Source organism: Lissotriton helveticus, chromosome 2_1, assembly GCF_964261635.1.
Source record: "Lissotriton helveticus chromosome 2_1, aLisHel1.1, whole genome shotgun sequence".
In the NCBI taxonomy this organism is placed as follows: domain Eukaryota; kingdom Metazoa; phylum Chordata; class Amphibia; order Caudata; family Salamandridae; genus Lissotriton; species Lissotriton helveticus.
In genome coordinates this window covers 1,770,400,991-1,770,473,079 of record NC_136059.1, presented here as the reverse complement: position 1 = coordinate 1,770,473,079, position 72,089 = coordinate 1,770,400,991, and positions in this window count along the sequence as shown.

Here is a 72,089-nt window from a genome sequence, read left to right as displayed (position 1 = left end):
TTGCTGACCTAAAGGTAAACGGAAGGAGTACAGAGGAAAGCAAAAGACTGAAAAAACAGACCAGGTTAAATACCCAAAAATTGAGCACAGGTTTTACAGAGTTAAAGGCAGGGGATTTTATAAGAAAGCAATGGCCCTTGGATTCTGGAGAAGGTTGAGGATCACTAATTCAGGGAGAGTGTGGAAGGATTCAAGGACAAGATTACCAGAGGCTGTATATGGGCCCCAAGGAGGCATAGTGATAGCATTTGAACAGAAGCAGCAGAGAAAGATGAGCACATATTAGACATTTTAGAGGAGTAGTAGATAGCAAATGCTTTAGCAGAAAATGCAGAACATCATGAGGGTTATCATCAATGAGGGTATCCAGCCGCTGTCGATATGAACAGGGATATTAAGTGATTTGCCCAGAATCACAGGAGGTTGTGCTGATGCTGAGACTCAAACCTGGAGCCCCTGCTCCTGAGTCAACAGCTCTGCCCGCTGCACCACATCAATTTCCTCAGGGGGTCAGGTGCAGCAGGATAAAGGTAATGATGAAGGGTGTGAAATAAACAAGAAATGGTATGAGCCTGGTTCTGAATAAGTTTCTGTATGAAACAATGATGTTTTGGCAGAAAGAAAAGCATGCCTGTCATCGGGTGAGATGAATGGGAGGGAGATTTATGTTCTGCCATACCTACTCAAAGTGGTGCAAAGAAGAGTAGAAATATGATAACTTACAGGGTACAACAGGTTTGAAGCGGTACTCAAGTAAGCTATTAACTTGGTCAACAAAAGATTGTAATAAGTTTAGGAATAATTAGGAAAACTGAGTGGTGGATGTTTTTTGGGTTGACAATTGTAATGATGAAGAAGATACAGAGTTAACAGTGAGAAGGAAAATGTAAAATGTAGATGAAATGAGGGAATGGTTTGAAGGAGGACAGTAACATGAGGAGGTAGTTGATGTACTTAATACTGATGGAAGAAAGGTTTAGGTCCAATGTACCACCCCGAATATGAGTAGGGGAGAAGGGAAATGAACACGATTTGAGTACGAATTCAAAGATGAAGCATAGAAGTGTAATCTATCAGTTGAAGACTGAAAATCACCAGGAAGAAGTGGTGAAGAGATGTGAGAGGGACTTGAGATGACACTCACATGGTCCTCAAAAAATGAAATACATGGACCTGGAGGCCCAACACAATTAAGAGAAAAAGTGAATAAGGGTCTGCGCATTGGAATAATATAATATATCCTGTCGATTAGACGTAGGACTGAGGTTGACTAAGTCTCAATCGAATATATTAACTTAATAGTGAGTGCCAGCTAGCTCAGAGATCACTAGAAACTTTCTCGAATTCACAAGAAGGGAATATTTTCTGACAACCGCATAAACATGACAACTTTGTTTCCCAAGAATTAGAAATATACCTTTAGTGTCGCGGAAACAATAGATAAGTATTTCACTCAGTCACTCGTGCATGCTTCGTTTCTACAGAAAGGCAGAGAAATAGAGTGATGGGCGTTTTCAATAAAAGGTTTTATTGAACAGTCTTCTTTCTCATGCAAGAAAAGTGAACAGCTACAATCGCAATGCAGACTGCAAAGAATAGTGCGTACAGCGAGAACATTATTATAAATTAATACTGTAAGAGCATTGTATGGTTTCTAAACCATATATAAATACATACATAAATAACAATGGCTAAAAATACTCAAATGGTGCTTCTAAAATACGCCTACCCCAATGTACCTAACCTGAGTCTAGTATGCGGGAAGAAGTAAGTATTGTGTAGAATGGGTTTAGCTTTCTTTGCCAAGAATGTATCCAAGATTTCTCTAGGTTCTAATCAGCTCCATACCTTAGTTTAGAATGAAGGAGGTCTGGTATCTCAGTCTAAGGATTCGATTTCCCAACACCCGCAAGGGGAGCTTGGAAACATTGGAGCTGGATTCTCGCCAAGAGAAATGCAGCCTCAAGATCAGTGCATCAGCTGGAGGGTCGGCTTCCTTCGGCACTTGCTGTAGCAAGCTGCGTCGGGCAAGTAGATAGTCGAACTGCTCTGAACCACTGTGTCTTGCTAGAGCAAGTGAAGGCATATTTATACCTTGAAGGTGTCTAGTTTGAAATAAAGTTAGGCATAATAACGTGAGGAAAGAACCCCTACGGAATAGTAGTTCTTTGTATAGTACATGAGTTCTTGGACAAATCAATATTCAAGCAAGGGAAGGTCCCTGACTGCTTAAGACGATTTTCCAAGAAGTCGTTGTGACGTTTGGTATGGAAGGAAGTAGCCATGCCTGTATTTGGTCTGCATGGGCTATGTCTAAATAAGGGATTGATTTTTAGGCCTATAGTAGGTCAATGTGAATTGTACCTAATAAGGGCATTAATTGGGAAAATTCACTAGGAGCCTAAAACGCCACACAACAGTTCCATAACAGAAATATGCAAATATGTAAAGGAGGAAATGGCTGGAAAGATTTCTGGGTAAAGTGGACAGGATTAACTGAGAACGATATTGAAGATCAACACCTCTTTCATGTTCGGGTGGCTGAGGCAAATAAGGGATGGAAGAAGCAGGTGTATTGAGTTCGGTACAAACATTAGTACCATTAGTGGACAGCCAAGTTTCAGTAATATATAAAAAGTGAAGAATAATTATCGAAAGTAAAGATTAAGGAAAAGAAGTTGAGGTATGATTATGGGAAACAAATAAGCCCTGGGCAGTTATATGTGTATTACATAAGGATTAAGCATTCCAAAGACTTGGAAACTATGAATATAATGTCATAGTGGAATTTAATTAACATCTCAGTCTAGGCTGCATATCTTAAATGATATTCTTTCAGATACTGATATATGTATAGGAATATTCATAGTAACTATTAGTGAAGAAGTAATAAATAGAACATCACAATTTTTCAAAATTTTCAATGACTGCAGGTTAACATAAGAAAATGTGAAGAATGATGTGAAAGGACAGAAAATGACGTGTCCCTGGCACTTCCTGGAGCTATCAAAAGCAGAGAGTGTATTGCCCATATCTTGTTTGCCTTGTGTGAGGGCACCTTAATAAGGTGGGAGAGATATTTCAGTTGAAGTCGCCATGCATGAACAGATCTCTTCCAGGCTGCCACTAACAGGTGAGGGTATTCACAGTTCTTCCTATGCCTAGGGGGAGACTGTTAACCACATACACTCTGCACTCTGGAGAAGCAGGCACATGATTATACTTCCTGAGGATGGTGGTGGTAGTGTGGACTCAAGCAGCCGCGAGCCGTCAGATGAAAACAAATGTGGCAATATAAGTCATTTTTCATACAAGAGCATGAGGCAGAAGTCAAGAACGGTTTAAGCCCAGCATCTGCATTCACGCAGTTCTATTCATTGGTGCCACAACCCAGAGGAGCATGCAGAGTTCTCCTTATGGGTAAAGGGCGACTGGAAACAGGTCCACAGTGGGGAAGAGAGTGTAAGCTAAGTTTTTCTTGGGTAGATTGTCCGTTTTCTTGTATAATTTAAGGCCAGATGGATTAATTGATACATTTTGTGATTGCTTACATGAAATATTGAAAGATATTGACTTTCTTTAGTTTAATTAATATTTTGTGCATCTTCTGAGTAATTAAAAGCTAATACAAATTAAAAAACATTGTCCAGTGTTCTAGAATTTGACCTTGAGGCATTTCCTTTAAATTCTAAGCTGCACCTTATCTCACACACATTGAGATTTTCTAGTGTGTTTCTGTGACTTAAAATGGCATAGAATGTTGGTCATATTAAATCTGCTGATTTTTAATAAAGGTGGGCATACATGTCCTTGAAGATTGTTTGCATCCAATTTACCTTCTGAGCACAGTGTGCATTGAAGTGTGAATTGTATGGGGCGCAGTGCCAAAAGTCAAAAGATACCTTATTTAGCTAATTAAAGCCTTAAAAGCAACATAAAAACCATACAGATATTTTAAAGATATATAAAAAAGTTAAAAATTACCTTTAAAATGAGTTTCCATAAAATAATATACAAGAACAAGCATTTGCAGTGCAATCGGTCTCGCCTTTGGGACCTTATATGTATTTGGCTATGCAGCACATTAGCCTGAGTGCTGAACCATCTACTGTTCTTTAACATGGAGGAAAAGTAAGCACCAAACTGCGTGACATGCCAGGTATGGAAACACATGGAAAGAAATATTACCTTTCAGCCGAAAATTGTATAGTCTGTTTTTAATATAAAATTAGGGCCTTTGGGGGTCATCTCACTGAAAATACAAGATTTGAAAAAAATATTATTATCTACGGGTGCTCGTGGAAGACAGTTTCTATGGACTGGAATCTAGAGAATGCCAAAGTGATTCTTTTATTTTACTGACCTCTGCTGGTCATTTTCTATCAAGAAAGTTAAATAGGGGCAGTTGCCAGAAAAATTTAAAAAAGAAAGTCTCTCGGCAGAAAGCAATTCTGGTATTTTACTGAACTCTGCTGATCGTTTCTATCAAGGCAGTTAAATAGAGGCAGTTGAACAGAAAAAAAGTTCCCTAAGCAGAAGCAAACAAGTCCTAGGCTGATCTCCAGAGACCACATAGTACATACACATATAAGTACATAATAAGTATATACTAAAGTATATTCAAGAGGTCTCCAATGCTTGACCTAAAATATTTGTAAAATAGGACTTAGGGGGCGATTAGGATCGCAGTTTTCCCGCATCCCCTGGGCCGGCGGAAGCCACCGCCGGCCCGGAGGATGCGGGAAAACCGCTGGGGAGGCACAAAAGACCCACCGCCAAATTAGGATGGCGGCGGGTCTCAAAATCAGTCCGCAGCTTTTCCGCCGCGGTCACCTTCTGACCGCGGTGGAAAAGCTCTAACATGGCTGGCGGTGTCTATCAGACACCGCCAGCCATATTAGGATGGCGAAAAACAGATGCCGTTCCGCGGCGGATTCTCCGCCGTGGAAAGGCATACGGTGAATTCTTTGGGGGCATGTTGCGGGCCCCCAGGGTGAGTGGGGGGTGCACATGGGGGGTACCTATGGTACACCCCTGCATTTGCGTGCACGAAGCGGCAGGCACCGCGCAGTGCCTGCCGCTTTGTGTATGCAAATGCTAAGCATGCATATTTAAACTTGCAGCGGGTGCTGCTTCAAGCAGCACCCGCCGCAATGTTAAATATTGAGGATATGACCGCCAGGCTGGCGGTCACATCCTAATTGCACTGGAGGGACCGCCGCTGCACCTGCGGACGGTCCCTCCTCCTCTAGGGTGGCGGACAGACGCAGGTCCATCCGCCATCCTAATGAGCCCCTAAGTTGGGATGTCAAAAATGCATTGTAACCATCATTACATCAAGGAATAAATTCTATCAAATATTTTTTTCCAAGTTTTCAAAGCATCTGAAAAAAAGCCTGCCACTCCAAAACTTACCAGTAAGCTCAAGTGCATTTGCAGGTATATTAGGGAAGGTTTTGCTTGGGAAAATGTATTCTCTTTTAACAAGGAGACTATAAACCTTGTCTTAATATACCATAATGGTCACAAAACAGAGTAAAATGTAAGCTGTCCTGCGGAGGCAACTTGTCACATGAACAAGGGCCCATCTCCTCTACTTTGTACTGATGATGTGAAACAGCCAATAGCTGATGAAGGCGGCTGAGCCTAAACCTTGTCAACAGAAAACAATGATGGCGGTTGGCATCTATTAATACATAGGGCTCTATTGATATACACGTTTTTAACAAAATGTAGGCCCTCACATAGGGTTTCAAGCATTTTTTGCCTCTCTCTCTGCCATCATATAGGCTAGAAATTGTTTTTTTACCCCCTCAAGTCTCGTTTAACAATGGTCATTGGGTTCTCAAAAAGTTCTGGAAGCCCCAATGAGATTGCTGCCTTCTTAATGTAGCTAAGTCAAGAGATATGGGCTGTTAGCAATGTGGGTCTCTAGTTGGCAGGGTGTTACCCTATCCAAGTAGGGACCCTTCTACCAGTCAGGATAAGGGGGATACAATCCTAAAATAACGCCAGCTTACGACCTTGGTAGCTTGGTATGAGCACAGGCTTATCGCAGAGTCAGCGTGTGAAGCATTTGCACATAATGAACAGGAATACAGTGAAAGACTACAAAAGGGCACAACCCTGGTTTTAGAAAAATAGCCAATATTTTATCTGTGCAAACAAAACCAAAAATGATGAAAATCCATAATACAGTTATCAGGAATCTCAATAATCAAAAAAAGACTTAAAATACAGTTACTTGAAGTTGATAGCTCCATCCGGGGCTATCAGGGAGTCTTGAACAACGCATCCAAAAAGGTCTGGCTGACTGCAGGATCACAGGCCAGCTATGGTATCAGGGAGACCCGCAAAACAGGACCTTTAGAAATGCAGTGTGCCGGCAACCTCTCAGTGAGCTCTGAAGACCTGGTGTCGGTAGGCGTCTGTTCCGGAGATTGGTGCCTGAGTTGGGCCCTTCAGAAGACCTTGCAGTTGAAGTCGGGAGTGCCGGTGTCAGCAGGTGTTGGGCTGCAGTGAACAGTGCAGTGATGCAGTGTGCGATGCACTCAGGTCGCATTGAAGGCTGCGGCGCGGTGCCGGTCATCCAGAAGCATTGGTGAGACAAGGGCTGCGGTTCGAAGTGATGCAGTGCTTGTCATGGTGCTAGCAGTTCACGGTGCAAGCGGTGGTGTTGATGCTGAAGCGATGTCCTCGGCTGAAAACCTGGAGTCCATGGCAGTGGTAGACCAAGGCTGTGGTGTACAGCATGGAGCCACGTCGTCGGGAATACCAAGGCGACATGTTGAAGCGAGTCGGTGTGAAGTGCAGTGCCCACAGGTCGTGGTGCAAGCAGTGGCTGGATGACGGCATCAAACGGTGTTGCCAGTGAGACCATGCTTGTGGTGTGGCAATGCCCTCAGCAGTGGCTTCAGGACACAGGGCCTGCAGTGGAGTTAATGATGGCATCAGGTTGCTTATTCTACTGTTGCAGCACAGTACACATAGTTCCCAGTGCTAGTAGCTGATGAACTTGAAGTCTTTGCTGTTCCTGAGACATCTTGAACAGGGGCAAGCTCTACCTCATGCCCTTGGAAAAACTCAAAGAAGTTGCAGAAAGTTCAGTCCAGTCCTTTCTCTGCCCAAAACAGAAACAGCCACTGCAGGCCAACACAGCAAAGCACACAGCAAAGTGGTAGTTCCTCCTCACAGCTTCTCCATCTCTTCTTCTTGGCAGGTTTCAGAGTCCAAAACAGTTCTAAAATTCTGCGGTCTGGGCCCCAATGTTTATACAGCCTTTTACTTTGTTCTCTCATGGCAGCCAGTCTCTGTGCTTGGTCCAAACAAGTTCTGTCCTCTCTGGTCCAGGTTCCTGGCAGGAGGTGAAGGCAGCCTTGTGTAAAGGAGACCCGGCCTATTCAGGTGCAAGGAATTCTCCTCCTTCTACTTTAAATGCAGTCGAGGTCTATTGAGCCCAGCCCTGACTCATCCAGGAGAGGCAGGACACACGTCAACCCCCCCAGTAGCTGTCTAGAGTGAATTCACATCCCCCGGCGATGTCACTCCAAAGCCAGATAGTCAATCCATAACCCAGCAGAGGCACACAGGATGGTTAAGCAAGAAAATGCAAATCTTTCTAAAAGTGGCATTTTCAACCATACAATATAAAAATCATCTTTACTAAAAGATGCATTTTTACATTCTGTGTTCAAGCATACTAAACTCCATTTCTCTATCTTGTCCTAATGGGAAGTTATACTTGTAAGATATTTCAAAGTAACTCCCATTCTATCCCATGGGACAGATAGCCTTTCAATAGTGAAAAACGAAATATACTGTTTTTCACTATCAGGGCATGTCACACACACAAGTGCATGTCCTACCTTTCACGTACACTGTACCCTGTTCATAGGGATACCTTGGGCCTACATTAGGGTTGACTTACATGTAATAAAAAGGAAGGTTTTGGCTTGGAAAGTGGGTGTACTTGACAAGTTGACATGGCAGTAAAAATTGTGCACAGACACTGCAGTGGCCGGTCTGATATACCTTTACAGAGCTACTTTGTTGGGTGGCACAACCAGTGCTGCAGGCCCACTAGAAGCATTTGATTTACAGGCCCTGAAACTCTCAATGCACCTAATAGGGGCTTATCAGTAAATCAAACATGCCACTCATGGAAATACCAATCCATAACATAATTTACTGTAGAAGCACCTGCACTTTAACACTGAACAGCAATGATAAAGTACACAGAGACACAAAATCAGCAAATCCAGGAGGTCAAAAAGCAAAAAGACAGGGGAAACACACCAAAAGATGCCAGGTCTAATACAGGCTATGCCCTCTGAAGACCTGCAGTCCCCAAATACTGCTTGGTTAAGTTCTAACTCAGGGTTCACCCATGTTATATAAATATATGAGGTCACTCCCTGAGGGGCTGCTAACAGTCTTCTCAGAAAATAATTTTTCACTGTTTGTAAATCTCTGATGTCCTTATAGCCCCTTACCTGACACCCATAAGTTGCCATGGGAATACACTTAGCTTGGTACACCTTCACCATAACCTGTATTGTCTTAGCCCCCAGTTCCTTTTCAAAGTTAAAAGTTTACCACACAGCTCCTGAATGTATGTTTTTCTGGGCTTTCCTTAGGGGCACCCAGGGCACTTGGTCATCAAAAACGACCGCCAGGTATGGGAAATTAGCCACCCTGGTCAACTCGATTCTACCCTCAAAACATTTTCTCTAGCCCTTCTTCCCTGGTCCCACCACTGACTTGGAGAAGTTTGTACATAGATTCAATGCCTCCATAAAATCAATTTTTCGTATCAAGCAGATACTGAAGACTCAATGGTGTCCCAGCTATCAAAACGGCATCGTATGCACATAAGAGTGCGGTGATAAGTTGGGAACCTGCCCGGTGGATGTGGTTTCAATCAGCACTTAATGATGGTCTTAGATTATTAAAAAAAAGAGTGAACAATAGAATACCATTACAATAATACACCATTGTCGAACCCTTCTTAGCACTTTCACACTGCCATCCAGATTGCACTTTGCTGATGCCTATAAGTCCAGATGGAGCTCATGAGAAAAATGTATTATATTCTTAAGTGGATGTTAGGTCCATGAACGCCAGATATAATTTATTCCTTTTAACTACTGTGTACTTCCCAATAATCATCTGGAGATGTGTCCTCGAAGATTGTTTGCATCCAATTTATTTTCTGAGCACAGTGTGCATTGAAGTGTGGTTTGTATGGGGCACAATGCATTTTTTGATAGTGTACCCATCTCTCTTGCCAACCAGTTTACCAGGCTGCCCAAAAAATGCTATTCATTTCATTAATCTCCTTGTTATTAGTACAACAACAAATAATCTGATCAACTTCTCCACCAATGCTAGCTACTGTATGCACCAACCTCTGCCTATGCAAAGATGACCATGAAATAAAATAATCAAATAAGAAAGTAAATGCATTGTTTCCGTGAAGATGAAAACTGCTCCGATGAAAACTCATATTTGAAGGTAAAACACCCACTGCTTCTCTCAGTATTGGAGCCAGGGGGCCTAAAATGTTGCACATCTGTTACCTTTTATACCCAGAACTGGAAACGTAGAACGATTGACAATACTACCTGCTTCTCAATGACTATACATTTATGAAGAAGCCCCAAGACACCGACATTCAGAGCATTGGAAAAATCACAGCGTGAAAACCAATTTAACTTGAAAAGTTGATGAAATGGTGTCCTGTAGAGAAGGCACAAGCCAGCAGGCCCAGCATGCAAACATGTGCTGTAACCTTGACAACTATAATCAATTTCTGATTTTTTTTAATCTGTATTATTTGGGAACCAACAGGTAAAACATTGTAATGTTTTCAGATGTTTCAGTTTGGAAAAAAGCTTCATTGTCAGTAAAAATAAGCGCAAAACGCGACAACTGGTTGAAAGACCTCAATAGAATTAATAAAGAGTGTTCTCATAAAGGTTTACAAATGTCGTCATCCTTATGGAAATGGGCAGCATTCAAAAAAAATATATTGCTTTTTTAAAAAGGAATCACAGACATGGTGGTGTGCTAACCCCAGCAGGGATCTTAGTGGGTCACAAATTGCGGCCTACCTCATTAATATTCATGAGGTATGTCGATTTGCGACCCACTGCGAATCGGTAATTTGCAAAACTCTCTATTAGTACATCGGTTACTTTGCAAATTACCAGACTAGTCGTGGGCAGAGACTAGAGCAGGACGGATACAAAACATACTTAAAGTCAGGGACTAGGCCTGGCGGTCATTTCCCTGGTGGGCCACCAGGGTTTGGGCTGGTTTTGGGCCCAGGGGGACTGTTTCTGTTACAGGGGAGCAATATTGCTGGCCCCGACCGACCAGGAAGGGGGGTGCAGGCTGAGAGTTTGCCAGGGCCGGTTTCGGTTCCCAGTCCGGCCCTGCTTAGGGTATTTCCTGCACTACCCGCACTTTATCTACAGATCATTATAAATGAAAGGCACAAATTTCTTCTGACATGGTTTCGGCTCCAAACTATACACATTCAGCTCGCTTTCCCAGTAAAAGACATGTTGTTTACGTCTCTTCCTTGATGTCACTGTGAATTCCCCGCAGAACAAAGCACTATGCACTTTTTGCACATTTTACACCGGACAAAGGGGCATATTATCAAGGACCGGTGTTAAAATTATCGCCGTTTTATCGGCCGGAAACTGCCGATAAAACAGCGATAATGGGCTTGATAATACGCTCTAGTTAATTCCCATAGAAGCCCATGTCAACACCAGAACATGGGCTTCTATGGGAATTAACAAGAGCATATTATCAAGCCCATTATCGCCGTTTTATCAGCAGTTTCCTGCCGATAAAACGGCGATAATTTTAACACCGGTCCTTGATAATATGCCCCAAAGAGTGTGGTTTCTTTGTCCTATACTACAAGCATTAAAAATCAGATCCCATGGTGCAGCCTTTACTTATTTGCACTGCCTGGGAAATGAAACCATTATACGTGCCGTTTAAAATTACATGTTAAGTGCCATAAAGGCACGATCTTATTGTTATTGAATGACTCTTTTATGGTATTGATGTCTTTTTTTAAAACTTTTTTTTGTATTTTAATGGTGTATATGTTTTGTTTTTTTCTATCTGCTATAGCTTTTATGGCTTAGTTGAGCTGAATAAAGTATTTTGACTGACTGACTACCAGACGCATCACAAAAATACTGGTTGCAAATTGCAACCATTATTTTGCGACCAGTTGTACATACATCTTGCCTTTTGTTACCCAGATTACTACTATGGTTTTCCAGGAATTTTACTTTCACATAAGATTAATGCATTTGTTTGAGGTGTGTTAGTAAACCTGAATATTAGATTGAGGCCTGTACTTTCAGGCAGTGGCGTATCACAAAATGGTGGGGTCCCCTGCAGATTGCGATGAGGGGTCACCAAGACACCTGCATTTCACAAATAGCCATATGCCTTTTGATGAATGACAGTGCACAGTTGGCGGGTGCCTCCCTGTGCAGGGGGTACATGGGTCTTTTTACCCCTGCTTGCACAGCTTTGTGAATCCAGCTCCTTTACATTGAACCCTTGGCATGTGAAAAAGCTGTAAACTCTGGAAACAACTGCTGATAACGTTCCATTTAATTTTCAACTAGTCCCACAAAGGTATAAAAACATACATTGTGTACGAGTTTTTGTCAAGACTTACATGCCGTTTAATCTCAGTGCTACAGAAGTGGATGATGATTAGTGAAACGTATATTTACGCAATTAGTGGGTGGCACCCTGGAGCCTTTTATTTTGCACAAGCAATCACAATTAGGGCGCAAATGAAAGTTTGCACTCAAATTGGAAATACAACTGGCATGGTTATGCCTCACATTTTCAAAACACAAATTAGGAATTTAAGAAAAAACACCACAAAACCTGAGTGGTGCTGCTCAGAACGGATGTGGGGGTTGGCATGCTATATTAACACTTAATGCTCCACTCCAGGCATTACACTTGGAAGAATAATGTGGTGTTACCACCTACTATAACACCGCACTCTGTGGTATTACCGAAAAAAATAAGGGGGCAATAATAGTAGGGCTCTAAGTTGCTTATTTGCTACCACATAAAACAATTCATAGCCAAGCCCAGGGCTCTGTATTCTGCAATTCTAAAAAGAGTTATCAAGTTCGAAATATCTAACAACTAGAACGTACACCAGAAGTGAATCCAATATTTATTCTGCGCGCATTGCACTGTCGGGGGAAATGGTAATTTTGCATGAACAGCTCATCTTTCTCAGTCATAACATCTCTGCAAAACAGATAAAGAACGGGCTGGAAGGAATAATCTGAAGGTCTAGTCATATTTATGCCACTTATAATCATTAATACAGTAAATTGAATTTGCACATGTTAGAAGTTGTCTTCATTATTGTGTCTTGGTGTACTGTTTATGGGCACGATGCCCTATATTTTATTCAATATGGCACATGCCCAAATGGCGCCGTTTTTCTCCAGAATCATTAAAAGCAAGCTGATGCTCCTGGAAATTGTGATAAATGTGTTTAGAAATGCTCTAATTGCTCAGTGTGCTGCTCCTTTACTACAGCTCTCCACAGCAGTTTACAGTGCGGTTAGTCCATGCCAGTTTAGCAAAATAATGGGACTTTTTTGAGAGGACAGAAGAAATACAGTGGGCCAATTTGCAGGTCTCAAGACATCTATTTTAAAATGTATCTCAGGCCATAAACAGAGACATCAGAACAGAAGTGCAAACTAGATCTGCAGAAGGTGCGTTTAAAAAATATAGAGGACATACAATTTTAGGCTCAAAGACTGTTCATCAGGGCTGGACAGGAAACCAAAATCGGCCCTGAAAGAAAGTTCAACCAGCCTCAGATTGCAGCAGGTCAATACTAGAGTTGGGAGGCAGAGAGAATTTAATAGCTTGGTGTAATCTAGACTATCAGGCTCTAAAGTGAATGCCAAAAAAATGGCGAAAAGGCACAAGGGCTTATTCTTGTTTTCCTTGAGGTGTAAAAGGACGGCCAAAGTGTCTATCTAACGGTGCACTGTTATCTTAATCTTATCTTGTGTTTTTTTTTTAAGCGGCATTACTTTATATTTTTTTATGTTTGGGTTCAATAAGGCACTCATATTCTGAAAGGAGTAATGGCACAAGAACTATTAAGAAGAACAATACACAGAAAAAATAACGCAAATAAAATGTTTTAACTCTCATCTTAAACATAAGATAAGAGGGGATCAAATTAACATCAGGTATCGGTCCATTCATGTTGATGTGGTGCTCTCTGTAGGGTCATTCCCCAAACATTTCACTTTTACCCCTCCTGTTTTCTGAACCCATTTTTGATGGCTGTAGTACTCTACACGCTTTACCACTGCGAAGCAGTGCTCTCTTGTGCTTTGTCCTTTAAACATGATACAATTGACTTACACCCAATTGGCATGTTTAATATACTCATAAGTCACTTGTAAAGTGGTATGCCATATAACCAGGGATGGTAAATTAAATGCTACTGGTCCTGCAGCACTTTGAGTGCCACACACTTAAGTTGCCCTTTAAAACCTATCTCAGGCCTCCCATTGCAGCTTGTATGCAGAGTTTTAAACTGCCATTTCTACCTGGAAAAAATAAAACTTTTTCCAGGACTAAACCTTCCCTTTTAGTACATATCAGTCACCCCTATGGTAGGTTCTAAACAGCCCATAGGGCAGGGAGCGATGAATTTAAAAGGTTGGACATGTACTTTTAAGTTTTACATGTCCTGGTAGTGAAAAACTCTCAAATTACTTTTTTACTATTGCAAGGGCTACTTCTGGCATAGGATAACATTGGATTACCCTAATACATTTATTAAGTGATAACCTTTGTTACGGAGCAGGTGGGAATGGCATTTTTGGTGTCTGAGGAACTGTAACTAAAAAATGTCTTTAACCGTAAAGTCTGATTTTTTGTCACAATTCAGAAAATGCCACTTTTAGAAACTTGGGGACATATTATCAAGCACGGCGTTAACATTGCCGCTTCAGCAGCAGAAAACTGCCGCTAAAGCAGCGATAATGGGGTTGATAATGCGCCGTAGAGAATTCCCATAGAAGCCCATGTTCACACCAGAACATTGGCTTCTATGGGAATTCACAAGGGCGTATTCTCAACCCCATTATCACCGCTTTTGCGGCAGTTTTCTGCAGCTAAAGTGGCGATAATGTTAACACCATTTCTTGATGCCCCAAGGTGTTTTCTTGTCCTAACCATTTGGTGCCTGTAGCCTGTAGCCTTGGTCATATGACTAGGTGTATTTGGCAACAAAAATGCAAAAAGATCAGTTGATGGACAGAATGCTCAACAAATCAAACATTCACCCCTTTCACCCCAGTCACAGATCTGGGCTGAATCCATCTTTTTTGCACACTGCACCATTCCAGTTTAGACCCAGCTATATGCAAATCAATCCTGACTCGGCATGGTAACAGTAAAGTCCAAACTAGCAGGCCGGGTCCTCCCTGGACCAGAAAAAAGAATTCTGGGACTGGTTTCAGGAAATCACCCCATCTCAGCCATATAACCTGCAGATTTTAGCAAAAATACATTTGTTTCTAGCTAACAGTTAAAACATTACAAAAAGGCCCTTTGCAAAGATGGACTGGTCACCTTTCTCTTGCTTATTACTGTATATAGGTATTAACCCTTTCGGTGCATCGGACGGCTCCCAGCCGTCCGACTTCACGGTGGGCGTGTGCGGAGGACGGCCCCGGCCGTCTAAACCACGCCCACCCATTATTCCACCCGCACCGCGACAATATTTGCGCCGCGGTCAACGGGTTAAACTACTGGTACTAATTAGGAACAACCAATGCCCAGACAGTGTTATCAAGTGTAAAAATGACAAAATAATGAAGTAACACTATTACAAAATGTGCTGCATTATTCCACATAATTTACCTTTTCTTGCTGCATAGTTTATTCAATTCTTATTGAAATTTGTGAGGTTAAAAAAAGTTTGGGTGTCATCAGTCTAGGATTATAATTTGAGCTCAAAACCTCTGGTTAAATTGGACAGAGGTTCAGTGTAGGTGTTAAAAAGTCAAGGGGACAGGACTAGCCGTTGGGGGACTCCAGTATGTTTAAGAATGACTTTGAAAGTTGTTAAACATAACTTTTTGGGATCTGTTTTGGAGAAATGATGTGAGCTAGGACTGTACTTTGTCCTCAACACTACAATCAGCTCATCTAGATGTTAACAGATTGTTTTCTACTGTGTTGAATTCTGCTGACAGATCTAATAAAATAGAAGCCCAGTGTGGTATTTAGACATAAACATTAACATCATGGTTCTTGTGTTCTCTTTATGATCCCATTTATGAAACTCTCTGATGCTGTTCATTTATGTAAGATAATACTCTGAACACTCCATAAGTGACAATTGGATAGAGCATTGACTGAGATGGCATCAATAAATCTGCACTCTAACTCGCCTTCCTTCTCTGTAGCCTCTTTTGTTAACTCTGCCTCTTGGACAGTAAGATAGACTTCACACAAAGGTATGATTACAGTCTGCAGCCATTCGCAGTTCTTCATAGACTGTAACCATTGATGATTCACTGCTTCTACATGTTATGTTATGTTGATTTGTAGAGCATGCTAATCACCATTGAGGGTATTGAAGCGCTAGATCACCAGCAGCTGAGATGCCCCACAAGAATGAAAAACAACCTGGGCATCATCAAGATTTGAGAAATTTTTTTAGTAGACCAAAGGTTGATTAGCCATGATTCAAGAATTGTTGCCAATGCTGGTAAAATTGTTACTGGATTTTCCAGGTTTGTGGCCACCTTATTTTTTCCAACAAGTAATGAAGTGTGGTTCTTAATGTAGTGCTATTCAGGAACTTGCCCCAGAGATAAATGAGGCAAAATCCCCCTTTTTGTGTGGTCACCCCTACTGTTTGCTGACTTTTATGGCTGTTTTTTAGGATCTGCACACTGGTGGGACACTGCTGTCAAGTACCTAGTGTATGGTCTGTGACTCCTTAAACGTGCAGAAATTGACTAATCCATGACTGGTTTCCTTTACTCCCCTATAAGGCCGTAGTATTAGGTGTAGAAGGTGCAATCTTGGCATGAATATTTAAATGTCACCTGTGAAACGGAGCACTTATTGCGCCATCCACCAGAATGACAGGTCTAGTTGTCCTATGTAGAAAATTAGAGTACAGAGTAAAATACTAATATTGTATCTTGGGAATGGGGCCAGCTAGAAAAATTATTAACAGACAATTTTTGACAGTAATTAAAAAATCAATTCAATTGTAAAGACTGAAGTTTAATAAATAGTAAGGAAAATTAACTTTTGAAAGTTACCTTTGTCCTGCCTGAAATTCCTGGAGGTTAATTTGAATTAACTCTCCAGCAACTGAATGAGGTGGTAACGAGGTGTCCTCCCAGTAGCTATACAATAGGTCACTGTGCTGGATTGGTAAACCTGTATGGACAGGAAGGACTCCTTTGAACTCAGCAGATGGGTGGGTGCTTCTCATCCTGTTTGTACCATAATGTCAAGTCCTGCCTGACAGACCTATTTGTACAATCTGCAACACTTTGTTCCACTTCAAAGAATGCCAGCAGAATTATTGTGTGTCCCATATCTACTGCATAGTGCCCTGCCCTTACCAGTCCTCTGTCCCCTTGTTTGTTGTAGGTGTAGGGCCTACTTCAAACTGGATTTTCGTATTAGTTGTGGGTGGACATTGGTGATTTCCATAGTCCGCTCCTCTACCCACCCCGATCTTCAGAGCCCCAAATTTAATGTGGCTGAAGATTTTGGCCATTTTGACATTGCCAGGCACACTGCACTTTGGGGCTGTTTGCAGAAAAGCAAACAGCAACTAGTGAAAAAATGGGTAGGATTGCCCATGGAACTTTTATCCCATTGGCTATGGAGTGCCCAGGAAACACCCAAACCCACAAGCTGATGCCAAGGCTAGATGTTATACCCAAAGGTACCTCCACAGAACACTTTCTGGGCCTGTGGAGGAACAAAATAAGAGCTGCAACAGCTGTTTGATACCCGAAGGGCTAGACCTGCTCCCACATGTACCCAGAACAAAGATGTTGACTCCACGGGTAAGTTGGCTGAACTCCTGTGTGGCTACAGAGAGAACAGAATCTGCAGGAGGTCTTTTTCCTAAGGTAGCCTGCTGTCCAGTAGCAACTGCACCTGGTCTGGACCCTTGGTCTCTGCCTAATACTCTTTGATCTCTACATGACTTTTCTAAGGACCTGGGTGCTTTAGAAAGGTACACATGTTGCTGTTTGGACACCAGAAAAGAATTTGAAAAAGTTAGAAATCATTTCCTCCGGACCAGTAATACTTAAAATCTTTTTCAAAGCTTTTGATTTCCAGACTTTCACTGGGACTAGTCCACTTGGTGTATCCAATCCGTATTGCATCACAGCCAGCCTGAGATTGCACTTTAGTCCTTCTCTACTGCAACCATTGACTATCATTGACGCTTTACTTTTACTTGGCATGTTTTCCACTCAAATCTTTAGAAATTCATATTTTGGATAACCCTTTTGTTATTTTTTGTGTAATTGCGCTTATTAAATTGTTCTTTCTTTTTCTACATAGGGTGGAATGTTTATTGTGGCTTGTTTTTGACTTTTCAACTATTTTGGTACTTCTAAATGCTTTACAACTTTTTGAAGATAAGCCTGTCTGCTCTGTGTCATAGCTACCAAGTGATAAGCAAAGGTTTAAATTATTGAAACTTTTGACTGGACCTTAGAAGATAAATGATCTTATTACTTGTGGCCTGCAAAAATTCACCACAACTTATAAACCACAGCATCTCACTGTTGCGTAAAATGTGCTCTCATAAACCTTTTAGAAAATGAATTTTGAACTGTGCCAGACTTTTCAAAAGTAAAATAACCACTCACAATGCAGCATGAGAGATGGGCATCATATATTTTTAATGCCAGTGCCTTTGGAGATCCCTTGATAGACATGCACATTGAGTTCAGTCTAAACATTTTTTCACATAAAATGCGTTACCAGTAATATCTGATTCACACACTAGATGTGAGGCTCTGTCCAGTTACTGGTGTGACCCTTGTTTTGATTATATTATTGGTGACAAAATAAAGTAAAAATCATCCCATTGTGCAATTAAAGTAAAAGAATTCAACAACATCAACCTACTTATGAGACTATTTTTGACACAGGCTCTCATTATATGTGACTCAAACACAAAGAAGCTGATGGGAGGAATGCTGGAAATTTATCAAAGCACTGCAAATTGCTTGGGGTAGCATTCCAACCCTATTTCTTTGTCTACTAAGTTACTTTAGATTAGACCCAGACATACGAAAATCAGCCTTGGTCCTGCCCGAATTGGAGCAGTCCAGCCCGAACTGCCAAGCCAGGCCTTCTCCAAACTAGAACACAAGCAACTCAAGACCAGTTTTGGGTGCATTGGACTCTTCTGCTGGTTGGGTACACCTTGATTGCAGTGGCACAGTGAATATGGACCCCTGTTTGGGCATACACATGCCCACTTAGGGTACTGCATTAAAACGCACACAAGCTGATGGAAGAAGGCTTGCAATTTGTTTAACTACTGACAATCGGTCAGGGTATCATTCCACCCCATCATTCTTTAGCCCAACATACCACCTTAGATTGGGCACAGCCTTATGCAAATCAGCCATGCTCGAGGAGGAACAGTCTAGTCTGAACTGCCTAGCCATCCTCTCTGAACTGGAGCACAAGCAACCCAAAATCAGTTTCAGCCTGAATGGGCCTCTTCAGTCAGGGGTTGCTTGGTTCCAGTGTCACAGTGAGCAATGGGCTGGAATGCTACTGCAATTATTTGCCAGTAGTTAGACTATTTGCAAGCATTCCTTCCATCACCTTTTGGGTGCCTCACTAAAAGTGGCCTGTGTTAAAAAGCCAGGAATACTGCACACAGTGTTATTGATTGGGGTTATTGGTAACACTCTGTCCTGGTATTACCTGCAGATCATAAATTGATCTCAAAACACATATTGTGAAGTGTGGAATATGATATCACAATTTATGTTTCTGCACTGGTGTGTATATACAAAGTCTGTGCAGAGTTTTCCGCACTCCACGTTACGCGGCGCTCGCAGAGTTCCCAAAAACTCCACTCTTTGTACCAGAGTTTTTTTCCTCTCTCGCTCTCATCAACATCAAGTTGGCGAGCACAAGTGAGGAAAAATCACCTCCCAGGGATATTTTTCCCCATTCATGCTTGTCAATTTCAAGTTGGCTAGCGTGAGTGAAGGAAATCAACTGGCAAGTTTTTTCAACGTGGGCAGTCGGATTTCTCAATGTGAGTGGCCGTGTATACTCGCGACCGCTCATGTTGAGAAAGCGCCTGTTCGCGTCAAGAAAGCTGCCGCTCGGGTAGAAAATCTACTCTAGTGGCAGAAAGGAAGCAGCGCCCGCTTGCGCTGTGCATGGTGCAGTTCGTGATAATTTCACAGCAAGGACATTCTCCCGGCACTGAATATTATCGCAAACAGCATTTTTTCTTACCCACTCCGCCACTTGCAGAGCTCCGCGTAGCGCAGAAGAGTTTTTTCTGCACTCCGCACTTTCTGCCCAGGCTTGGTATACACTTGACTTAAGACTTTAAACAGGGGACAAATTCCTCCTATTATAATCTGAGGATGTGCTATTGTTAACACATGTGGCTAAAGGTTGAGTTATAAAAAAATTACTTGTGGTTCTTGATAGGGCTGTTAACTTCCAATACTGGCCCCACGGTAGTTACAGGTCACTCATAAAGAGGGTGGAAAGGGCTTTTGGGTGGAGACAAAAGGTTGCACATTTTCGTTTAAAAAGATAATCTTTCTTGGAATGTGTTTACAGCCAGATCTAGGTTTCCTGTAAAAAGCATAACCCACACCATGGTTGCTCCCACTGTCCACTCTGAGGTCATGAAGTGAACATTTCATTCTTGAAATGGCGATAACTCAATAAATGTCAGCCAAGAATCCATTTCTCAGGCGGTGAACACATTGTAAATAATTTTATTGTACAAGTAAATACATTTTAAGAAGTTGATGCATTGTGGGATGAAACTGTGCTCTTGTGATAAAATCAATGATACTAGTAAATCTCAGTCAATCAACACGATCGCACTCTTGGACACTTCCTTTTAGCTTATTTTTCCTGCCATATCTGGTCATTGCTAAATGCTTTAAAATAAACAGCTGGAGGGTAAAATATTTCTTCATAGGAGCCTTTGGCTGGCATGCTGAGTACTGTGTTGTCAGATATGAAGACTAGCCAGTTTGATTTCACCTCTAACCTCCTTCTTCCATGACCCTACACTGCCTGACTCATTATCTCACTCTTGCAGGTTCTTCCATCATTACTTTTTACCTTTTTTTTGGTTTCATGTTTCTCCTCCGCTTTCTGTCTTACTTTTCTGCTTATCTATCTCTTGTTCAGGGTCAACCTCTGATGATGAAAAATTATTCTCCGTCCCCAAAACATGAGAGGAGATCCGTACCACTTTCAGCCTCTATGTTAGACCTGGCATCTTTGGCGTGGTTTTCCCTGACTTTGCCTTCTAACCTCCTGTTTTGCTGACTTTTCTTTTACCAGCTTTAGGATTCTGGTCCCTTTACCACTGATAACCAGTGCTAAAGTTCATATGCTCTGCACTCATAACGTGGTAACATTGGCTTATCCACAACTGGAATATTTAATTTACTTAAACGTTCCTACTAGAGTGTACTATATGTGCCCAGGGCCGGAACATTAAATGCTACTATTGGGCATGCAACAATGAGTGTGCCATTCACTTCAGTAGTCTTTAGACATGGCTCAATCCTGCCACTTCAGATGCTCTGTGTGCTGTTTTAACCTTCCATTTCGACCTGGCATGTTAACCTACTTGCCAGGCCCAAACCTTCCCTTTTATTGCATATACGTCACCCCTAAGTTAGGCCCTAGGTAGCCCCAAAGGCAGGGTGCAGTTTATTTATAAGGCAGGACATGTACTTTTTAGTTTTGCATGTCCTGGTAGTGATAAACTGCTTAATTTGCTTGTCACTACTGCAAGCCCTATCTCTCCAAAAGGTTAACATTGGGATTGCCTTAAAACATCTTTTAAGTGCAATTTCCAATTAGGGGAAAATAGAGATTTAGAGTTTGGTGCCTCGGGATTCACAATTTAAAATCACAACTTATGGTGAAGTCGAATTTTAAATTGTAAGTCTGAAAAGGCCACTTATAGAAAGTTCAAAACAAACAAGGAGTCAGTCCCAAGGGGGAGAGGATAGGGCTGGGCTGTTTTAATAATGCAAAAACAATGAAGTGCACCTAAACCTCAAGCTTCTTTACTGAGCTTTACTATTTCTGCTCATAAGATAAACAAATTAATGTCTTATCTCAGTATCTTTATTTTACTCTTTTTTTTTGTTTTTTTGTTGGATCTATTTTGTATTTTTACACGGGTAAAAAAAACATGATCAACTCATAGATCAGATTCTTTCAAAAACATTTCAAATATACAAATAAATAAATAGTGCTATACATCAAAAACATTACGAAGTTGTGTTTTACATCTATGAAAAAAACTATACACAAAATGATAAATAAACATCAATCATCTACATAACATTTTTTACAAATGTCCCTTTCTTATGGTGAGGGATTTTAACCACAAATCCTTAACGTTTCCTGAAAATGTGCTGATGCATTTCGAGTTCAGATATTTCTTTCCTGGACCCTCATCAGGGCTTTTTAAATTGTAACTGAAGAAGATTTATGTGATGTCAAGAAATGTTTTTTTTTTTAATATTTCATTCTGTTGCTTATTAACTCTCATATTCTCTATCTACGTTAGTTTGAATAATCATCATACCTGACTGTTGTTGTATTGACCCAGGACACAGCTAGCAGTACAATGTATATTACTTTCTGTTTTCGATCTTGTAGCTCTTCAAAAAGCTGCAGGCAATGATAGTTAATTTTTAGTGTCTGCAGACGTTTTTAATAAAGTTTTTCTTTATGCTGTGTAAATGGATTGTTCGCCTACCTTAGAGCTCCTTGTGGTTGATATTCGACACTCTTTTCTCGTAGACTCGTGTACCTAAAAGAGTGTGTGTATATTTCTTATAATGCTGTTCCAGGATATTTTTCAGTACAGCAATGATTTTTACGTTTTTAAATGGCATGGAAAGGTACCTGTTTATAGATGAGTGACAGCCAGCCTTGTTGCACTAAATCGCGTCATAAAAAGCACGAGGTGAATGTATAATTTGAAAATACGGGCGCCCCTTCCTTGAAGAATAAAGAAAAACTTCATTTGCGCATTCTAGCTTTTAGATAAATTCGAGCCAAAGAACCTAGAATGGCGAGCTGTTTGAACGAAGGCTCTGCGCGTCTAACAAGCACGGAGGTACGTTCTAGTGCAACAATGTTATGAGGAAGCCGCTACAAATGTTGCAAGTAATGTAGTTAATAGTCCAAAATCTCTTCACCCACAGCCTTGGCGATTCGAGAAGTAGACCTTACGTATAAAGAATAAGGCTGGCTGTCACTCACCTATAAACAGGTACCTTTCCATGCCATTTAAAAACGTAAAAATCATTGCTGTACTGAAAAATATCCTGGAACAGCATTATAAGAAATTTATACACACTTAGGTACACGAGTCTACGAGAAAAGAGTGTCGAATAAAAACCACAAGGAGCTCTAAGGTAGGTGAACAATCCACCAAGGGCTTGAGGGTGAGCACAGGTTAATTTAGGTTGTGTATCTGACTTACTCTGACTAGGATTGTGGTCCCTAATTGGGACATGGTCAATACCAATACCAGCCAGAGAATCAATTTCTAACTTTGGTGATCAGCGATGAAGATAGGACTTGTGTTAGTGCAGTACCTTACAGTAATTTGGTTATGCTACTATCCACATCTAGACCAATTAGAATCAATTGTCTCTGATCCCCATTGGTATTTTTTCCTATTCTCTTCAACTCGCATTTTCAATTTTTTCAATTTTCCCGGATTGGCATTTTTGCTTTTTACTCTAAGTCAAGTCTTTGATTGGTGGTCCTGCATCTGCAAGAATAGGGTTTGAGCTGGACAAAAATGAGGGTTACACTGTGCAGGGTAAAGCCGAAGAAAAGCTGGTTGAGGAGGATGATTTGGACCAGGGTCTTAAAGGAGGCCTTGTGCTGCTGTCTGTGGAGGAGGAGAGCAACTTATTTCCAGGAATAGGGGACGCTTCCAGAGGAAGGAGCACAGTGTCATCCAAAGGCCTTGAGGAGGAGCTGGTGGACAGGAAGAAAGAGAGAAAGTTTCAAAATGAGCTGGCTAAGCTCAAATTGGAGAGGCAGTAGGCCTTGGAGGAAAAGAAAGGCCTTAGAGGAGAAAAGGTTTGCCAAGGAGATGGAGGAGAGCCAAGATAGATTGGCTATTGAGGAAAAAAGATGATGTTGGCTCAGGAATTGCGACTGGAGAGCTGAAAATCAAAGCCAGGCATGTGGAGGTCAGCATTTCTTCTGTGCCCTCTGACAGTAGGGTCCATATGCCCAAGGGTCTGGTGTCTGATTTTGTGGTGGGAGATGATATAGACAGATGGTTTGAGACCTATGAAATTGGACTTCAAATACACAAGGTCCATGGGGCACATTGGGGGGGGGCGTGAGTCTTTGGAGACATATCCCTCATGAGGAAAAGCTCACTTTACTTGTCCTAGAAGGGAGTGACAGGATGAGGTATCCTCCCATAAAGGAGACCCTAATCAGAAAGTTTGTCTGACCCCAGAGAAATATAGAGAAATTCAGGGATCGTCAGAAGATTTTCCATCAGACCTGGGTTGGATTGTGTGCATTCCTTTTGACACGCACTGGATGGTTGGGTGAAGGGCAATGAGGTAAAAGATTATCAGGGGCTGTTTTCTTTGTTTGCAGCCGAGCATATGTTCAGTCTTTGCTTTTCAGATCTACCCCAACACATTGTTGATAGTAAGCTTGCTAAGGAGGTGGACCGCTTGGTCAGCACAAGGGTCCACAGGAAGGTATCGGGGTTCCACAAGGGTGAGCAGGATCCTCAAAAGAGGAAGGAGTGGGAGGACAAAAAGAGCAAGGAGTTCTATAAAGAGCCCCAAGCTAGTTCTGGAAGTCAGGGTTCCCAGCCCCCTGCGGTAAAGAAGAAATGGTTCCCTGCCTGTAAGCCTTCAGGGAAGGTTCCCAAGAAGTGCTATGAGTGCCAACAGGAAGGACACTAAAAATGGTATGCCAAGTGTCTTAAGCGGGCACAGACCCCCATTGGTGGGCAGTCACTGGTGTTGGCTAGTATAGCGCTTAGGGAGGAGGTTGCCCCAGATGGTTTTGGGGGAGTGTAGAATTCCCCAGTATCCCTGGGAGATGGAGTGATGGTGCAGAGGACCCACATGCCTGATATAACTAGGAAGTACATTCAGTGGGTTGTCCATCAATGAGAAGAGGCACTGAGAGACACAGGAGCCTACATGACATCTGTCAGGTGTCATCTGGTGTCTTCAGAGCAGGTAGTCCCCAACACGTTTCACCAAATTGTTGCTGCTGACAACCGTGAAAGCCACTATCCTGTGGCTCTGGTTCTCTTTCAGTGGGGGGATCTCAGGTCTGCTGAGGATAGCTGTGAGTCCATCCGTTCCTGCGGATTGTCTGCTGGGCAATGATCTGCAGCACACCATCTGTAAGAGGGTGAAGCTCAGGTCACACTTGGAGATGTTGGAGTTTCCTGAGTGGGTTTGCCTGACCATACAGTCCATGGCAGCTCATGAGGGTGGTCAGAAAGGCCTGGAGGAATGGCTCAGGTACCGGCCAAAAAAATCGAAGGAAGGAAGGTGAGGAAAACCCCCTACTGAAATCCCCACTGTTCGGGAGGCAGAATAGGAGGGGAATGCCCCGGTACCTACATGGAAAGAAATGGCTAAACTGGGGAACCTGTCTGAGCTGACCAACTGGCAGCAGGAAAGATGTCCCTCAGGGGAAGAGTTCAGTAAGGAGCAGAAGGAGAGCCCTACTCTTCTGGGTCTTTGGCTTCAGACTGAGGCCCAGGCAGCTGATGACACCTCTGGGCAGCACCTGATCCATTGGGAGAATGATCACATATACAGTGAGCCTAAGGTTCCTGAGCCAGTTGCAACATATGTGTTGGTGGTACCTCAGTGCTCTAGAACCTTTTCTACTGGGTCTGGCTCATGATGTGCCACAGACAGGTAATTTGGTGCAAGACAAGACCATTCACTGGTGTGTTACCCACTTTTATTGGCTTCAAACGAGGAAGGCCGCAGATGTGTTCTGCCGGTCCTGTCCTTCCTGCCAGGTGAGTGGCAAGTCAGGGGAAAAATTTAAGGCCCCCTGCAACCTTTCCCTTTCCTTAGCACCCTTTTTGAGTGGGTTGGCATAGGCATTGTGGGGCTTTTGGATTCCAAGACAGCAATGAGCAGAAGATTCATTCTGGTCTTGGTGGACCATGCCACACGGTAACCGGAAGCTATCCCTCTGAGGACAGTGACTGCCCCCATCGTGGCCAAGGCACTTAGAAGGATCTTTACTTGTGTGAGTTTCTCCAAGGAAGTGGTATCTAACAGGGGTACCAATTTAATGTCCATCTACACGAAGGCCATGTGGAAAGAGAGTGTGTGACCTATAAGTTCAAGACTCCATACCACCTCCAAACCAATGGACTGGTTAAAAGTTTTGACTGTACCCTCAAAGGCATGATTATGGCTCTACCTGAACCTATGAGGCGTAAGTGGGATGTACTCTTGCCATGTCTTTTGTTCACTTACTGGGAGTTCCCACAGAAGGGGGTTGGCTTCAGCTCTTATAAAATTCTATGTAGACACCTTGTGAGAGGCCCTCTCAGTTTGGTTGGGGAAGGTTGGGATAGGCTCCCAATAAGCCAGCCCAGGGTGTAGTTAGGTACATGCTGCATTCTGCAACCAGACAGCCTGCTTCCGGAAGCTCACACAGGAGAATCTGGAAGCTACTCAGGAGGGTTCATGAAATGATGATACAACCAGAATACCACTCTGGTTGAGTTTCTGCCTGATAAAAAAAAGTGTGGGTAATGGAGCCAGTGAAGCCACGGGGTGTGCAAGACCATTGGTCTGGGCCTTATGAGGCAAGGGAGTGCAAGAGGGATGCCAGCTTCTTGGTGGATCTCAAGACAACAAGGAATCCTTTGACAGTCCTCCATATGAACTACCTCAAGCTCCACTTTGAGAGGTCTGAGATTACCATGCTTCTGGTTACTGATGATGGGGTGGAAGAGGAGAGAGAACCTCTCCCTGAACTCATATATGCAAAGGAGCAAGATGGGTCAGTGGATGGTATCAACCTCCCCATACAGTGACCCTACATCAACAGAGAGACTGATGCCAGTTGCTGGGGCAGTTTGCCTCTTTGTTCTCCCTTACCCCAGGACTCACTAGATGGTGGACCTATGATATTGATACTGGGGACAGCATACCAGTAAAAAACTAAATTTACAGGTTGTCTGATAAGGTGAGAGCCAGCATTCAGGAGTAGGTCTCCAAGTTGTTGGCGTTAGGGGTTTTTGAGCCTTCAAACAGCCCTTTGTCCAGCCCAGTAGTGTTCGTTCCCAAGGCTGTCCCTCCAGGTGTCACACCTGAATTTAGGTTCTGCGTGGACTATAATAGCTCAATGCAGTCAACCGGACTGACGCACACCCTATCCCCAAAGCTGATGACTCATAGATCGGCTTGTAGACGCCAAGTTCCTCAGCATGTTTGACTTCACTCCTGGGTACTGGCAAACTGATGTGACCAAGGGGGCTAAAGAGTGGTCAGCATTCTCAAAACCAGAAGGGCATGTTAAGCTCCAGTTCATGCCTTTTGGCTTTACGAATGCCCCTGCCACCTTCCAGAGGCAGGCTAATCACGTCCTGGCTGGGTTTGAGAACTTCAGTGCCACTTATCTAGACAACATTGCGGTCTTCAACTCTAGTTGGGAGGACTACTTGTACCACCTCCAGGAAGAGCTTCAGGCTCTGCAGAGTGCATGTCTGACTATCAAGGCCAGTAATTTGCAGATAGGGCAGGTCCTGTAGTCTACTTGAAACACCAGGGGAGGGGCGGCAAGGTGCAGCCATTTTACCCCAAAATTGACACTATCCTTCCTTGGGAACCCCCAAGACCCAGACAGATGTTAGAGCCTGTTTAGGCCTCAGTGGATATAGAATTATGGTCCCTCCTTGGACCAGGTAGGATTGTGCTCCCTACTTGGACAGGGTGCATACATCTGCCAACAAGAGACCCAATTTCTAACACACCTAAACAAGTTAATTTTTATATTAAAGACAATACCAGATATTCTGTACACTTTCAAGTGGTACGAGCTTGACTCAAATTAAGGTTATTAATACATATATTCAGCTACTTGACATTCATAGGCACAAACAAGGCCACAGACTCACACATGCCTATAGTGTTCCCATAATGAAATTATGGTTCTCAGGCTTGAAGTGACTGTAAGCAATTACTTCTGATAATCAGCTCATCAAGCAAAATAATTACCATTGTTTTAAAACTTCCATTTATTTATTTGTTACTGAGAAAAAACTATAGCTCCAAGCTGCATACAAATATGTAATAAGTACATTTGCTGTTAGGTGTTTAGCAATGAGTTACAGTCACAAGATCAGACTACAATTTACTGGAGATTAACTCAGGGGCAGGTTTTTAATAAACACATTGATCTCTGATTATCATGCTTTGACAGCATTTTATTATTCCTTGCCTGATGCTATAATCATCTTTTACCAAAGTGTTGACTTAATGTTACCCCAGACGTGCATGCAAACGTGTAGACAAAAACTTCCCATTGTGTCATTTCTTAGAGCTATGTTTTAGTGGAGAATTAATAAGGTCTTCGTGAAATTCACTTTGTATATTTCATGGATGAATAATCTACACGTTGAAACGCCAATAAATCCATGGAATATATTTTCACTTCATTGGAAAATACTGTTAGGATGTGTTTAAGTCTGTATAGTATTTTCTAAAGCTTTTCGGGATTGCCCTTGCTAGGGAACCATTTCTCTTTTTTCTTTAAGTATGAAGAATCTGAATTCACTGTTTAAGATTTACTCATTGTTTCTATGGCCGACACAGCCTATATTTGGACATTAACAATGTGCTTATATCAGCAGCAAGTACAAGTATTAATTGTGAGCAAGAACTTAGGTAACTTCAGTTAATTGTCTCTCTGTTTACCTTTGTAGCCTTTTTTGGATGAAAGACTTTCAATGTGGCACCGTGTATAATATATAATATTCATTGCACCTACATGTTTGATGTTTCATTGGCATGTTTTTATTATCTTGTTTGTATAGCTCTGAATTAACATTGAGTAAATTAGGGCCACATGTACTAACATTAGGAAAAGCGATTTCCTAAGTGTGATTATCTCTGAATCACAATTAGGAAATCACTATTCCTAATGTATGAAACTGTTTATTTTAAAATAACGAGTCCTTTTGGGTTGCAAATTGACCGAATGAGGTAGGTTGCAATTTGCGACCCACTAGGAATCGCAGCCATATCAGGGATCGTGGCCTGCTGGGGTCAGGACACCACCATGTCTGTGACTGCTTTTTAATAAACCAATCTTTTTATTTTAATTCAGCCTGTTTTTCTTCAAGGAAAACGGGGTGCATTTCAAAAAGAAAATGAAAAATGTAAATTTCATTTTCAAGAGTATGTTTACATTCTCAAAGTGGAAGGGGTCCCATTAGGGACCCCTTCTCATTTGTGAGTAGGTTACCACTGCAAGTTTGTAGTCATTAAAAGATGAATGTTTTGCAACCAGAACTTGTTACAAAACAATAATACATACGACTCTGATTCAGCATTTGGAAGGAACGCTCCCTCCAAATACCAATTCTGTATTTGGTGGCAAATGCAAGTTGTCATTCAAATTACCTATTTGCAATCTGCCTTTTATGCATAGGAATACGCTTTTTTTCAGACGCAAATGGCCTGATTCTTCTAATTGGTCCATTTGCAACCACAATCATCTTCGTACATCTGTCCCTCAGGCTTTTGTAAACCTAATATCCATATACTTTATATTGATCTGTAAAGCAGCAGGCACATAAATCGACGGGTCAATCTTTGGTAGTTTTCTTCAGTGAACTCCCTTGCTTCACACAATTTCTGAGCATTTGTCAGGCTTCAATTGTGTTAGCCTCATGGAAATGTGTGCAATTCCAAGGATTTATTTCTGCACAACTTGTGCTGAAAACAACACAGCCCTCTGCACACTTGGCCCATTGTCTTTGTGGAATGGCCCTTGGAATCTGTTCCAGGAGATGTTCTTGTCAGAATCTTCTCTGGAACCATGTCATCTGGAGGACTGTGGGTGACTGTGTCTGTGTATTGAGGGGGAAGAGGCAACCAAGGTGGTTGGGTCGCAGTTCTCTCTGCTCTGCCTCTTGCACCGGGTGAGTAGCTATGCCAGTAATGACAGAGGAAGCACATCATTGGATAATTACGCACACAAAGAAGCTTCTCTTGTTAAAACTGACCAGAAATGTGATACTCCACTGTTTAAAGAGTAGATTGTTCTGTCTTGATAAATGGATAGGATAGAGACAGGCAATTTAGGATGGAGCTTAAAACAATAAATCTGAAAAGGCAAGAGATAGAGGGAATATTACAGCCAGTAAAGAGGAGAGCAGGCTTGCTCAGTAATAAGCATGAGTGGGGTTGGTTTGCTATCTCCTTCTCTTCGTGTCCTGCTACACTCTATAAAGAAACAAACCCAAGTGCAGAAATAGTATCTGCAGGGCTTGTTTACTGGATCCCCATTGACCTACACCTGGGGTTGCTTCACTATGCTACCTAACATTCCGTTAGGAGATGCTCCCATGGGAGCCACTTGTGATTTCTCTGTTAGCGAAGGTGGTATGGCATAGATGGTGGAGTACATCTTGAGGAAGGTAACATGAGAAGTCCTTGTAAGAGAAGTGCCCTACTGCAGAGTTCTACTATGGTATAAAAGGAATGTGAAGGAGTGCATAGATGGTTAAGAAGGTGGTTTTCCCAGGATGACACAATGTGTGTAGTCAGGGGTGCAACATTGTGTGCTCCGCAACCATTTAATTTAATTTAATTTAAAGGGATCTTATCATGCGCAGACTTAGCCCAATGGGCATCAAGGCGCCTAATTCCAAATCCAGCTCATGACAAAAACCTGACAGCTCAACCTGTGTAAGCTCTAGAAAAGCACCACGTTTTTAAAGCCTTTTTAAAAAGCGCTAGAGAGGGTAAAACCTTCATCTCCATCGGCAAGATGTTCCAAAGCTGTGGCGCAACGACGGAGAAGGCCCTGGCTCCCCATCTGGTGAGCTTAAAACGAGGGACAACAAGTTGGAATAGTCCCGAAGAGCGCAAACACCTTGTAGGGTGATAGCGGGTAAGCAGGGAGCTGATAGCGCCCTTAGGTCCATCCTCGAGAGCTCTGTAGGTCAAACACAGAATTTTAAAATAAATTCTGTGCTGAATAGGCAGCCAATGAAGGTCTCTCCTCGCAGCAGTAGCAGAAGAGGCCCTGGGAAGATCCAGGACAAAGCGTGCAGCAGCATTCTGCACGATTTGCAGTCGATGTATGAGGCCCTTGTTGGATTCCATATAGAGAGAGTTACAATAGTCTAACCTGGAACCAACAAGGGCGACTGCGATCTGCTTGCGTGCTTGAAGAGACAGATAACTGCGAATTCTATTGAGCGTCCTGATCACGCCCCAGCAGGTCGAAACAGTCCGATTCACCTGTAGGGACATCGAGAGTGAAGTATCGAACACCACACCCAGATTTCTGGCAGATTGAGAGGGAGTGGGGCAGATGCCAAGAGAAGTGGGCCACCACTCACTCGACCAGATATCTTGGTCCTTCCCAAAGACCAAGGCCTCAGTCTTGTCGCCATTTAGCTTCAGGGAATTGGTAACCATCCAATCTGCAACGTATTGCATACAGGACCTGAAGCTAGAGGCAGATGTTATGACAGAGGACTGAGTGAGTGAGACCATGATCTGGGTGTCATCGGCGTATGATACCACCTCCATCCCCTGCGATCTTACAAGCCTAGCAAGGGGGGCCACGTAGATGTTGAACAGGGTCGGATTTAATGCCGACCCCTGTGGTACCCCACATTGCAAAGACTTAGCTGGGGAGAGGTGGTTGCCGAGCATCACTCTCTGTTCCCTATCAAGGAGAAAGGAATTGAGGAGACTCAGGGCCGAGCCAGTGACACCTGCCTCCCTAAGCCGAGATGTTAGAATGGCAGGAGACAGGGTGTCAAATGCGGCCGTGAGGTCCAATAGCACAAGAACAGTAGTTTGTCCGGCATCAACCTTGCGTCGGATGTTATCGACTACAGAGGTGAGAGCAGATTCTGTGCTGTTATGTTTTCGAAATCCATGCTGGGTAATATCAAGATACTCCGAAGCTTCAAGGAAAGAAGATAAGTGGCAATTCAGGTGTGCTTCTAAAATTTTAGCCGGTGCAGGGAGCAGGGAAATAGGTCTAAAATTTTTCAAGAGGCCAGGGTCGAGTGAGGGCTTCTTAAGGAGCGGCCTCACAATGGCCTTCTTCCATATTAATGGAAAAGTGCCTTGGACTATTACCTTATTCATCACCTCAAGTAGGGGAGGAAGGAGGCTGTTCCTACACTCTTTTAGCTTTTTGAGAGGCAATGGATCTAATGGAGAGGAGGACTTCGTCTTATCAAGAAGAAGATTCAATCCCTCTCAGGACATAGAAGGAAAATCAGAGAGGAGGCTGGAAGGAGCTATATCCAGTGCCTCAAAAGAACGTATGCCTGGAAGATTATTTTCAGCCAAGGAAAGACGTTGTACTTCTAAGGAAGTGTGAATATCAAAGATTTTTTTATGAAAAAAGTCTGCAATATCGTCACAAAGACGTTGAGAGCTAACTACGGGATCTGGAAGTTGGAGGGAGCATAGTGAGTCCGCAATTTTAAAAAGCTCCCTGGAGGAAGTGAGTGAACTAGTCAGGTTGGAGAAGTATTCCTGCTTCTCTATTATCACTTTCTGCTTATACTCCCGTAGAGCAGACTTATGAGCCTCCCTATCCATGGGATCCCAGGATTTCCTCCATCTCCTCTCACTGCTTCTGCAACCCTGTCTTAATAATCTAAGATGGTCCGAGAACCATGGCGCTGATGGTTTCCGCCGGGCTACATATTGCAGGGATGCGGGGGCAAGTTTTTCTACTGCATTGGTGATGGAATCCTGCAGATCTTGTGCTGCCTCATCCGCGTCTTTTAGGGAGAGAGCCTCTGGTGTAGGAATAAAAGGGGCAAAGACCTCATTCGTAAGGTTTCTAAAATTTCTTCTAGAAACGAAAGGGGTAGTCCCCTTCTTAGTAGACCTAGAAGTGGGAAAGGCTAAATTGAGAGGAACCGCAAAATGATCAGTCCACACCAACGGTAAAGGTGTACCGCTGGAGAGTTTTAGATCATTAGAGAAAACCCCGTCAAGGATGTGACCTGCTGTATGAGTGGCCTTGATAACAAGCTGAATAAGATCACAAGCTCCGAGAGATTCAACCAATGATGACGTGTCCTTAGAGTGGACCTCATCAAGATGGAAATTGAGGTCACCTAGAATGGTGAAGGAGGGCTTTCCAAAGTAGGGTTCAAGGATCCTCAATATGTCCGAGGCAAAATTAGCTCTATGACCAGGCGGCCTGTAGATCAATATACCCGTAAAGGAGACTGAAGGGGCACATGTAATACAGAAGTACAGGGCTTCAAAGCGATCTTGGGGCGAGGAGAGTGGATTAACCGTACATAGCAAGGAGGATTTACAAAGAATAGCAATACCTCCTCCTCTACGTTTAGGTCTGTCAAGCCTATGTAGAGAATAGCCCTCAGGGATGGCTAGAAGAAGGTCATGACCAGAAGAGTCAGTAGCCCAGGTCTCTGTAATAAATACCCAGTCTGGCTGCCTTTCATCCACAAAATCGTGAAAGGCAAGATTATGTTTAATTAACGAGCGCGCATTTAATAGAAACCCCGTATTGTGAGAGATAGTGGACCTTGGGGAGGAGGGACAAGGGCTGATAGAACAGGAACAAGGGGATGGAAAGAGGAGGAGCAGGCCATACCATCCACTGCTCTATGTTCGCATATATTAGTTAATGCACGTATGGCTCGAGTGTAGCAAATTACAAAATCATATTAACTCTAACAGAATCATCTCAAAACCGAGTTTCTGTAAAAATGACAGTATCAGGTGTGGGGATGACAAATTACCAACCATTTGTGGCATTTTCTTGGGCCATTTTTCAAGTGGGGCTTCCTGTCTCTATGTGCTGACGTTGCTTTCACTTCTTCTTGATGGGGATGTTTGTGGATTAACATATTCCAGGCTACTCTTCGTGCTGCTCTCAAGGCACTGACCTTGTGTAGTGATGTCCCTCACAGCAGGTTAATCTCTGGCCTGGAGCACCCATAACAGAGGCAGAAAGAGGTGTGATTTTTCTGCACTTCTCTGTCATCAGCCCACCTGAAAGTATAATCAAGGAATGCAAAAGGTTGGGCATCTCCCAAAGGGTTCCCTTTACCGTAAGCAGTCCAACCTGCAGTGCTACCCCTCACCCCTACCATCTACCAAAGGGCAGCACTTTAGGACATTTATTCAGCCTCCCCTTGTTATTAAAGTCTTCAATTAATTTCTAAAGGTAGTTCTGTCTCTACTCCCATCAAGCTTGATCTTGGATCTCCACTATCCAGACACAGAAATGCAGGCAAAACATTTCCACTCTCTGGGGAAACTCTTTTGTGCCTTCCATCTTGTACAACGTCATACCAGAGGTACCCAAAATGGAACCTACTTTGCCATGCAATTAACCTCTTGCGTGATCATCTTCCGTGCTCATGACGAGCTCAGCTCAACATGAGTCACAGTGTCGCTGCGCTCATGACGAGCTGAGCTGACTTTTACTAATAGATCTCATTGTTACCTTTCCTTATTACTGTCAAAAGACCCAATCCTTCCTTCCCATGCCCCGCTCTCTAAGCATGACCTTCACCGAGTGACATGCATGTTTGCCTTAATCTTTATAAATTGCCCGCAACTTATTTCAATCACAACCTCTCGTTTTTTTTAAAGTAACGCGCCTGCATCCTATTAATACCTAATCTCCTTTCCTATATCTAGCAACCCCACAAAACATCTGCATGAACATACCCCCACCCCAGCACCATCTATAATCACACTTAACTCCTATTAATTTATTCTACCACAAAGAAATTGAAGTGAATGTACTTGAAAGGTTTTCTTGAGTGCACAAGCCTAATTGCTATTACAGACAATAGCCAATGATACTGAATTAACCATTCAGTGAAAATGAATACAGGGATTATTAAGTAAAGGGAGTGGCCAAAATATATTAATTAATTACCTTAAGATCACCAAGAACACTGTGTGCCCACTTAAAAAAAATCTGAAATGTACACTAGTGAATTACTTTCTGCAATTGAAGTACATATGTAACCTTTTTTGGAATTCACACAGAAATGTAGGATTGTATGTGGGAAGTTACTATATTGACAAGCTCCCAGGTGGACTCATATGGATAATTATTAATAGTGTTTGACATTTGAATTATAAACTCTGGGTAAATATCATAGCTCTGATGATTTTCACCTGAGGTCTCCACCTGTTGTCCGTGGGTGAAATATTAGGGGGTCAGAAAGCGAATTAATCAGAGGAAAAGGAAAGAGAATTTTCAAATCCCCTTCTGATTTCTCATTATTAAGGTGCCCCTCAGAGTCCCAAATAGAGTGCCTGTAACTCTATCCCCCAAGAGTTACTGCTTTCACTGGTATTGGTAACTCTAAAGGGTTTAAGTTAACGGGCATTCGTAATGAGGCTCCAAATGCTTGCTTTTAATGTAAGATATGACTAATAGGTATGAGAGTGTGTGCCTGTCTCAATGTTTCCCAGTGCCTCGTCAGTTTGTGGGTAATTCCGACTGGTTTTATTGTCATTAACGTCAGTAGTATGATGTTTCTTTAAACCTTGCTGACAGTACAATAAATAGCACCATAGTGAAATAGGTAGAAATCACATAAAATGTGAATAAAATGTGTACAATCGCATACAGTCACAACAAAATGGATACACATGATTTTTATCACCCAAACATGTATTCGGTATGCATATCTTAGAGTAACATGCATACGTTTAAAAATTTGACACCCATATACTTTTTAAGTATATAAGGAATACGTTACAAACCTCATCTAGACTAATCCTGTCCCACCAAGCTATGTGGAGTGGGCAGTTTTACTTACAACAAGAGATTAATTACTTAGCTTCACTATGGCTTGATACCTAACGTGTGGCAGGGGTGATGTTCTGGACTCTGGCAATGCCAGTGACAGGCTAAAAGAATGTCCCCATCTCACTTCTTTAAAATCTGTGAGCTTTCTTAAAGACAACAAACATGTGCAGAACTGGGATCATAAACAAAGGAGCATAGGTCCAGGTCAGTGAGTTGTCTGAGTAAAATTACTTATATCTGGGTGTTTGACATCACAACAGAGTCCTGGAAGAAGCTTAATGTGCATGACAGCGGTCTAGTGTACACAGGCCCAATCTAAATTCGATGCTCCCCTCCTCTATGATTATCTGCATTGGTTGGCCCTTTCCACATCCTTTTCTCAGCGTTATATATTTAGAATGATATATGGGTAGACATCAGTTATGGGGATGTTTTTCACCTCGTGTATAAAGAACTTGGAGTTACATTCGTTCAATTACAAATTGGACACATATATTTTCTAAGTACAGAAAGGAGAAGTTACAAACCTCTCCTAGACAAATCCTGTTTCAACACTGCAATGTGTAGTAGCCAGTCTTTAAATACAGGCAACATGAGATGGATTACTGAGCTTTACTATGACCTGATACCTAAGGTGTGGCAAGGGCAATGTGCTGGACTCTGGCAATTGTGGGAAAAGGCTAATGAAATGTCCGATATTCACAGCCGCCTGTTCAGGTAAGAACGGGCGGGTAAGGGGGGATTTCAATTGATGATGACAAGGGAAAATTAATTATTTATTTAATTTCCCCCGTCATCATCCTTTGAAATCCCCCTTGGCCAGCCCCACTGACCCACCGCTCTTACCGGCATGGTCCACGGCTGCATACTCACTTCTTGAATATCTGTGAACAGTTCTAAAGGCAACTTACTTGCGTGGAGTACATATACAAAGGAGCATGGCCCTAGGGTTGTGAGTTGTCTGAGTGAAATGCCTCATATCTGGGTGTTTGACATCACTCCAGAGCCCTAGAAAAAGCTTAATGTGCATGACTGCGGTCTAGTGTACACGGCCTCACTCTAAAGTCGATTCTCCCCACCTCTATAAATATCTGCATTGGTTAGCCGTATCCATTAAGGGCCAGATGTAGGTAATCCCAGATTACCGATTCTTAAATACCGAATCATACCGATTCGGTATTTAAGAACAGGCAAATGGGATGTAGGTAATTTTTCTTAAAAAATTACCGAATCGGTAAGTTTCGGTAATTACCGAATCGGTATTTACCGATTCGGTAATTGCCATTCATTCCTATAGGCCTGGAGGCCCATAGGAATGAATGTCAATTACCGAATCGGTAAATACCGATTCGGTAATTGGGGGAAACATTGAAGGGTGGCAGGGTGTCACTTTGGCACCCTGTTGCACCCCTCAATTGTGTATGGGTGCACATGTTGCAGACATACATGCCCTAAGGGCATGTATGTCTGCAACATGGCACTGTTGGAGAAGCAAAAAAAATGCTTTTTCAAAGGTTTTCATTATTTACCACCAACTTGTAGTTGGTGGTAAATAACGAATCCCAAAATGGGAAAATCACTCATTTGAGTGCTCCCTACATATCAGGATTCGGTAATTTACTGAATCGGTATTTAAGAATTCGGTAATTTACCGATTCCTTAAATTACTGATTCGGTAAATTACCGAATCCTTCTTTTTTTAGCCTCCTACATCTGGTAAGCCTATTACCGGTCGGTAACGGCTGATTTCGGCCGTTACCGACCGGCAATAGCCTATCTACATCTGGCCCTTAGTCTTCTCAGGCATAGATATATAGAATTATATATGGGTAACTATGAATTATGGGAATGTGTATCAGCTCAGGGTTCTGAGTGACATCAAATAGACAAGAGTGAATCTGATCCGGCCTATGATGTCACTCAGAGCCCCATGGTGTAAAGCATCTCTGTAGCTCACAGTTACCTATCTATGCATTTATGCTATGCATGATGCTAAAATCATCTGCCACTGCTTATAACTGTTGGGCAGAGGCAAAGGAGTAATGAGGGTGGCATGTATAATATGGTCGCTCCTTCCTGTCCCAAACGTGAAAGTAAACGCTTTACTGGCCATCCTTAACCAACCCCCCCACAACATGTTCTTACTTTCTTCTCCCTCCTAGAGCTGTGCCTTCTGTTTTCAGTCAAAGCAGACAAGCAGTACCGAGCTGACAGGCTTTCAGAGAGCCCAGTCTTTATGAAGTAGCAACAATGGGTAACAGGTTTTGTTATCAACTGTTTCAACATCATAGCAGTGAATAACCAGATTTAAAATCTGGTGTCAACGATGGAGGCTTCCTATGGAAGAAATGCATAACATAATGGATTATAAATAGGTTACAGTGAATTACAGGGATGGGTTCTGAGTGACATGAAATAGAAAACAAAAGTGAAGGTCGATTTGTCTATGATGTCACCCAGAACCCCACGAGGTGAAAAAAATCCCTTTAATTCACTTTTTACCCATCTGTGGTTGTGCATAGAAGTTAGCTGTGCTGTCAGGCTCTCAGTGAGCCCTGTCAGCTTGGACTGGAAGGCCTTTGTGACATAGCAACAGTGGGTAAATGTTTGTTTTGTTATCAAATGTTGCTCGGTTATAACAGGAGTTATGAGATATAGAAACTGGAATAAATGATAGAGGTTTCCTACCAGAGCCATACTTAACAAAAACATTGTAAGCAGTAACGTAGCCACAGACACTAATGTAAGCAAGATAAATGGGTCCCATTGCCCCAGTTTTGGATAGTAACATGTCTACAGTAGGAGTGCAATGTACCTTCACATATGCTGGCCCAGGTGCCACCACACATGCTACACTAATGATAACTGCATAGTGTTATGATAGCGAGGGTTTCATGAGAATAACTACATGCCATACTAGACATTAGCAAACTGTTTGCTGCAAATCCCAATGCCCAAAATGTCAGGCAATTTGAATGGGTCTGCCTTTTTCAAACCATTTTCTGCTTACAGTAGAGGTTTACTGCGAACAACAGTGTGGCATTTCTTTTGTTACATTCCCTCTGTGGCAAGAAATGTTTTTCAGGGATCGGTTCCTTCCCATGGCAGTTTCCCTATTTCTAAAACACTGTGGTATTCGGATGAAATCTACTGAACAATGCAGTATGTTTTAAAGTGTTGCACGGTAGTTTCCAATAACACAGGGAGATTAGGCTTTTTTTCCTCAAACTGTAAGAGGAAGTGTGTGCCTCAACAGTGTTCTGATGATTGTTTTGATAATACATTATGTAACACCTATGTTGAGTGCTTGATTGGTAAAAGAATACGTGCCAGGTCACAAGGTTTTGCTCAGAATCCAGAGGCTGGCGCCATTAAAAGTCAACAGATTCGAGTTCCATGGCTGTTCAGTCTTACTTTTTGCCACTTTAATCCGACAACAGACACTCCTTGTCTCATATTAATCCCTGCTTTCTCTCTTTGTCACTGTTTTCCATCTTTCTCTACCTTCCCCCTTGTCTATATCTCTATCTTGCTCTGTATCACAGTCTGTTGAAGAAAAATAACTGCTGGTGCCTAAAAATAAGTGTTGGTGAGCACCAAGTGCACCCACCTGCGCAAATTAAGCACTGGTTGCAGGTAAGACAATGCCCCACCCTCTTTTGCTTCTGAAATAGGAACATACATTGGTGTTTCTCTAAACCAGGATTGAAGTGTAAAAGGTGCTCTTCAAAAGGGATTTTACCTTATTTCAAGCCATATCATGACCTCTCGTTCTACATTAACAGGGACAGTGTTATTTTTTTGGGGGGATTCTATTCCCACTTCTCACCATACCAACTTTCTTCCGCCTTCTCTCTTCTTACCAGCTTTATTGAGAATGTGCTTGAATCTATTGCTGGGCACCATATGTGCCCGAGTCTTACATGCCTACATTTTATATTTTAATTTAATGGCGTAATCTGTTCCTCATATCCCAGATGGCACAAGATTGACAACAGACAAACGGTGAGCATGATGATGATTAGGCAGAGAACGCATTGCATACACAATTCCTCTCTTCGCCTGTACTCCAATGTGGGGGTGGGTTCCCTGGGCCAGTCACTGACATAGAGTTCCTTGCTTGACCGTGGTAAGTGATAAACATCCCTGTTCTATCGTTAGTGAAGGCCTGGGCACTGTCCTTTGCCACTAATACTGGAGGGGATGCTTAGTTCAACTAAGAGATGCCACATACCCAATGAAAATGGCCACCACATTGGGAATAAAATGTGTAAGCCATCCATGCATCTTATACAAAATGCATTCCACAAGGAAGAATGCAGCTGCCTCAGCAGATTCCACAATGGCCAATATATGTGGTCCTAGATTTTGCGTTGCTCTTGTGTTGTGCAAGGTGACGCAAGGGCAATGTAAAGGCTTCGGGAATATTTACTAAGCTACACAATTGGGCGATTTGTGTCACGTTTCATGTCTTTGTAAAGAAATTCAATGCAATGCAGCTGCTTGCACTTCGTTACTTTACATTTCAGATTGGGAGGTGTTCCATATGTCGAACATGAGCGTTCATATGCCTCCGCCCATAGATTATGGCGGGTTCTCAGATTTACTAAAGATAGCAAATATGGTAATGTGTCAAAATGCTACACCTTCCCCAGTGAGGTGTAACAAGGGAAAATATCTTAATGTTTCCCTGTTATTTCCTCTTTCCACACATGCTGCATTCTGCAGCCCACACAGAAAGAGGAAAATGCCTCTAAGGATTGTGTTTGTGATGGGAGGTGTTTCTTTCTGCACAAAAACAATCCTGACTGTAAGCTGGCACCTTTGTGCAATAGTGCAAGGGTACCTGCACTGGCTTTGGGAAGCTCACAGTGCACCAGTGCATGGAGAGAGCAGAAACGCTCCATATCTTTTCAAATATGGAGCATTTCTGCTCTTACTTGCTGCCCTTCGCTAAGTGAAAGATTACTAAATATGCTCCTAGTTGCCTGTCCCTCTATCATTTGTATTACACTGAGATGAGACACTTTTCTATTCATGTGTCGAACTTTTTTGAAGGCCTCTTTCTGCCACCTCCCTAACCATGCTCTCATCAGCCCACCAGATTTGGAATTTAGAGTGGACCGAACTGTTTCCCACAGTACACAACATGTAAGTAAAAGTCATTCAATCACTGAGGGGCAGATTTACAAGCCCCTTTCGTAATTTCTTCACTGCTGTTGCGTCACTTTTTGTGATGCAGCAGCGCCGTAAAAATGCAGCCCATTTACAACGTGGCGCATCTGGGGAGATGCGTCACATTGTAGAGCCCTGCGTCACAATATACCTGCATCAGGTATAATGTATGCAGGATGGGCGACCCACACAGGAAAGCCTTGTAAAAGTGACACAGTAAAATCTACAAGATTTCACTGCGCCAATTCTAGGACACCACAGCGTCAGGCAGAAGGAGTGATGCAGCAAAATGAGGATAGGCTTTAACATGCATTGCAGCAGTTGCGTCGTGCTTGCAACACGACTCCAGCAATTCGTGACTTTTGGGCCAGCAGATGTGTCAGAATTCCTGATGCATCTATCAATCCGTGCGCCATGGTGTGCCATTTTGTAAATACAGCACAACCATGGTGGCGCAAGGGTTTCCCAGGGTGGCGCAGGGAAAGTGACGCATCTCTACAAATGCGTCACTTTCTTGTGAATCTGCCCCTGAGAGTACTTTGACTGAACGAGACGTTGAGACTTGATGAACGAATATATGTGGAGCATAGGATTAGACCCATGCAGTGTCATAGCAAAGGGGTGTGGGGGGACGATCTGCCATGGGCAGCACAAATTTTAGGGGGCAGTGAAGAGGCTCACCCCCGCTCTTACCTGCGGCAGTCGCGGCAAATGCAGGGATCACCAGCACCCCGCTGTGCTCTTGTGGAGAAGTGTGGCTCAATGGTTAGAGTGGCAGACCCTGATGCAGAGGTCTGGGCCGGGACTAGGGTTCAATTCCCGCCTCAATGGGTCTTGGGCTCAATTTACTCGGACCTGAAAATTCTCGCCTCGGTGCCTATTCTAATCATGGGTCCCACTTTGCAACTCTGGGCAATAGCTTGCTTAATCTCCACAACGGCCCCAACAGCGCTGGGATGCCTGGCTTCATCTTGGGTGTGCCCATGAATGGGCATTTCACAGGGAAAAAGCCAGGAAGGGTTCCTCAGCGGTATGCGTACAGCGCCAAGACGCCTCAGGGTATAAGTGCGCTAAACAAGTACAAATTCATTTAATTTCATTTACTTGCGGCCATAGTGTCCGCACTAGGTCTGGCTATGCCACTGGACCCACGCAAAACCCTATCATTTAAAGAGTACGTTGAGACAGGCCTGTTGGTCGGCGAGGCTCTGCATTTCTAACATTACTGCATATTTTAAACTCACTCTGTTGTCTCTGCTTTTAGCTCAAATAATCAAACTCCTGCAAAGCTACATTGTGCTTCACAAAACAAATTATAGTTTTCACAGTTGGCAGCATGGTACTTTATTTTATTGACACTTTTCACCTGATAACTGAAAATATGACCGTAGCCCAAAAATTTTTTTCAGTTTTAAAAGTAGTTTTCAGACAGCTGTCTGACCACGGGAGACAGTCGAACGATTCAAGAGTAATAATGGCACAGGAGACCAACATGAAGCTCAGCGGTGTGGGCTGAGTACTTTAATATTCGGGAAACTGAACTATATTGTGGTTAACATTATTATTTACTTAGCTTAGAGTTCAGTAAAACGTCTTTTTAGAGAGAAGCTCACAGTAATGGAACATACAGCGTGGAAGGTAAAGATGCTGGTTTCAAACATTGACAGGAAATAAGCATGAATTGTATGGCAATCTGCTGGGCCAGATGAAAATGTATTGCTATCTAATATATTAAACATGATTTATTTTTAGGATAACGATGCAGCACCAAAAATGGGAAAGTGTGCGCTTTTTTTTTGCAGGAAACCACAATCTATAAAAGACTTGAACGAAGGCAGCAGTCGTGACATGCTGTAATCAATAGGCAGTGTTCAAATTTGGAGCAATGACAAGGTTGGGGGAACAAAATGAAGAAATGTGAGTCATTAAGAAAATTCCCCTTCCTCTTCAATTAGAAGAATGACGTATTGAGGCATAGTTGGGCCTTTGAGTGGAACCTCCTTACCAACACTAGCCTTAGATAGACCTGTACCAAGGAGTACCGATAATGGCTTCTTATAGCAACATCTGTTCTCTTGCCATTCCATGTCTTCAGAAGCCACAGGAAGGAGCCTAACCACTACAGTTCAAACAATAAAGAATTAACTCGTCAGAGGCGAGATCAAGACACTAAAAAATAACAACACATTTAAATGCGTGCGGATTAAAATCAAAACATAATATTAAAAGAATTTGTAAAAAACAACCTTCTTCTTGTATATGTCAACAAGCTGAATAAAAGAAGACAAGATGAAGGCAATTTTGGGAAATAATAAAAAATATCTCGCAGTGGTGAACCACCACTTTCTTCCCCAGCCTAGACCAGGATCACGCCCTGGTGACAATCCTACCTAAACAGCACCTTGGTCATAATGTCCTACTTGATGGGAAAAAGGTGATGAATGTTATTTTTGTGGCTGCAAAGCCTGCAATTTACAATAATGTAAACGTATGCAGTCCTAAAATCGTGACACACTGTTCTAGAGGTAAATTACGAGCCTCAAACATCTTTGCGAGGTACAGTGTACAAATTACAATTCCTCATGAATCCATAGGAAAATGGTGTGTGAAACGGGTGTCTCCAAATCTTTGTTTTGTGCCACGAGATACAAGAGAGGTTTGTGATCACAGCTGCTTTCACAAACCGTTGATTAAACATCAAGGGGCATATTTACGAGTTCTGGCGCATCTCTGCATATCAGCAGAGATACGCCTGAACAAATGCGTCGTGCAAAACTACCCTTGCGTCACGGCAGATGCGCCGCATTTACAATGCGGTGCGCCGTGGCGCAAGGGTAGGCAGATGCGTGACGCATCCCGTGATGTAAGGGTGGCGCATCGCTGGAGTTGCGTCGCAAGCACGACGCAACTCCAGTAATGCTCAGGGCCGCCCAATACTTAACAAGCTGCGTCAGTCCTAACGCCTGCTTGAAGCAGGCGTAAGGAATTGACGTAGCAGCGTCGCAGAAGTGCCTTCATGAAATCTCGTAGATTTCACGCAGGCACTTTTGCGAGGCGCACAGGCGACGGAACGCCCACCCTGCGTAGGAACGCCCCCATTGTGGCGCTGGGCTTTATAACGTGACGCATCTCCCGAGATGCGTCACGTTGTAAATGCCTCACAGGGATGCACCACGTTTGCGCCGCTGTTGCGTCACGCAAGGCGGCGTAAACGTGGCGCAAGGGGCTTGTAAATCTGCCCCCAAGAACTCAAAAAGGGGATCATATCTGTTTGCAAAATGGAAGTTGCCCATGAGGGACAGATTATACTTTGTGAATGTGAGGTGTGCACATTGGGGAGAACATAGAGAGATCCAGGGGGGCACCTCATGCCCCCCCAGCGCCCAACACATCATTCCTTTTTTTTAAACTGCACCCTCTGTCTCATTAATAGAAAGGGCCTGCATTGCCAGCATTTTGCAAACACCAATGCATTGATGAAGGTCTGATCTCCCTTGTCAATAACCATCCCTGACTTTTCAGCCTTTTAATAGGATTCACAAAGGGATTCTGCCTCATTATTATGAAAGAGAAAGCCGGTAGGTCTCTCTCTGTTACTTTGTATATTTTAGCCTTCGCCCTGTATTTTAAACATTGTGTGATTTGCAGCGCTTGAACAATAAGCGTTAGAGATTTAGAGACTTTGTTTTAACATCGTGTGGTTTGTAGCGCTTGAATAATAAGCGTTAGAGATTTAGAGACTTTAGAGACTTCCCCAGCGCTCCTAAGCGCTTTGTGTGCCTTCCCCCCTCCCCTGCCCCCGGACCGCCCTCGGCCGAGTATCGACGCCGAGGGCTGGGATCCCGGTTTATGGCGGCCATATTGGGTGTGGGCCAGGCGGGTGACGCGCTCTAGCAGCGCCTTAAAAAGAACGGCCACGACTCCGCGCAGCGGACGCGAACAGCGGACGCGCCGGACCTGCGCCGGAGTCGTGCAGAGTCCTGCCCGTCTGCGCCCGTCCGCGACAGGACGGGACCAGGGACCATGGCCCCGACACCCACGCCTAATACTCCTGCAAAGGCCCTTTATATCAGGTATTCGGCGCAAACCTTACTACACCTTAAACCAACCCCTCTCACAGAATGTTCCAGAGATTCCTGGCCGTGCCCCGAGGGCCCTTTCTCCTGCATACATTGCAAATATCAAGCTAATTACATAGAACCTATCATTGAGAAGTTAAACAAAAAGGAACAATTTCCATCTAAAGGGACAAAGGAGACAAAGTGCCTCCTTCTAAATGTTTGTTCACTACCTAGACATCAACTAGAGGTATGGGACCTAATACATACCACACAACCCGACCTCTGTTTCCTTACGGAAACTTGGTTGGAACCCCATACGGTTCCTGCTATCGCTATAGGGGTTCCTTTTGGCTATAAGTTCATTCATTTTGAGCACCCAGAGAAAACAGGTGGTGGCTTAGCCATCATGTATAAAGAACACCTGAAGATTACTATATTAGAGCAGAAACACAGCCTTCTCTTCGAGATCATAATTTTTAAAATGCAATATGCCACAAACATATTTTGGAAAGGAGCCTTAGTCTACCGCCCTCCGGGGCCTTCTACTGGCTTTCCCCTTGCACTATTGGAACTCCTGGCCCCACATTTCAAAGCAAAAGAAGATTTTCTCCTTCTTGGCGATTTCAATGTCCACGCTGAGAATCCCTCACTTCCTGAAACAATTTCCTTGGCCTCTGAATTATCTTCCCTTGGTCTGACTCTGCAAAACCATGAGCCCACCCACATAGGTGGACACCTTCTCGATTTGGTTTTCACTAACTTTCCTAAAGTACACTGCCTTTCACCGGCTCAAATAATTTGGTCTGACCACCTTATCGTGGAATTCTTTATATCCAAGGCGGATAAGCCCTCCAATAAAAACTCCCCACCTCCTGTCTGGCGTCGACAATGGCATAAAGTCACCGCAGAGGAATTGCAAAAGGTATGGAAGCAGCCCATTCCCACAGAGACAGACAGTATAGAGACCGTTTTAACCATATTCAATAATTCCCTTAAAGAAGCAATTGACCAAATAGCGCCTCTAAAATTACACAAGCAAAACCCTGCCACCAAACAGGAAGCATGGTACACCGAGGAGCTTAGAACAGAAAAACAAAAATGTAGGAGGCTGGAAAAGAAGTGGAGGAAAATTCGTACAGAAGAAAACAAGAAGGTACATTATGAGGCCCAGGCTAAATATTACAAAAATATCAAATTCGCCCGGAGGAATATCCTCTCGCAACGACTCGCAGAAGATGGAAATCGTTCCAAGGAATGATTTAAAATCCTTCAGGACTTTGTAAAACCAACAGCATGTAAAAGTCCCGATTACTTTTCCCAACAATTATGCGACAAAATCTCCCTATTCTTCGAAAATAAAATCAACCTGATCTATGATAAAATCTTATTGATCCCCAACCAGAATAGTAACAACTCTCTCTCCCCCTCCATCCTACCCACATGGAGTAAAACCACACTTACGGCAATCCCAGCAGTCAATGACTCAGATCTTACATCCCTTATGAGCCACATAAAATCTGGATCTCCAGCTGATCTTTTATCAGCTAAAACAACTGCCTCTCTGCAAAATTTGCTTAAACCCCACATTCTAACACTGATCAACCACTCTCTTAGGGAAGCATCTGTGCCTACACAATGGAAAAATGCAGTGGTGAACCCTATCCGAAAGAACGCAGCAATTCCATGGACTGACCTCTCCAACCTTCGTCCCATCTCCCTCCTGCCCCTCCTTAGTAAGATGACCGAGAGACACGTAAACACGCACTTGTCCAAATACATCGAGGCAGTGGAGGGCCTAGATCTCTCTCAATCTGGATTTAGGCCCAACCACAGCACAGAATCAGCCCTCCTTTCAGTGACTGATAACATCAAGATGTCACTGGATGGAGGAAACTCAGTGATTCTAGTGCTGTTGGATTTATCCGCTGCCTTCGACACTGTGTCCCATGAGATACTTCTCGGTCGTCTGAAGGAGAGGGGAATAGAAGGGGTGGCTCTTTCCTGGCTGGAGAGCTTTCTTTCGGATCGCCAACAAGAGGTGAGATTGGGCCCCCACCATTCTATCTCAAGGGAGCTCACCAAGGGAGTACCACGGGGCTCTTGCTTAAGCCCCACACTTTTCAACGTGTATGTGGCCCCCTTGGCGGATATTGTTAGATCTTATGGGTTCACCCCTATGTCGTATGCTGACGACACTCAGCTTTTGTTCCCCTTTAAAACCCTAACGCCCGCAATAAAAAAATCTTTTGCGGACAGAATGAGGGCAATATCCCACTGGATGGCCATTAACCGCCTCCAATGCAACGTAGGCAAGACTGAGGTAATGCTGTTCGGGGAGGCCACACTTCTGTGGTCCCCGGATTGGTGGCCTCTGGATCTAGGACCAACTCCAAGCCCCAAACAGATTGTCAAAAATCTCTGAGTGCGCTTAGACAGAACACTTCTGCTTAAAGAACACACAAACCAAGTAGCAGGTTCCTGCTTCCAGGTCATTGGTCTGTTACGACGAGTCTTCCCATTTCTATCAGACTCTTATAGGAAGACTCTCGTCCAGGCCTTGGTAATAAGTAGGTTGGACTACTGTAATGGCCTGCTGGTCTCGGCAAATGAGGAACAACTACAGAGACTACAGGTGGTCCAGAACACTGCTGCGAGACTAATTCTCAATGCCCAGCCAAGGTCTGCCTCACTCCCCCTCTTGACAAAACTCCACTGGTTGCCAATTAGACAACGTGTAAAATTTTAAATCTGCTGCACAATTCACAGATGTCTGTTTGGCAACGGACCTAAATATCTAAAAGAAATATTCAAACCCTACATACCCAGTCGAACTCTGCGCTCCAGTAGCCAGCAACAACTCCAAGTTCCTAGGATAAAAAAAGCCAGGCAGGGAGGACGAGCCCTGTCCTACAAAGGCCCCATCCTTTGGAACTCATTGCCTCCGGTTCTCAAAAACACAACCAACTTTCAATTTTTTAAGAAGTCCCTGAAAACTTTTTTATTTGTCGCCTGCTAGGCTGTTCCCCCCTTCATCTCACTGTTTAATCTTCTAGTTTTTGGCTCTTTGGTAATACTTAAGCGCGGAGATACCCTTTCGGGGGTTGACTTCCAGCGCTATATAAGAATATAAATAAATAAATAAATAAATAGTTGCACTTTGGTGGACGACTAGTGCATCCATTATTGCGTAAAAATTACCTTGGGTCACAAACCAGTTGCTGAAAAAAACCAGGAGGTGCTTTGCCACCTAAGAAGAGTATTTCAGGCCCCTTGTCCCCAATGAAGCTTTTCAAACTCCTGATAAAAGCCTGCGCTCGAACTGACTGTGTTAGATGCTAATGGCCGACTTCTGCATTAAGCTGCATGTAAGGGGTGGCTCCTTGTCATTTCTAGAAGTGGGTGCACCATTCTTTCATTTTTGTGCAGTGTTTTCAAAGACTACAGGAATAAATTGTTGTTTGACACTATTATAAATGGGGAATTGCACATGTTAGCCAAACTGTGGCAATCTGGGCGTCATAAAGGCGCTTCAATTGCTTTACTTATTATGGCTGCAGGAGTACTGCTTACAAGGAAATAACTCCAGTCTGCCATGCTTGTAACCTTAGGGCCTCATTTATGAAAAGTGATGCTTCGCTGCGTGAAAACAGCGATGCGTCACTTTTCACTGCGCCCTCCTTGCGACACCAATGATGCGTCATATTTACAGTATGATGCATCATGGCGCAAGGAGTTACAGATAGGTTGGTATTTCTGACGTATCTGTATGGCGCAAAAGTGACGCATTGCTGGAGTGTGTCACAAAATTGACGCAACCTCAGCAATGTGTCCTTTCACATGGGGCAAGCCCCATGTGAAAGGGCCTGCGTTAGTCTTACGCCTGCTGTGAGGCAGGCGTAAGAAATTGATGCATTTGTATCCTAGAAGTGGCGCAGTGAAATCCTATAGATTTCACTGCGTCACTTCTATGACCCTTTCTTGCGTCAGAACGCCCCCCTGCATACATTATACCTGGCGTAGGTATAATGTGGCGCAGGGGTTTACAAAGTGACGCATCTACCTAGATGCGTCACTTTGTAAATATGGCGCAACAAGGCACATTTTTTACGCCACTGGTGCGTCACAAAAAGTGACGCACCAGCGGTGTAAAAGTGACGCACGGCCTCATAAATGAGGCCCTTAGTGTCTGCTGGATGCCACGGTTCATCCTTTGACAGCTGTAGCCCAGATGCGCGTGCTGCATGCAGCCAGTCAACAAAAGCAAAGAGAATACTTTCCCAAAGATGTAGCATTTAGATTCAGTCAGCACAGTTACTTAGGAGCTCGAGAAATGGATAGCAGTGACTCTGGCACAGCAAAAGTCTTACTCTCTGGATTTGATTATGTTAATTTCTAATGCACAACATAAACAACTGACACGGACTGACACTGACGCCACACTGACAGTAGCACATCTCACGAGATTACCCAAAAGAAACACTCGTTCTGCCAGGCTTCAAGTGAAGTCTGGTCTTTGGTGGTGTGTGTATGCACTTGTTTTTCAATAGTGTGTCAGGGACCATTAATAAAAGATCTTCCACCTCCCAGCAGAGCTCCAGCAGAGATGCCCCGATTCCTTCAGTAGCCCATGGCAGTATCCAGCATCATGTGTGCAGAGATGATTTGTCACAATATAAATGCCAGTAGATTCACTATTTTTGTTCTCAGTGGCAATTAATTAATTCCCCAAGTCTGTGTCTTTCCTGTGTTAGAGCATTAGGCAAGACAGAGAGGGAGGAAATATTTTCATGGTATGCCTATTATTTCAGCTCAAAGCCCCAAGCTGACCTGTGAAAGCAGAAAAAGAAGAGGTTTTCACAGCAGTTGTTCAATTGTGAAACATATTATGTGATTGGAAAACAAGTGCAAAGTTCATTTGTAATGTAAATGATAGGTGCTTTCAACATACCAAAGATTTAAAAAATATTTTTATTATTGAAGGTATTTTTATTTTAGCACCATATAGTAATAAGAAGTGTACACAGAGGAAGTGAACTATCTTTTCCGTTGTTATAATGGAGTGGTTCAGACATTTATTTACTTCGTATGTCACATGCTCATTGTTAAATGGACGCCGGAGGGAGGTCTGAACTTTCTTCCTGGAGTATGTCATTTATCATTCAGAAGACATCTGAAGGCACCCCGGAGCACCATTTTATCTAAATGAGGCAACTTCATATTGCCTCACTCCATGAAGAAATAAGAGAAGCCTGTTTAAAGGGCACAGGCTATTTATTAAAAATGTACAGCGTCCCTCTCAGTGGATATGTGCAATGCCTATCGGGTTGCATTTCCGAAGATCAAAATGGTGGCAATTAGCCTAGCTAATGGTGAAATCTAAATGAGGAATATTTTCTTACCCCTTTGGCGTCTTATTTTTTGAATTTGTAGAATGTTAGCCATGCATCTGTGGATTTTATGTTTCAAACAAAGGGGGGGAGAGAGAGAGTCAGTGGATTCAGTCTCCCTAGTCATGCGAATAAACAAAGTAGAATCCACTCAGAGTGGCGGTGATCCCTAAAATGATGGGGAACACACAGTGTTGTTTAAATGCCCCTCACACACCAACAGGCCCCTTGGTGTCATGCTTCATCATCGGGGCCTTCGCACCCCTCTACGGGATGCGGCGTGCTACGACTCGCGACTGCGCAGGAGCACTAAATCGTGAACTATGTGAGGGGGTGTGTTACTAAGGAGTGAGTGAAGTGAGGTGAAAAAGTGAATAGTTAAAAAATACCTGGCACGTAGGTGAAAAATAAATTTATTAAATCCCCGGCTGGTATTATTAAAAAAGAAGTGCAAGATGGGGTTGTAGGAATACGTATTAGGGTATTACAACCACCACAAAAGTGTCAACATGTTTCGGAGCACGAGGGCTCCTTCTTCAGCACAAGGATAAGCACATACCCTCACCTTACTCACATGTAAATATAAAAGCAAAGGGCTTTTGGGCGCTGAAAATCCCAAGCAATAAGATCCATCTTTGAAGACCGCTAAAGCCCAATAATGCTGAGTAAGGACCAGTCCATTCCAACTACAATCACAAATCTCCCCCAGGGCCGGCTCTAGGGTGGTGCGACCGGTGCCACCACAGTGGGTGCTGACTTCAGGTGGGGGCGCTCTGTTTACAAGAATAACTCTGGTGATTAATGTTCTTCCTGGAGAGAGCTCAGAGTTTTGTCTAGTGGAAGTTTTGAGGTTGTGCAGAGGGTTAATATTAACATTGGTTGGAAAATTTGTTCCGCCTGCGGAATTTACGGATTTTCTGCAATTTCGCGATCCGCGAATCTCGCGAAATTGCAGAAAAATCCGCTAATCCGCGAGTGGACCGGATTTTCCAAAACTGAAGTACAAGAAGCACTTACAGGGTTACAGCAGGTGCCCAAGTTGAAGCTAATTTCTTTGTAACCATTTACAAAATGGTTACAAAGAAATTAACTTCAACTTGGGCACCTGCTGTAACCCTGTAAGTGCTTCATGAGCGGCGCCTCCAGAGTTTGTAGCCTACTTGCAACTATTCTCTGACCCTGCTCTGACCCTCCAAGCAGGGTCAGAGAATAGTTACAAGTATGGCACAATGCTCCTGTCACAAAAATTAAACCGCAACAGGAAGCACTTACTGATAAGGAAGCAGGTGCCGGACTTGAAGCTCAAATTCAGTAACACATTAACCAGCCCCAAATTAATTTGTCTCGGTTGAGGCTGGGCAGGTGTGCTTTCTCCCCATAATCTACAGTGGTGAACCAGAGGGTGCTGTGATGAACCAGAAGGTGCAGTGGTGAACCAGAGGTTGCTGTGATGAACCAGAAGGTGCAGTGGTGAACCAGTGGGTGCTGTGATGAACCAGAGGGTGGCAGTGGTGATCCAGAGGGTGGCAGTGATGAACCAGAGGGTGACAGTGATGCACCAGAGGGTGGCAGTGGTGAACCAGAGGGTGGCAGTGGTGAACCAGAGGGTGACAGTGGTGAACCAGAGGGTGGCAGTGATGAACCGGAGGGTGGCAGTGATGAACTGGAGGGTGGCAGTGCTGAACCAGAGGGTGCTGTGATGAGCCAGAAGGTGCAGTGGTGAACCAGAGGGTGCTGTGATGAACCAGAAGGTGCAGTGGTGAACCAGTTGGTGCTGTGATGAACAAGAGGGTGGCAGTGGTGGACCAGAGGGTGGCAGTGATGAACCAGAAGGTGGCAGTGATGAACCATAGGGTGACAGTGGTGAACCAGAGGGTGGCAGTGATGAACCAGAGGGTGACAGTGATGAACCAGAGGGTGGCAGTGATGAACCAGAGGGTGGCAGTGATGAAGCGGAGGGTGGCCGTAATGAACCGCAGGGTCGCGAACAGGCTGGACACGTGGAAACAACATGGTCGCGACCTTTGCGACCACCCGAGAAAGTTCGCGTTCCCGAACTTGTAAAAAACCATCCCGATGTGGCAAAAAAAAGAAACCGCGAATTTGCAAAATTTGCGAACCGCGGTTATGATTTCGCGTGAATTCGCGCACCGCGAATTCGCAAATTTCGCCCATACTTAGTTAATATGGCTGCTGCAAAAACCATGTAACCAGGGCTCGAGACGGGGTACCACGTGGGTGGACGGCGTCCCCCCACTTATTTTACCAGGAGCTCGATTGCTGGAGCAAATGAAGCCACACATTCACTCTTTGGCCTCTCTGGGGTGAGATCGGAGCTTATTCAGAACGCTGCTCTCGCGCTGGCTTCTCTGATGCAATCGCATCTAAGGGGAGAGCGAGGGGAGGCAATGAGTCTGATGGTGCAAGACACCTATCGTGACGTCACTTCCTGTCGTGACGTCAGCATCCCCCTACTTCTTTTTTTAGGACTTGTGCCCTGCATGTACCATGCAGATCACAGAGTGCATATAATGTAAAACGTTCAGTGGGTTACCTCTTTTGTCAGAGAGAGCCTTATGCTCTGTGGAGTTACTAAGTTAAAATCCTGATATAGAGCAGTGAACCATTAACTGCTATCACAGAGCTGCATAAAAACTGTAAGGTATAGTTTAGAGTTTATGATTTTTTTCACCCAATCTTTCATAATCCTAAAGTGACAATAAGGTTTATTTTGGGTAGAAATCAATTCTTATTAGTAAAGACAACCCCCAAACATGGTGGTGCATTTTAAATTTCGAGTGTATGCTTCTCCAGACCAAGCACTTTGAAACTATACTGCCTACCAGTATGGATGGCATGTGACTCCTACACCTTGTAGTCCTCTGTCTTATGTAACATTTCCTATACATTGGTTTACAGACGTATGATTGTCTCTGTGTAATATGTGTGGGAGATGAAGCAGCAGCTCCTGGGCTAAGTCGGAGGAGTGTTGCCCCACTGCTCTCTGAACAGTTGAAAGAGGAAAGATAAAACGATAATAACGCAGCGTTATTATTTTATTTTTTCCTACAGTAGTGGCTCAGTTGGGCTGGAGCTGGGCTCTGTGACGCCAAAGCACTGCAGGGGAGGAGTTGTGAGAGCACTCTGTAAGTGCGCATGATGCTTTGACTGCCCCCCTGGGGCTGGCCAAGGCATCCTGTGCACTTTGCATGTTCTGCACCCAGGCTGCTTTACAGAGGTTTGGACGCCTCCCTCTCTCCAACAAGACCGTAATCCGTGAGACAGGCCTATGTCATGGCACACAAGCATGATCTGTGCTTGCATATGACAAGACAAATCAGCATTAGCAGTACAGTTGGATACTCAGGGTAGCAGTACACATCCATTACCATGCAGAGGACTTAATTTGTCAAATATCTTCTATGAGGAGTCCAGTTCTCTTTTAGGGTGCCTTCAATTTTGCGTTGTGATTTCGACCTTTACATCGCTTTTCTCTTTTGTGGACCAAGGTCTGCTAAATAGGCAAGGCTCACCTAACCGTGATAAAGCTTTGTCAGGAAACCAGGCTGGAACTGGAAGCAGTGAACATTTTAATGCCCTCCACAATCCAAGCTAATTATCACAATGGGTCGAGCACCCACTTACTGAAGCACCTAACTTTGAAGGGCAGTACAATATACTCACTAAATGACTTGAAGGAGTTGACCTGGGATGATAGTCAATCCTTTACCATTTACTATCGAGCAACTCAGCTACCACCTACTTTTTTAAACCTCAAATGCACCCCAGATATTGATATGTGTGACGTTCTGCTTGAAGCTACCAGAAGGTGAAGGAATGCCTTAGAAGAGGGCTAGTTACTAGTGGGAGTTGAAAGGTGGTAATGAAATCTACTTCCCTCAGAAGAGTTCTTCAAATTATATTGTATGGAAAGGGTTAGCATATAGGGTGTGAACATTTTAGGCATTGAATTAAGGAAACCCACATCAGCAAACAAAATACCTCCTTTTAATTCAATGTTTGTTTCTCTGACGTTTCAGTTCATGACAGAAACTGAGAAGGATCCACGTCCTCCTGTGCAGAAAGGTACTAATACTGTTTGCGATAGGAACATGGGATTAACCATTATAGCTCCTGGGTTAAACCTCTTATTCCAAAATCATTCACCAAAAAAGGTAGAAAGAGACCATTTCCTGACCTGGTCCACAAGAACCATTGAACTTCGTTCTTGTAGAAACTGCTTTCATACCGGAGAACTTGATTTTTGAAGCATAGATTTTGAGTAGCTGAAATGGTCTAGACTAGAGGGCACTGCTTGCAAGAGAGAATCTTTTCTAAGAAGACTGCCTTTACACAGCTCATTGGTGCAATGGGTTTTGTTAGAAATCCCTCTGTCTTATTTATTCATTAAACCCACAATATCTTCTGCATCAAACCAATTGGTAACACCAACAGGTCATGGTTGTTCCCAGAAAAGTTACATTCTAAAGGCTTGCTTGTTTTCATGTATTGCCCTCTAGTTCAAAAGCAACAATCCAATACCTAAAGAATGTCGACCTGATCCTGGAAGTACTTTCTGTGAGTAGTTTCAAAGAGTACATCACACATAGCAAATCTGTGAATGTATGTATGTCGTAATATAGGAAATTCATGAGCAAATCACACCTAAGCCCAAAGTAAAACATACTTACTCATAAAACATACTTTGTGACTTATGCCTTGTGTCTGCATATGTAATAGGTTTTCATGAAAATGTCAGAGGACTGCGTTTTCAGTTTCTTGAGATCTGTTTCTACTTATCAATTTGAATATGGCATGCAGATCTACTCACTTGCTGCCTGTGTTAGACCTAGAATATCTTGGCGTGATTACCCCTGACTTTTGCCTCTGCCTCCTTTGCTTTTGGATGCTTGGGGTACTTTGCCACTGCTGATCCATGTGAAAGTACAAGAGTTCCCTGTGTAAAATGTAATGGTGATTGGTTGGCCATGATTGGTATGTTTGCCTTACTAGTAAAGTCCCTAGTGATGTGCACTGTGTGTGCCAGAGCTAGTAATGCAAGGCGCGCAGAGAAAGGAACTCAGGCCTTCAGTGTAGGGCCTGTGCGCAGAATGCTAAGTTAGCATGTTGTCCTGACAAGTGCAACCACTTGTCAAGCCTGACTTTCCCTTTTACGTACATGTTGGGCACCCCTCTGATAGATCCCAAGTAACCCTTGGGCAGGGTGCATTGTAGGTAAAAGGCAGAACATATACTGAGGTGTGTGCTATGTTCTGACAGTGAAAAACTCACCATTTCGTTTTTCACTGCTGAAAGGCCATCCTGCCCTTAGGACAGAATTGGGGAGGCTGAGTGTTGTGTTTGTTAGCCCAGTTTCCTGTCAGTTTATAATGGAGAAGTGAATTTTAGTATTTATGAACTCACAGTGTCATAACACATCTTTCTGTTAGGTTGGCTTTGTCACTGTGTGTTCATAGTCCACTCTTTTAGAAAGTGGCTGTGTTTTGTGCTCTGAGCATTTCTGTGTGTCTCTGAAATGTGGATTGTCTGTCTGGAACTGAAAGGTGAGAGAAGCTGGGAGAGGTCTTGACCCAGGGAGGGGTTGAGATGGCACCAGGCTGCCCTGAATCTGGAGAGTAGGGGGAGGAGAAGCCTGGGAGGTGAAAAGGCCTGGGCTGGTGCAATAAACAAATTGACCCATCTACTGCTGAGTGATTAAGGATCCAGACCCCCAGTATCAAAGGGATAGAGGTGACACAAGGAGGGAGACACCCAGAACTGATTTAGGGAGGGGCCAGGGACCCCTGATCATATAAGAACTTAAAATACATTATGGGGTGTAACTAGGAGAATTGAAACCTCTGAAAGTGGGAATGAAACAGATATGGATTGAGACTGGAAAGGCTTGGACCCATTCTGTGGTCAAGAAGGGGCAACAGAAAAGTCCGTCATCAGAAGCGGTCGCTCCCCACGCTCCCTGGTCTCCATTGGGTATCGTTGTGCCTTCGCTCGCATTGCTTTGTGCCCTTAAAGAATTGGTGCCTACTTGGATCTCATAGCGCTCATAGCGCTCTATTGCCCATTTGTGCTGCTTGAATTTCATAGCGCTATAGTGCTCATTTGTGCTGCTTAGATTTCATTGCGCTGTGTTGCTAATTTGTGCACTGCTCGTTTGTTCAGTTTGTCCCGTGGCGCTCGCATTGCATAATACTAATTAATTAAAAGTGCCTGATTGTTGCCGGTGCCACTGCCCACAGCGTAATCACACTTTGTGCCCCAGCCTGTTTCGGCTTTGCTTTATTGCCATTTTGTTTGTTGTGCCTCGGAGCCCGTCCTCTCCACCCCGCTCCCGCCTCCCAGCTGCTCCTCACTCCCACTGACTGATAAGGCTTACTCCGTCTCCAGAAGCGCTGTGACTGTCCTGACTTCATCAGAAACGGTCGCTTCCCACGCTCCCTGGTCTCCATTGGGTATCGTTGTGCCTTCACTCGCATTGCTTTGTGCCCTTAAAGAATTGGTGCCTGCTTGGCTCTCATAGCGCTCATAGCGCTCTATTGCCCATTTGTGCTGCTTGAATTTCATAGCACTACAGTGTTCATTTGTGCTGCATAGGTTTCATTGCGCTGTGTTGCTAATTTGTGCATTGCTCGTTTGTTCAGTTTGTCCCGTGGCGCTCGCATTGCATAATACTAATTAATTAAAAGTGCTTGATTGTTGCCGGTGCCACTGCCCACAGCGTAATCACACTTTGTGCCCCAGCCTGTTTCGGCTTTGCTTTGCTGCCATTTTGTTTGTTGTGCCTTGGAGCCCGTCCTCTCCACCCCGCTCCCGCCTCCCAGCTGCTCCTCCCTCCCACTGACTGATAAGGCTTACTCCGTCTCCAGAAGCGCTGTGACCGTCCTGACTTCATCAGAAGCGGTCGCTCCCCACGCTCCCTGGTCTCCATTGGGTATCGTTGTGCCTTCGCTCGCATTGCTTTGTGCCCTTAAAGAATTGGTGCCTGCTTGGATCTCATAGCGCTCATAGCGCTCTATTGCCCATTTGTGCTGCTTGAATTTCATAGCGCTATAGTGCTCATTTGTGCTGCTTAGATTTCATTGCGCTGTGTTGCTAATTTGTGCATTGCTCGTTTGTTCAGTTTGTCCCGTGGCGCTCGCATTGCATAATACTAATTAATTAAAAGTGCCTGATTGTTGCCGGTGCCACTGCCCACAGCGTAATCACACTTTGTGCCCCAGACTGTTTCGGCTTTGCTTTGCTGCCATTTTGTTTGTTGTGCCTCGGAGCCTGTCCTCTCCACCCCGCTCCCGCCTCCCAGCTGCTCCTCCCTCCCACTGACTGATAAGGCTTACTCCGTCTCCAGAAGCGTTGGGACCGTCCTGACTTCATCAGAAGCGGTCGCTCCCCACGCTCCCTGGTCTCCATTGGGTATCGTTGTGCCTTCGCTCGCATTGCTTTGTGCCCTTAAAGAATTGGTGCCTGCTTGGATCTCATAGCGCTCATAGCGCTCTATTGCCCATTTGTGCTGCTTGAATTTCATAGCGCTATAGTGCTCATTTGTGCTGCTTAGATTTCATTGCGCTGTGTTGCTAATTTGTGCATTGCTTGTTTGTTCAGTTTGTCCCGTGGTGCTCGCATTGCATAATACTAATTAATTAAAAGTGCCTGATTGTTGCCGGTGCCACTGCCCACAGCGTAATCACACTTTTTGCCCCAGTCTGTTTCGGCTTTGCTTTGCTGCCATTTTGTTTGTTGTGCCTCGGAGCCCGTCCTCTCCACCCCGCTCCCGCCTCCCAGATGCTCCTCCCTCCCACTGACTGATAAGGCTTACTCCGTCTCCAGAAGCACTGTGACCGTCCTGACTTCATCAGAAGCGGTCGCTCCCCATGCTCCCTGGTCTCCATTGGGTATCGTTGTGCCTTCGCTCGCATTGCTTTGGGCCCTTAAAGAATTGGTGCCTGCTTGGATCTCATAGCGCTCATAGCGCTCTATTGCCCATTTGTGCTGCTTGAATTTCATAGCGCTATAGTGCTCATTTGTGCTGCTTAGATTTCATTGCGCTGTGTTGCTAATTTGTGCATTGCTCGTTTGTTCAGTTTGTCCCGTGGCGCTCGCATTGCATAATACTAATTAATTAAAAGTGCCTGATTGTTGCCGGTGCCACTGCCCACAGCGTAATCACACTTTGTGCCCCAGCCTGTTTCGGCTTTGCTGCCATTTTGTTTGTTGTGCCTCGGAGCCCGTCTTCTCCACCCCGCTCCCGCCTCCCAGCTGCTCCTCCCTCGCTCCGCCCCCCTCCGCTATCCACATATGACAGACGCATTTGCACGCAGCGTTCACGCGCAGTGAGCGCGCGCCGAAGATGCGCCAAAGGTAAGCCCGTCTACGCCCGTCCGCTCCTGGACCGCGCCCAGCGCCATACCCCCTGGCCCCCGCAAATTCCACTCCTCCCGCATAACGTACGCCGCCGCTACCCTCTCAGCACTTAACCCCGGCCATCTCACAAACTGCTACGAAGCCACCCCAGGACACACCCATGGACCCTTCACCTGCCACTCCTGCAAGTTCGACTGCACCAGGACCCACACCAAATCCACAAACTCGAAACAGAGCTCCGACGCTAACCACCTGAAATGCATCCTGCTCAACACACGCTCGGTCCACAGACACGCCATTGAACTTTGGAACCTACTCGACACCACATCGCCGGACGTCGCCTTCCTTACAGAAACCTGGATGAACGCCTCATCAGCTCCAGACATCGCCATAGCCATACCGGACGGCTACAAGATCATCCGAAAGGACCGCATCAATCAAACAGGAGGAGGCATCGCCATCGTCCATAAGAACACCATCCGCATCACGACCAGTTCCGACGACAACCTCACAACCGCCGAACATCTTCACTTCCAGATTCACACTGACCCTAGGACCACACTCAGAGGCACCCTCATCTATAGACCACCTGGACCCCGCACACAATTCAGCGAAGACATCACTGACTTCATCAGCCCACACGCCGTCCCCTCCGAAGACTACATTCTACTGGGAGACCTCAACTTCCACCTGGAAAAGAACAACGACAGCAACACCACCACCCTTCTGTACAACCTCGCCAATCTCGGACTCAAACAACTGGTAAACACCCCCACCCACTATGCCGGCCACACGCTCGACCCAATCTTCACCTCCAGCAAGCACATCTCCTTTAATCACACCACAGCTCTCCATTGGACTGACCACAGTTGCGTTCACTTCAACTACAAAAAGACTACGACCCACAACCACCCACAACCAATTCCCCGAAGAAACTGGAACAAAATTACAACTGACCAGCTCTTCACTTCACTTCACCAAAACCCTCCTGCAAAATCATCGGACCCAAACCAAGCAGCCACCAACCTCACACAATGGATCACCCACAGCGCGGACGAATTAGCACCCTTAAAAAACCTCCAAATCAAGCAAGGCAGCAAAAAAGCCTCCTGGTTCAATGATGACCTTAAGAAATCCAAGAAGATCTGGCGCACCCTCGAGAAAGCTTGCCGAAAAAACCCAACCACTGACAACCTGGCCACCTTCAAGAACGCCACCCACAAACACCACCAACTGATCCGATCCACCAAGAAATCAGCATTCAAGGATCGACTCGACAACAATGCCCACAACAGCAAGGAACTATTCAACATCGTCAAAGAGTTTACCAACCCCACCGCCGGCACTAACGACATCACTCCCTCCCAAGACCTCTGCGACTCTCTAGCCTCGTTCTTCCACAACAAAATTGCTGATATACATAACAGCTTTGGAGACCAGTCCACCAAATCCTCCTCCGAACTAAAACCCCCCTCCAACAACCTTTGCGCCTGGAATCCAATCACCACTGAAGACACCATCCGCCTGATGAACACCATCCACTCAGGATCACCAACCGACCCATGTTCCCACCACATTTTCAACAAAGCAGACTCCATTATCGCACCACATCTCCGAGACGTCATCAACTGCTCCCTCAACTCCACTACCTTCCCGGAAAGTTGGAAACATGCCGTACTCAGTGCCCCCTTGAAGAAACCCACAGCAGACCCCACTGAACTTAAGAACTTCCGCCCCATTTCGCTCCTCCCATTCCCTGCCAAAGTCATTGAGAAAGCCGTCAACAGTCAACTCGCCGCGTTCCTCGAATCCAACAAATCCCTTGACCCTTCACAGTCCGGCTTCCGAGCCAAACACAGCACCGAGACCGCCCTCATCGCAGCTACAGATGACATTCGAACTCTATTGGACAACCGAGAAACAGTTGCCCTCATCCTACTTGACCTCTCCGCAGCCTTCGACACAGTCTGTCATAGCACCCTTATACAACGCCTCAGCAACATCGGAATACAAGGCAAAGCATTGGACTGGATCATCTCGTTCCTCGCCGGAAGAACCCAGAGAGTCCGCCTCCCCCCTTTTAAATCAGAAGCCACCAAAGTCATCTGCGGAGTACCACAAGGATCTTCACTCAGTCCCACCCTCTTCAACGTATACACGAGTCCCCTTGCATCCATCGCTCGCCAACACAACCTCAACATTATTTCCTACGCAGACAACACCCAGCTGATCCTCTCCCTCACCAAAGACCCAAACACCGCCAAAACCCATCTACACGAAGGGATGAAAGAAGTAGCCGAGTGGATGAAGATCAGCCGCTTAAAACTGAACTCGGACAAAACGGAAGTCCTCATCTTAGGATCATCCCCCTCCACCTGGGACGACTCATGGTGGCCACCGGCCCTGGGAACTGCACCCATACCAACGGACCACGCACATAACCTAGGCTTCATCCTGGACTCCTCCCTCTCGATGACCAGACAAGTCAACGCCGTCTCATCATCATGCTTCAACATCCTACGCATGCTCAAAAAAATCTTCCATTGGATCCCCACCGAAACAAGAAAGACAGTCACCCATGCTCTAGTCACAAGCCGGCTGGACTACAGAAACACTCTTTCCGCCGGTACCACAGCCAAACTACAGAAAAAACTCCAACGCATCCAAAACGCCTCAGCCAGACTCATCCTAGACATCCCCCGCCAAGCTCACATCACCGGTCACCTGAAAGACCTCCACTGGCTCCCAGTCAACAAGAGAATAACGTTCCGTCTCCTCACCCACACACACAAAGCCCTCTACGACCTAGGACCCGAATACCTCAACACGCGCCTGACATTTTACACCCCCACCCGCCAACTTCGGTCATCCGATCAAGCCCTCGCCGCAATTCCACGCATCCAAAGATCCACCATGGGGGAAGATCCTTCTCCTACTTAGCGGCCAAGACCTGGAATTCTCTCCCCACCCACCTCCGCCTTACACAAAACCACCTCTCCTTCAGAAAACAACTAAAAACTTGGATATTCGATAAGTAAAGTTCACCCCCTCCTATGGGTGAGTAGTGCACCATATAAATTTAAACTTGACTTGACTTGAGATAAGGCTGCTGTGGACAGACCAATCCTTGCTTTGTGATCTGGGGCTGGTCTGCAGTTTGCTGTTTAAATAAGGGAGAGGGTGTTGGGACTGTGCTTGGAGGTGCTGGGTCCCCCTGCTTAAAGAAGACTGTGCTTTGTGCTGTGTCTTGTAACCCCCAAGGGCCTGAGGTGAGATGGCTCCCTGTTTGGAAATACAGGATCATAAAAGTTCCGGAGAAGTCTCAAGTAACGCAGTGTGCACATGCTTTTGCAGTTTGAGACCCTCAGAACTTGTGCCGTGTGATCGTGGGCATGTAGGAGTAAGCTAAGTCTCGGACGCGCTGGGTGCATCTTGAAGTGCATGCCAAGGCGTTGGTGAGAAGCGCCCGGTCGTGGTGTGCACGGAGAGAGAAGGCGGGGCTCGGACACTCAGTGAGCGTGTCATGGTGCCGCCCGGATGTTGGTGAGGAGCACCTGGGCCTCATGTGCACCAAAGGCAGAAGCGAGACTCGGACATGCTGGCTGCGTGTCGTGGTGCAGCCAGGGCGTTGGTGGGGAGTGCCTGGACATTGTGTGCACCAACGGAAGAAGTGAGTCTTGGATGCACTGGGTGCGTGTCATGGTGCGGCCCGTGTGTTGGTGAAGAGCACCTGGGCCTCGTAGGCACCTAAAGAAGAAGTGAGTCTCGGACGCGCTGGTTGCATGTCGTGGTGCAGACAGGGTGTTGGTGAAGAGCGCCTGGATATCATGTGCACCGGTAGAAATGGAGAGACTCGAACGTGCAGGGTGAGTGTTGAGGTGCAAGCAGAGCATTGGTGAAAAGCGCCGGATCGTCGTGACCCCCAGAGAAGAGGTGAATCTCGGAGGTGCGGTGTGCATGTCGAAATGCAGCCTGAGGCTCTGGTGAGGAGTGCCTGAGTAGGGGGTGCACCGAATTGGAAGTAAAGTCTCCAAAGTGCTGAGGGTGAATCTTGGGGTGGACTGAGACTGCCGTAAGGAGGGGCAAGTCATTGGGCCCTTGGTGTCACTCGCAGCGGCCCAGACCGGCAACCACAGAAGAGCTGAGTCATCAGCATGAGCCCGCCGCACCGTGTGATGGAGTTCTGGAACAAGGTCCAAGTCGCTGACTTCGGGAAGGAGAGTGGGGGCGCACCCCCAGGTAACGTGGATCAACACGTGGGGTGGGGTGCGGGCCAGGAGGGACACTCTCTTGGCCTTCCGTTTCAGTCAGCTGCATGAGCTGTTGCTACGGCTCAGATCCCAGCCCATGCTGACCGAAGGGGGGGGCAGTGCTGGGGCCGGAAGCAGTACTTTTGTGTCATCATTTGATCCATAACGGGGGCACTGTTGATGGAGCACGTAAAACTGTTGTATTACACTTTGCATTATTGCTGCTAACGAACTATCGAACTGTTGTATGATGCCTGACCTCATTTGGGCCTGAAGAACTACATGCTTAGTGCGCTACACACTGTGTTATTTTTCCCTTTGCATATTACCTGATTGTAATGTGCAGTGCATTATTTCTTCAGTGCACAGTATTTCAGTATAACATGGCTCTGTGTATTATTTTTTCATTGCACTGTACAGGATTGTAGCGTGATGCATTGCTTTGTTTCTTCCCGATACTGGGCATGCTGGTGGTGTTACGCATTGCATTATTTCTTCAATTGCAAAGTACATGACTGTGGAGCTAGGTATGGCATTGTTTCTCTGTTGCACAGTATAAGAGAATATCGTTACGCATTGCAGTATTTGTTTCCTTTTGCAATGTGTGTGATTCTAGCAATACGACTGGCCTAACCTTTTGGAAACGGTTAGAAGTGAGCTTAACTCTTGGCTAGGAGTGGTGGTTGGGATTAAAACCTACCAAGCCACCGGAAACAACACTACCCATTCTTTTATGTTGATTTTGTATCATGTAGTCATATCGTATAATTGCTTATATAAAGAATATACTCATTTTATCCAAACTCGTGTGGAGTCTATTTGTTGTGACAGCAGGGGGTTACTGTGAACGCAGTTGCACATATTGAACACTCGTACCTTGGAGATAAGCCTGGCTGCTCGTGCAAAGCTGCTAAGGGGGTGAACAGGGCTATCTCAGACAGGTGACCTACTTAGCCTAATGTTGAAGCGAGGGGTCGGAGACACCCGCCTCCAGCATTTGGTGGTGGCTGTAAGCGATAAGGACCCCCACTTCCACACTGCCAAATGCCATTAGGAGGACATTCTATCAGTATGACTGCCTGCAAACTACATACACCTACCCTATTGATTTACCTTTCCCAATATTTTTTCCATCTATACTTTTTCATTTTACAAATATAGACATATATGTAACACTCTCTGTATGTGCCAAAGAATCTTCAAATCACTCCCAATCAGCACAAGGAAAACCGTCACTCAAGCCCTAGTCACCAGCCGCCTGGACTACAGCAACCCACTGTATGCAGGAATCGCCATCAAACTCATGAAGAGACTGCAGACAATACAAAACTCAGCAGCAAGACTCATCCTCGATCTGCCCAAACAGACCCACATCTCCACATACCTCAGGAACCTACTCTGGCTAGCTGTCTAGAAAAGATGCCAATTCAAGATATTGACACATGCTTTCAAAGCCCTCCACAAGCTAGAGCCAGCAAACATCAACCATCGACCTAACTTCCACCAACCATCCAGAAAACCTTCGATCCACATCCCTCACCTTCGCACAGACACCACACATCTGCTGAAGCCACAGTGGAGGCTTTTTCTACTTCTACCTCGCCGCCAAGTCCTGGAACAGACTTCCGCTCCTCCTCCGAACATCGCCCTCTGTGGTAGACTCCAGGAAGAGACTCAAGTCCTGGCTTTTCGACTGAGCCTACCCAGTTAATGGATACCCTCACGGGTGATTAGCTGCGCCAGACAAATACCGATTGATTGATTGATTTATATGACTTTAGTGTTCCATAATAGGATAACAGGAGAATAGATGAAAAATTTATGAGTTGGAAAATGAGAATTAATTCTAAAATAATTACCAGCTTCCGTTTCAGTGGCAGGAACATGGCTGATAGACCACTTTCATTGGTACACACCAACCAGAATGCTGCGGTCCTCTTCACACATGTTGGTGGAGGTCTCCAAAGCACGACTTGCTAACTGGGGTGGCAAATGTTTTTTTAAATATCAATGCCAGCTTGTGGAATCAGTTGCCATTCATACTTAAAAACTCATCTGAACTGATCGCTTTCAGGAATGGTCTGAAGACTTGGCTTATTAAGGCATAACTTCGGTTATATTTTTAATTTTTTAATATTCTGCACTCTTTTACCTCATGGCTGGCAGGATGTTGGATGACAAGCGCCTAGATGCCTTAGGGTATTAGTTGCTCTATATAAATAAATAAATAAACAGTAGTCAAGGAGTATTTGAACTGTTCTGTGATTGTTTGTGGCATTCTAAAGTAATTCCCCTTTAATCTGTGTAAGAGCTAGAAATAGAAAATAATGCAAAAACAGTCATCACATGAGGAAGATAATACACACCTGACAAACGTTCATCTAGGAGCACATAAATACAGACCCCAACCTGGGCTCTGTCCTATTCCCCTTGTTCTGGAAGACATTTCAGTGTATTGAGTAATTTTAATTACAAGAGGAAACATTTATTTTTAATTTCTTAACAAATTACATAGATGAACATTTCTAAATGGGGACATATTTATGAAATGTTGAAAGGTATTTTTTTTTCTAAATATTTTCACAGAGTGCAAATACGATCATCTTCGATGTCTAAAGTTATATGGCCATTTTAAATGTTATTTATTTTTTGAAAATGTTTGGACTTTGTTGTGCTAGTGTTAATTTCTCTTCTATGATTTCTATGTTATTTATGTGCAGCACATGTAAGTGGCCGTGTATGGGATGTGACTTACTTCTAGGCTTGGCTGGAGTAGTTTTCAAGTCTGTTGAGGTTATAATGATACTTCAGTAGATGTGGGTGTATGTAACTTTTGTGAGTAGCAATCAGTATTCCCATTATTTTTTTCTCTGTAGCATAAAGTTTCCCTATGCACTGCACTAAAGGCTACAAGCTTTGAAAATATGAGAATCCTAACTACATAATCATGCACAGAGGTTTAGACAGCAAATTGAGGGTGATAATCCCAAACTCCTTTCCCCATCTTGTATGCTCTCGTCTACATTCCTGACCTTTTCCTTTATGCCGTTCTTCCTTCTTTTATTTCTTCTCTCACTGTATCCTGCCTCTTAATATATTATTCTTATTTCTGTTTGCTCCCATTATGTTACTCAAATGTCTTCTCACAACAACATCTCTTCTGGTATCTTTAAGCTAGATAGCTTCTAGAGAAATCCAGGGAGGAGTGTCTCAGCTCACATCTTGGGACTTATTTTCTTGGCTGAATCATATTGTGAGTTGGAGAGATAAAGCGAGAAAAGGAAGAGAAAAGACAAGAATTAAAATCAGTATAAAATTTGTAATCACACTGAATTTTCTATTAATTTTCATTGAAGTGCCACATTGTTATACCATTAGTATAATCAATTTAAATATCTGGATATTTTCCGAGAACTCCACAATATATATTATCACAAATCACAGTGCAAAGCATAGGTAATTAACAAGAAAAGAGTGGATATTAAATGTAAGGATTGGTCAAAATTAGTATTTTCCATCCATTTCCGGATTAGGAATACATATGAAAACAAATATACTTCTTTGTATACAAATTACAATAAATATGTTAAAATCAATTTGCATATGAGGATGTAGAATTAAATTTTTAGTTATTGGGTGGCTCGTATTTCAGGTTTTGGGGTATTGTGACACCAGAGTGGTCTATGAGGACAACTGGCACTGGACAATAGTCTCCCATTTATGTCTGTACTTGTGCTCTTTAGTAGGTGTGGTTTTGGACCTGCCAGTCTCTTACATTGCCTTTTCCCTTCCCATTTCCCATTTTTCTGCTACTCCTGCTTGTCCCTCACAAATTTGCACCAAAACTGTAGACCTGTTTGTGCCAAGTACGTTGCCCGCATGGCAGAGTACCTCGCCAATGAAAGAAAGGACAGGCATAGGCAGATATATCTACCTGTGCCCTATTTAATTGTATTTGTTAGTTCACAAAGCATAAACACAGGAGTTCTACTTTATGTTCCGAAATATTTCTTAATGAAAAGGTTCCTTATTTTTTATTCTTGATTTTCTTACATAGGGCACGATTTTCCAGCAAAGGTCTTTCCTTCAAATATGCCCATCGAAAACTGGGTAGAATGGAATCTTTTTCCCCACGCCTATTGTACATCTTATACCTCGAAGATTCAGGATTAAGTCGGTTTGGAAGTGCAAATTAGAGATGCAAAGGGTCTTAATATTCTCTATTTTTTTATAAAGGGACAAACAGTGGCTCAAAATGAATCATAAATATCATAGATAGGTTTAGAAAAGACATTGTAAATGTTATTGTGCACCCACAATGATATGAAGGCATGCTATTTCGCTACGTGCCTGACATAGACACTTAAAAGACTTTGGGGCATATTTACAATAACTGGCACATCCCTGCAAATCAGCAGGGATGCGCCAGTTATTCTGCACCACAGCTCCGCCATCATGGATGCGCCGCATTTACAATGCGGCGCACCATGGTGCAAAAACGGCACAGATGCGTGACGCATCTGTGCCGTAAAAGTGACGCATTGCTGCAGTTGCGTCGCAAGCGCGATGCAGCTCCGGCAATGCTCTGGGGGCCTTATCTAGTTAATGCTGCGTCAATTCTTATGCCTGCTTCAGGCAGGCGCAGGGTTTTGACGCAGCATGGGCCTAAAAGTGACTGAGTGAAATCTTGTAGATTTCACTCAGCCACTTTTAGGAGGCGTTCCTGCGCCGGAACGCCCCCTCCTACACAGGAACGCCTACATGTGGCGCAGGGCATTACAACGTGACGCATCTCCCAGATGCGTCACGTTGTAAGTAGCCCCGCACCATGGCGCAGGATTTGCGCCGCCGCTGCGTCACAAAAGTGACGCAACGGCGGCGTAAATGAGGCGCAAGGGGTTTGTAAATCTGCCCCTTTGTGTAACAGTCCACATTTTGTTGTCATTTTAGCGAAAGTATGTTTCAGTAATGATGCACCCCACCTCCTTGTCTTCTCTGCTTGCCCACTTTTCAAGCTTTTCTTCTCCATTTCTTTCTAATTAAATCATGCTAAGTGATTCCAATCATTTGGCCGAACGCCATTTGGTTATAAATATGTACATAACTAAAGAATGTATTTTAGTATTTTTACCAGAATAAACTTCTAAAATCTGTTGGCTCAAATCGATTCAGATATTTTATGATTGTGCTTGAAAATTGTGCTCAAATGTTGCTGTAATCGTTTATGCATATTCTTGCCTTTCCAATTTGACATGTCTGTTTAATATTGTAAACTAAGCATGTTGTAGCTGAGTATACATATCTACTTTAAAACAAAGGTATTTTTATAATGCTTTGATGGCACAGAGTTGAGGCATATAACAGAGCATTATTGCAAAATGATGACTACAGGAAGTAGCGATTGAAGTGCATAAAAAACTATGGTAAGTGTGATCCTGAGTGCAATAGAGAGTGAGTGGGTCAGTGAGTGTGGGGGTAGGACTAAAGACGTGGCTAAAAAGAACAACATATTTTGTAAATGTTTTATTGGTCTTTTACCTTCAGGTAACTGCACATAAAATAATACACACACCTTAAATGAAAAATAAATGCTAATTAAGCTAATCGGTGTGAAATCCACTCTTTTCCATTACGAAACCTCATTTGGTTGATGTCTGTGTGTGTAACCAGAAAGCAACAGAATTGAATCCTCGGTGTCGCAATGGGAAATAGTGAATTGAATATATATTTAGTCTGTGATAACCAGCACTATGAATACGTACGTCGGGGCATATTATCAAGCAGGGCGATAGGTAATTATCGCCGCTTTAGCGTCTGTTTTTGGCCGCTAAGCGGCGATAATTCTATTGCCCTATTAGCAAGCTGTCGCTAACTGATGTTAGCGACAGCTTTTAGGCGATAGCGAGCGGTTTGGGGCCCGCTTTGCATGTCAGCGATGTTTATCGCTAATGAAATGCAAAGTGGGCATACCCAACCAGTTAGCGACTGAAAGCAGTCGCTAACGACGCTATCGCCTATTAGCAAGGCAGGCGTAGCGATGGAAATATTCGCGCTAAGTGTGAATATCTCCAAATACTAACACCTGCCCAGACCAGTTCTTAGCCATGTTATCCAATGGGAGGTGGATAACATGGCTAAGAACATTTTGTCGCTAATGCGTGAATATGGCTGTATTCTCAGCGATATTCACGCATTTCGCCGCTACCGCTGAATATTTTAGCACAATGGAGAAAAACGTTGCTAATAGCATAATTTCTCCGCTAACATATCCAGCGATAGGCAGCAATAAAAAAAAATGCGCTAAGCGCATTTTACGATAAATATGGCTATTCCTTGGTAATATGACCCTGTATCACACACAGTATAACATCGGCTGTAAAAAAATGTGCAAAAGAGATTGAGATTGGTTTATCCGTCATGTAACGAAGAGTAACCCATCCACCAAACTCTAAATCAGGCCCTTACTTTCTTAATTGCCTTTTAAATATATTTTAATAATGTCCTATCAGACTGTAACTAGAGCAAACATTTTTGATAAGGGTCACTTAAAAAAGCGTTCTCCGTAATACCTTAAATTTCCTCATAAAATAGAATACGTCTTTGTCGCTATGAAGCATTATGTATCTCCATCCATAAAGACTTTACTGGCTGCCAAGCAGTCTTTACCTTTGCTGATGAACCAATTTCAGACAGGTTTTGCACTTCATGATGAAGGCTTTTGACAGGGTCTGGAAGTTTCCATCACCTAACTTTGTTGAGAGTCACTGCTAAAAATAGCATTGTCAAATAAATGTATTTCATCCAAGGTATTACAAAGATTTAGATGCTCTGTTAATAGGCGGCTTTCAGACTGTCTGCCAGGAGTTAAGCAGCAGCTGAGTTGTACTTTATCATGACCCCTGCTTGCTGAAATGTCAAGATTAATACCAAGAGATAAAAAGTAGACTGATGTAAAAGTCAAGGGTGCGTATGATCAACTCAGAGAGTTTGCAAAGTCAACGGAGAGGCCACAGTTTGGCCTGCAACTTATAGAAGGTACAGCAGTAACAGGAAAACCCTAATAGTAATTGTCTAAGTAAATTTGCCAAGTTGACCGTGTCTCTTGAAGAAGAATGGCATCAAATTGTGAAAGAAAATATATTATACCAGAGCAGTCTAAATAGCAAAGGAAGCCTGCAGAGTTCCACGACTTAATGATAGTTATGCTGGAATTTCACTCATGATCTCCGTTGAATCAGAATTGTTCTTGCAGTTGCAAGCCAACTTCAGTCTCACTCGACAGGTACACGATCATTCCAAACTTCATACATACTATTGATCCAAGGGTACGGTACACAGACTGACAATCTTTGCCATTAGAATGGACCTAAACCAGAAAACACTCAATTTGGTTGCCGATGTTGGATAGCCCATAAGACTGTGCTCATTCACGCAGCGATCTTTGGTTGGCCAACAAGTTGGAGTTCATGGACCTCACTTGTGATGACTGTTACGCTGTCAAGCAGGAGGTAATTGGGATTAAAAAAAATACCAGTGAAATGTCAAAATCCAGAATATGAAGATCATCAATATGATTTTCCATTGGGTTTCTAACTGCAAGAGGAAGTTGTCCTCACTTATGTTATTTCACTGCTGTGATCCGTTTAGCAATTCACAAAGCTTATTCTTGTGAGAATTTGTCAATCAAAGCAAGGGAACATGATTGAATATTTGCAGCTGCTCAGATAAATTAATAATTACCTTATTTTGAGACAAGGGAGAATTCTACAGATAAAGAATTACTAATGGGCAACAGTGAGGTCAATTGCAGGTAATCCTTATCACAGCCAATCAGTAGAGGATTCATATGCCATCTTCGTGGCAGGCTCCAATTAAAACTCAAGGTCCTGCAACAGCACACCTGTAAGGTATAGAGCATTCTACAAAGCACAGCTTTTAGAATTTACCCATTCCTTGGAAGTGATTTCTCACTCGCACCTAGGCGAGTTAGAGAAGGATGTAGAATTGCTTGATAATAGGATTAAGGACTCTATCGATAAAGTGGATCTTCCTCTACCTTGCAGAACAAGTAGAAATAGGCCTGCCTCTCCTTGGTTCTCCGACAGTTTGATAGAGAGCAAACAGTACAATATGGATGCTACGGAAAGCTACAAATGGACTCTCAAGAAGTTTCGTGCAGATATAAGATCAGCTAAACACAATTAATGTGAAGGAAAGATTGAGAGTGTAAAGAATAAGGCCATGGAAATATTTGCCATTGTTAAAGACTGTACGTTGCCGTCAGCAAGTGTAAGAACACAGCACCCTTCATTGGAATGGTGTGATCAACTAGCCATACACTTTCAAACTAAGATTCAGAACATTCAAGTTAGCTTGTCCATCGGGTTAGGGGAAGATGCATAGCTATTTGACGAATTGCAGGTCAGGCTTAGCCATTAACCTAATTCTACTCTGTCTAGCTTTCATCCAACAGCATTGGAGAGTCCACTGCAAGCTTTGTGTATTCTTGAATGTGGTTCACAATCTGACCCATGCCCGCCTAATCTACTAGTACCAGGGGCCTCTATCATTAACCCACTGGCAAATAAGTTGCTTAGTATGTCATTAGCAATGGCAATGGTACCCTCTTCTTGGAAGCAAGCAAAGATTTTACCTCTGGTATAAAAGCCATCAGCAGATCCTAGTATTCCATCAAATTACAGGCCAATTTCCTTGCTTCCTGCCTTCTCTAAAATCCTTAAAAAGCATGCGAATCATCAACTCTCCCATTATTTGAAAGACAATAATTTACTCCATCCGAGCCGGTCAGGCTTTAGGCCCGGTTTTAGCACATATTAAAGGTATTCTAGAGAGTGGGGGAAAGGCAGTGCTAAAAATGTTAGTTCTATCAACTGCCTTTGAAACAGTCACCCACTGAGTGGTGGCTGGTTACCTTTGAAAGTGATGGGGCAATAAATGTAGGTTATGAGGTTACCATAGCGAGTGAGGCAAGCAAACCAAGCTGTCATAAGAGTGGTTTGAGAGGGGTATTTCCCAGAGAAGATTTTGAGAAATAGAGGACACACGTGCATTTCAGAGCAAATGGGAAAAATACATGAGGCCCGGGGCAGGACCAAAAGCTTCACTCATTTGCTGCTCCTTTCTTAGAGTCGGTTCAAGTCTGGTCTGGATTAAACAAACACCATCGTGAACTATTACTAGGTTCTGACAGCTTGGACCAGTATAGGGTGCCTCCTGCATTGTGGTTGCCTATGCTCGAGTCGCACACATAGAGGGTGCAATGTGTAGAAATACTGCACCTTTTATAATTCGCAAGGCAAACTATCGACAATCAAATCATGAGGTAAACTCTTTTTTTTTTTAGTTCAAAAAATAAGTTTATTAAAAGGAGTACATGGTAATAATACAAAATAGGAACAAATATTATGAGGGAAACAATA